Source organism: Scyliorhinus torazame, chromosome 25 (genome assembly GCF_047496885.1).
Source record: "Scyliorhinus torazame isolate Kashiwa2021f chromosome 25, sScyTor2.1, whole genome shotgun sequence".
Classification (NCBI taxonomy): domain Eukaryota; kingdom Metazoa; phylum Chordata; class Chondrichthyes; order Carcharhiniformes; family Scyliorhinidae; genus Scyliorhinus; species Scyliorhinus torazame.
Window position 1 is genome coordinate 48,559,958 of NC_092731.1, and position 72,089 is coordinate 48,632,046.

Consider the following 72,089-nt stretch of genomic DNA (forward strand, 5'->3'; position numbering starts at 1 on the left):
GGCCTCACCAACACCTTATACAATTGCAGCATAACCTCATTAGTCTTGAACTCCATCCCACTAGCAATGAAAGACAAAACTCGATTAGCCTTCTTAATCACCTGTTGCACCTGCACACCAACTTTTTACGACTCGTGCACCAGCACACCCAGGTCCCGCTGCACAGCAGCATGTTTTAACATCTTACCGTTTAAATAATAATCCATTCTGCTGTTGTTCCTCCCAAAATGGATAGCCTCACACTTGGCAACATTGATTTTCCATCTGCCAGACCCTAGCCCATTCACCTAACCTATCCAAATCCTTCTGCAGACTACCGGTATCCTCTGCACTTTTTGCTTTACCGCTCATCTTAGTGTTGTCTGCAAACTTTGACACATTGCACTTGGTCCCCAACTCCAAATCGTCTATGTAAATTGTGAACAACTGCGGGCCCAACACTGATCCTTGAGGTAACACTAGTTACAGGTTACCAACCAGAGAAACACCTATTTACCCCCACTCTCTGCTTTCTGTTAGTTAACCAATCCTCTACCCATAGAACATAGAACATAGAACGATACAGCGCAGTACAGGCCCTTCGGCCCACGATGTTGCACCGAAACAAAAGCCATCTAACCTACACTATGCCATTATCATCCATATGTTTATCCAATAAACTTTTAAATGCCCTCAATGTTGGCGAGTTCACTACTGTTGCAGGTAGGGCATTCCACGGCCTCACTACTCTTTGCGTAAAGAACCTACCTCTGACCTCTGTCCTATATCTATTACCCCTCAGTTTAAAGCTATGTCCCCTCGTGCCAGCCATTTCCATCCACGGGAGAAGGCTCTCACTGTCCACCCTATCTAACCCCCTGATCATTTTGTATGCCTCTATTAAGTCTCCTCTTAACCTTCTTCTCTCCAACGAAAACAACCTCAAGTCCATCAGCCTTTCCTCAATGCCATGCATCTTTAGTTCATGCAGCAACCTTTTGTGTGGCGCCTTGTCAAAAGCTTTCTGGAAATCCAGATCCATTGGATCCCCGTTATCTACTGCACTGGTAACGGCCTCAAAAAATTCTACCAAATTAGTCAGACACGACCTACCCCTTGTGAACCCATGCTGCGTCTGCCCAATGGGACAATTTCCCTCCAGGTGCCCACTATTTCATAGAATTTACAGTGCAGAAGGAGGCCATTCGGCCCATCGAGTCTGCACCGGCTCTTGGAAAGAGCACCCTACCCAAGTTCAGCACCTCCACCCTATCCCCATAACCCAGTAACCCCACCCAACACTAAGGGCAATTTTGGACACTAAGGGCAATTTATCATGACCAATCCACCTAACCCGCACATCTTTGGACTGTGGGAGGAAACCGGAGCACCCGGAGGAAACCCACGCACACACGGGGAGGATGTGCAGACTCCGCACAGACAGTGACCCAAGCCGGGAATCGAACCTGGGACCCTGGAGCTGTGAAGCAATTGTGCTATCCACAAGGCTACCGTGCTGCCCCCCTTAATGATAGATTCCTCCTTAATGATAGATTCCAGCATTTTCCCTACAACCGAAGTTAAGCTCACTGGCCTATAATTACCCGCTTTCTGCCAACCTCCTTTTTTAAACAGTGGTGTCACGTTTGCTACTTTCCAATCCTCTGGGACCACCCCAGAGTCGAGTGAATTTTGATAAATTATCACTAGTGCATTTACAATTTCCCTAGCCATCTCATTTAACACTCTGGGGTGCATCCCATCAGGGCCAGGAGACTTGTCTACCTTTAGCCCCATTAGCTTGCCCAATACTGCCTCCTTAGTGATTGAAATCATCTCAAGGTCCTCACCTATCATATCCTTATTTCCATCAGTCACTGGCATGTTATTTGTGTCCTCCACTGTGAAGACTGACCCAAAAAACCTGTTCAGCTCCTCAGCCATTTCCCCGTCTCCTATTATTAAATCTCCCTTCTCATCTTCCAAAGGACCAATATTTACCTTAGCCACTCTTTTTTGTCTTATATATTTGTAGAAGCTTTTACTATCTGCTTTTATGTTCTGAGCCAGTTTACTTTCATAGTCTACCTTACTCTTCTTTATGGCTTTTTTTAGTAGCTTTCTGTTGTCCCCTAAAGACTTCCCAGTCCTCTAGTCTCCCACTAATTTTTGCCACTTTGTATGTTTTTTCCTTCAATTTGATACTCTCCCTCACCTCCTTAGATATCCACGGTCGATTTTTCCCCTTTCTACCGTCTTTCTTTTTTGTCGGTATGAACCTTTTCTGAACACTGTGAAAGATCGCTCGGAAGGTTCTCCACTGTTCCTCAACTGCTTCACCATGAAGTCTTTGCTCCCAGTCTACCTTAGCTAGTTCTCCTCTCATCCCATTATAATCGCCTTTGTTTAAGCACAAATCACTAGTGTTTGATTTTACCTTGTCATTCTCCAACTGTATTGTGGTCGCTCCTTCAAAGACGATCCCAAACTATGAGATCATTAATCAATCCTGCCTCATTACACAGGACCAGATCTAGGACCACTTGTTCCCTTATGTTGTGACTCTGGGATAAGTCGGGCTAAGATTGGCCATCCACTTGTATACGGTGTCGGAATATAATTTGGGGGCTCGTCCGGAAACTTTTGAATGCTTCACATTGAAGTTTGGGTTAGAATGTAAACTGAAATGGGGCACCAGGTTTGTAGTTACAGGCTATAGTGTTGTTCCATTGTTTAATAAGGGCAGCAGGGATAATCCAGGAAATCTTAGGCCGGTGAGCTTTACATCAGTGGTAGGGAAATTATTGGAAAAGATTCTTAGAGATAGGATTTACTCACATTTGGAAACATAGAACATGGAACGATACAGCGCAGTACAGGCCCTTTGGCCCACGATGTTGCACCAAAACAAAAGCCATCTAACCTGCACTATGCCATTATCATCCATATGTTTATCCAATAAACTTTTAAATGCCCTCAATGTTGGCGAGTTCACTACTGTAGCAGGTCGGGCATTCCACGGCCTCACTACTCTTTGCGTAAAGAACCTACCTCTGACCTCTGTCCTATATCTATTACCCCTCAGTTTAAAGCTATGTCCCCACGGGCCAGCCATTTCCATCCACGGGAGAAGGCTCTCACTGTCCAGTTCTGTACAGCTGCAACATGACCTCCTGACTCCGGAACTCAATCCCTCTACCAATAAAGGCCAACACTCCATAGGCCTTCTTCACAACCCTATCAACCTGGGTGGCAACTTTCAGGGATCTATGTACATGGACACCTAGATCCCTCTGCTCAGCCACACTTCCAAGAACTTTACCATTAGCCAAATATCCCGCATTCCTGTTATTCCTAAACAAATGAACTTATTCATGAAGGACAGCATGGTTAGGGTTAGGGGAGGTCGTAGCTCACTAATTTAATCGAGTTTTTCGAGTAATTGACACAGATGAAAGATGAGGGAAAGGCAGTAAATGCTATAAAAATGGACTTTAGTAAATCCTTTGACATGGTACCTCATAGAACATAGAACATAGAACATAGAACAATACAGCGCAGTACAGGCCCTTCGGCCCACGATGTTGCACCGAAACAAAAGCCATCTAACCTACACTATACCATTATCATCCATATGTTTATCCAATAAACTTTTAAATGCCCTTAATGTTGGCGAGTTCACTACTGTAGCAGGTAGGGCATTCCACGGCCTCACTACTCTTTGCGTAAAGAACCTACCCCTGACCTCTGTCCTATATCTATTACCCCTCAGTTTAAGGCTATGTCCCCTCGTGCTAGCCATTTCCATCCGCGGGAGAAGGCTCTCACTGTCCACCCTATCTAACCCTCTGATCATTTTGTATGCCTCTATTAAGTCTCCTCTTAACCTTCTTCTCTCTAACGAAAACAACCTCAAGTCCATCAGCCTTTCCTCATAAGATTTTCCCTCCATACCAGGCAACATCCTGGTAAATCTCCTCTGCACCCGTTCCAAAGCCTCCACGTCCTTCCTATAATGCGGTGACCAGAACTGTACGCAATACTCCAAATGCGGCCGTACCAGAGTTCTGTACAGCTGCAACATGACCTCCCGACTCCGGAACTCAATCCCTCTACCAATAAAGGCCAACACTCCATAGGCCTTCTTCACCACCCTATCAACCTGGGTGGCAACTTTCAGGGATCTATGTACATGGACACCTAGATCCCTCTGCTCATCCACACTTTCAAGAACTTTTCCATTAGCCACATATTCCACATTCCTGTTTTTCCTTCCAAAGTGAATCACCTCACACTTCTCTACATTAAACTCCATTTGCCACCTCTCAGCCCAGCACTGCAGCTTATCTATATCCCTCTGTAACCTGCTACTTCCTTCCTCACTATCGACAACACCACCGACTTTAGTATCGTCTGCAAATTTACTCACCCACCCTTCTGCGCCTTCCTCTAGGTCATTGATAAAAATGACAAACAGCAACGGCCCCAGAACAGATCCTTGTGGTACTCCACTTGTGACAGAACTCCATTCTGAACATTTCCCATCAACCACCACCCTCTGTCTTCTTTCAGCTAGCCAATTTCTGATCCACATCTCTAAATCACCCTCAATCCCCAGCCTCCGTATTTTCTGCAATAGCCTACCGTGGGGAACCTTATCAAACGCTTTGCTGAAATCCATATACACCACATCAACTGCTCTACCCTCGTCTACCTGTTCAGTCACCTTCTCAAAGAACTCGATAAGGTTTGTGAGGCATGACCTACCCTTCACAAAGCCATGCTGACTATCCCTGATCATATTATTCCTATCTAGATGATTATAAATCTTGTCTCTTATAATGCCCTCCAAGACTTTACCCACTACAGACGTGAGGCTCACCGGTCTATAGTTGCCGGGGTTGTCTCTGCTCCCCTTTTTGAACAAAGGGACCACATTTGCTATCCTCCAGTCCTCTGGCACTATTCCTGTATCCAATGATGACATAAAAATCAAAGCCAATGGTCCAGCAATCTCTTCCCTGGCCTCCCAGAGAATCCTAGGATAAATCCCATCAGGCCCCGGGGACTTATCTATTTTCAGCCTGTCCAGAATTGCCAACACCTCTTCCCTACTTACCTCAATGCCATCTAATCTATTTACCTGGAGCTCAGCATTCTCCTCCACAACATTATCTTTTTCCTGAGTGAATACTGACGAAAAATATTCATTTAGTATCTCGCCTATCTCTTCAGACTCCACACACAACTTCCCATCCCTGTCCTTGACTGGTCCTACTCTGTCCCTAGTCATTCGCTTATTCCTGACATACCTATAGAAAGCTTTTGGGTTTTCCTTGATCCTTCCTGCCAAATACTTCTCATGTCCCCTCCTTGCTCGTCTTAGCTCTCTCTTTAGATCCTTCCTCGCTACCTTGTAACTATCCATCGCCCCAACTGAAACTTCACACCTCATCTTCACATAGGCCTCCTTCTTCCTCTTAACAAGAGATTCCACTTCTTTGGTAAACCACGGTTCCCTCGCTCGGCACCTTCCTCCCTGCCTGACCGGTACATACTTATCAAGAACACGCAATAGCTGATCCTTGAACAAGCTCCACTTATCCAGTGTGTCCAAAACTTGCAGCCTACTTCTCCACCTTATCCCCCCCAAGTCACGTCTAATGGCATCATAATTTCCCTTCCCCCAGCTATAACTCTTGCCCTGCGGTGTATACTTATCCCTTTCCATCCTTAACGTAAACGTCACCGAATTGTGGTCACTGTCCCCAAAGTGCTCACCTACCTCCAAATCCAACACCTGGCCTGGTTCATTACCCAAAACCAAATCCAATGTGGCCTCACCTCTTGTTGGCCTGTCAACAAACTGTGTCAGGAAACCCTCCTGCACACACTGAACAAAAAACGACCCATCTAATGTACTCGAACTATATCTTTTCCAGTCAATATTTGGAAAGTTAAAGTCTCCCATAATAACTACCCTGTTACTTTCGCTCATATCCAGGATCATCTTCGCCATCCTTTCCTCTACATCCCTAGAACTATTTGGAGGCCTATAGAAAACTCCCAACAGGGTGACCTCTCCTTTCCTGTTTCTAACCTCAGCCCATACTACCTCGGAAGATGAGTCCCCATCTAGCATCCTCTCCGCCACCGTAATACTGCTCTTGACTAGCAGCGCCACACCTCCCCCTCTTTTGCCTCCTTCCCTGAGTTTACTAAAACACCTAAACCCCGGAACCTGCAACATCCATTCCTGTCCCTGCTCTATCCACGTCTCCGAAATGGCCACAACATCGAAGTCCCAGGTACCAACCCATGCTGCCAGTTCCCCTACCTTATTTCGTATACTCCTGGCATTGAAGTAGACACACTTCAAACCACCTACCTGAACACTGGCCCCCTCCTCCGACGTCAAATCTGAGCTCCTGACCTCTATACTCTCATTCTCCCTTACCCTAAAACTACAATCCAGGTTCCCATGCCCCTGCTGCATTAGTTTAAACCCCCCCAAAGAGCACTAACAAATCTCCCCCCCAGGATATTTGTGCCCCGCAGGTTCAAATGTAGACCATCCTGTCTGTAGAGGTCCCACCTTCCCCAGAAAGCGCCCCAGTTATCCAGAAATCTGAATCCCTCCCGCCTGCACCATCCCTGTAGCCACGTGTTTAATTGCTCTCTCTCCCTATTCCTCATCTCACTATCACGTGGCACGGGCAACAACCCAGAGATAACAACTCTGTTTGTTCTAGTTCTGAGCTTCCATCCTAGCTCCCTGAAAGCCTGCCTGACATCCTTATCCCCTTTCCTACCTATGTCGTTAGTGCCAATGTGGACCACGACTTGGGGCTGCTCCCCCTCCCCCTTAAGGACCCGGAAAACACGATCCGAGACATCACGTACCCTTGCACCTGGGAGGCAACATACCAAACGTGAGTCTCTCACGCTCCCACAAAATCTCCTATCTGTGCCCCTGACTATAGAGTCCCCAATTACTAATGCTCTGCTCCTCTCCCCCCTTCCCTTCTGAGCAACAGGGACAGACTCTGTGCCAGAGGTCTGTACCCCATGGCTTACCCCTGGTAAGTCGTCCCCCCCACAAGTATCCAAAGCGGTATACTTGTTTCTCAGGGGAACGACCGCAGGGGATCCCTGCACTGACTGTTTTTTCCCCGTCCCTCTTACAGTTACCCATCTATCTCCAATCTTTGGTGTAACTAATTCCCTGAAGCTGCTATCTATGACCCCCTCTGCCTCCCGAATGATCCGAAGTTCTTCCAACTCCAGCTCCAGTTCCCTAACTCGGTCTTGGAGGAGCTGGAGATGGCAGCACTTCCTGCAGGTAAAATCAGCAGGGACACTAACGGCATCCCTCACCTCAAACATCCTGCAGGAGGAACATTGCACTCCCTTCCCTGCCATTCCTCATAGTAGACTGGTACAAAATCTGAAGTAACATGGGATCAGAGGAGAGCTGGCATGTTGGAATCAGAACTGCCATGGGAACAGAAGACAGAGGGTAGCAGTAGAAGGGTGTTTTTCTGAATGGAAGGCTGTGACTAGCGACGTTCCACAGGGATCAGTTCTGGGACCTTAGTTGTTCGTGGAGGAGATAAATGATTTGGAAGAAAATGTAGCTGGATAAGTACGTTCACAGATGACACAAACATTGGTGGAGTTGTGGATAGTGAAGAGGATTGTCAGAAGATACCTCAGGATATAAACTTGGTGGAGTCTTGGGTGGAACAATGGCAGATGGCGGTTAATCCGGACAAGTGTGAGGTAATGTGCTTTGGAAGGTCGAATGCATGTAGGAATTAAAAAATAAATGGTAGAACTCTTGCGAGTACTGACAGGCTGAGAGATCTGGGCATGCATGTCCATCGATCACTAAAAGTGGCAATTCATGTGGTTAAGGTGGTCGAGAGGGCATACGGCATGCTGACCTTCATCGGTCTGAGCATTGTACATAAAAATTGCAAGTCATGTTGCAGCTGTGCAGCACCTGAGTTAGGCTTCATTTGGAATGTTGTGTACAATGCTGGTCGCGACACTCCCTGAAGGATGTGGATGCGTTGGGAAGGATACAAAAGCGGTTTACTGGGATGTTGCCTGGTATGGAGGGCATTCAATATGGGGAGAGGTTAGGTAAACTCGGTCTGTTCTTACTGGAACGACGGAGGTTGAGAGGAGACCTGACAGAGGTCCACAAGATTAAGAGTGGCATGGACAGAGTGGACAGTTCGATGCTCTTTCCTATGGTAAGAGAGTCAAGTACAGGGGACATAGGTTTAAAGTGCGTGGGGAAAAGTCGAGAACAGATATGCGAGGCACGTTTGTTACACAGTCGGTGGTAAATATATGGAACGCGCTGCCTGGGGAGGGCCTGTGAACAGGTACGATAGCAGCATTTAAGGGGCATCTAGACAAATATATTAATAGGGTGGGAATGGGAGGATAGAGAATCCCTAAGTGCATACAGTTTTACTATAGGCAGGTAACACGGTCGGCGGAGACTTGGAGGGCCGAATGTCCTGTTCCTGTATTATTCTTTGTTCTTTGATCTTGATGTCTCTGGAAGCTGCTAAGTGTTTTATTAAGATGGACGACTTATCTCTGGTTTATTTCAAAGAAATTCCGGTAGCTAACCTGGTAGAACTGGTGGGTGAATTAAAAGTAGAGCTAGAGCTACGTGGAGAGAATTGACGCTATTCTCAGCATTTAAATTATAAAGAAATGCCAAGAAACACAGCCTGGTAGAATTTACTAAAATCCAGCTACAAATAAAACAATTTGTGATGCAGCAGGAAGAAAAATAAATGCAGCTGAAGCAAAAGGAAGGGAGATGAAACAAAAAGAAAGACAAAGAGAAATGGAGGGGAAGCTTCATTTCTTCATTTCTATGAGTAGCACCTGTGTCCCTTAAGATAGGTAAGGTTATGGTTACCTCAGTTGACGGAAATGGGATGATCTTCCCCTTGGGAACCAAACCAGGATATCTCTCATCTATTCATTCCTCACACCTGCTCCCACAGCAGTGTTTACCTCACTTTTGCGGAAAAGGAAAAAGAAGAAGATACTGAGATGGAAATGAGGAACTTGGAATTATGGAAAGATCGCCAGCTTAAGGCACTAGGAATGAGTGGGAGCTGCCAAAAGGTAGAGGGACGCTTCATCCTCGAACAATCCCAGAGGCAATATGTTTCAATGTATACAGGCCTCCCAAAATCCGATGACAACGAGATACACACCTTTTTTATAGTGCTTTTGAGAAAATACCAATCGAAGTGAGTGGCAAGAGAAAACTGGGCATTACGCATGCAGAGTAAATTGACGGTGCAGGCACATGATGGTTGTGCTTCCCTGTCAGAGCCGGTGTCTAAGAATTATGACAAGTTAAACAGGCTATTCTATATGCATATGTACTGGTTCCCGAGGCATACTGGCAAACGTCTTGGAATTTCAGGAGGCAGCTGGGATAGTCTAACGTAAAATTTGTAAGGGTTAAGCAGAACAATTTTGATTGGTGGGTGCGAGCATTGGCAGTTGAAACTGCCTTCGAGGCAACTATAAAATAGGTCTTTCTCTCAGAAGAATTTCGAAATTTCCTGTCTCCTATAGTAAGAACACATGTTGAGCACCAGAAAGTGAAGACTACTAGGTAGGCAGAAATTACGTTTCACGATTATGTGCAAATCCATAAATTTTATCTTTCGTTCCGTCAGCCCCATATTTTTGAAAATAATAGGAAGTAGAAGACTCAAAGGAAGGCAGGTAGATAAAGTGAAGAAAGGACAGTTGGGAATGCTCAACGACCTTCTCCCCACACCAGGAATAAATGTACTGAAGGCGAACGTGAAAGTCGGAAACCGAGACGTTCCCATGGCATTAAGGCGGGTCACGTTCGTTCAGCTTGTTGGAAATTGAAAGAAATGAGGTGGGAGTTTGTGGGAGTTCCTGAGGAGCATTCTGAAAATGCAACACACTTGGATAATACTACAGAATAGATTACAGCTTCAACTGGACATTGGAGACCTGAGGTAAACACTGCTGTGGGAGCAGGTGTGAGGAATGAATAGATTTACGCAAAGAGTAGTGAGGCCGTGGAATGCCCTACCTGCTACAGTAGTGAACTCTCCAACATTGAGGGCATTTAAAAGTTTATTGGATAAACATATGGATGATAATGGCATAGTGTAGGTTAGATGGCTTTTGTTTCGGTGCAACATCGTGGGCCGAAGGGCCTGTACTGCGCTGTATTGTTCTATGTTCTATGTTCTATGAGAGATATGCTGGTTTGGTTCCCAAGGGGAAGATCATCCCATTTCCGTCAACTGAGGTAACCATAACCTTACCTATCTTAAGGGACACAGGTGCTACTCATAGAACATAGAACATAGAAATTACAGCACAGAACAGGCCCTTCGGCCCACAATGTTGTGCCGAACATTTGTCCTAGATTAAGAACAAATTAATCTACACCCCATCATTCTACCGTAACCCTTGTACCTATCCAGTAGCCGCTTCATGGTCCCTAATGTTTCCGACTCAACTACTTCCACAAGCAGTGCATTCCATGCCCCCACTACTCTCTGGGTAAATAACCTACCTCTGACATCCCCCCTATATTCACCTTAAATCGATGTCCCCTTGTAATGGTTTGTTCTACCCGGGGGGGAATGTCTCTGACTGTCTACTGTATCTATTCCCCTGATCATCTTATAAACCTCTATCAAGTCTCCCCTCATCCTTCTCCGTTCTAATGAGAATAGGCCGAGCACCCTCAACCTTTCCTCGTAAGACCTACTCTCCATTCCAGGCAACATCCTGGTAAATCTTCTTTGCACCTTTTCCAAAGCTTCCACATCCTTCCTAAAACGAGGCGACGAGAGCTACACACAGTACTCCAAATGTGGCCTTACTGAGGTTTTGTACAGCTGCATCATCAATTTAGGGTTCTTAAATTCAATCCCTCTGCTAATGAACGCGAGCACACCATAGGCCTTCTTCACAGCTCTCTCCACTTGAGTGGCAACTTTCAAAGATCTATGTACGTAGACCCCAAGATCTCTCTGCTCCTCCACATTGCCAAGAACCCTACCATTTACCCTGTATACCGCATTCATATTTGTCCTTCCAAAATGGACAACCTCACACTTTTCAGGGTTAAACATCATCTGCCACTTCTCAGCTCAGCTCTGCATCCTCTATATGTCTCTTTGCAGCCGTCAACAGCCTTCATCACGACCCACAACTCCACCAACCTTCGTATCGTCTGCAAATTTACAGACACACCCTTCAACTTACTCATCCAAGTCATTAATGAAAATCACAAACAGCAGAGGACTCAGAACTGATCCCTGCGGTATGCCACTGGTAACTGGGCTCCAGGCTGAATATTTGCCATCCACTACCACTCTCTGACTTCTATCGGTTCACCAGTTCGTTATCCAACTGGCCACATTTCCCACTATCCCATGCCTCCTTACTTTATGCAGAAGCCTACCATGGGGATGCTTATCAAATGCCTTACTAAAATCCATGTACACTACATCCACTGCTTTACCTTCGTCCACGTGATTGGTCACCTCCTGAAAGAATACAATAAGACTTCTGAGGCAAGACCTACCCCTCAGAAATCCGTGCTGACTATCCCTAATCAAGCAGTATCTTTCCAGATGCTCCGAAATCCTATACCTCAGTACCCTTTCCATTACTTTGCCTGCCACCTAAATAAGACTAACTGGCCTGTAATTCCCAGGGTTATCCCTATTCCCTTTTTTGAACAGGGGCACGACATTCGCCACTCTCCAATCCCCTGGTACCACCCCTGTTGACAGTGAGGATGAAAAGATCATTGCCAACGGCTCTGCAATTTCATCTCTTGCTTCCCATAGAATCCTTGGCTATATCCCGTCAGGCCCGGGGGACTTGTCTATCCTCAAGTTTTTCAAAATGCCCAACACATCTTCCTTCCTAACAAGTATTTCCTGGAACTTACCAATCTGTTTCACACTGTCCTCTCCAACAATATGGCCCCTCTCATTCGTAAATACGGATGAAAAGTACTCGTTCAAGACCTCTCCTATCTCTTCAGACTCAATACACAATCTCCCGCTACTGTCCTTGATCAGGCCCAACCTCGCTCGAGTCATTCTCATATTTCTCACATATGTGTAAAAGGCCTTGGGGTCTTGTATCCCTCCAGCGCCCTGTCTGAACCTTGGTTTCCTCAGCCTTACATAAGTCTCCTTCCACTTAACAAGACATTCAACCTCTCTTGTCAACCATGGTCCCTCACTCGACCATCTCTTCCCTGCCTGACAGGGACATGCATGTCAAGGACACGTAGTATCTATTCATTGAACAAGTTCCACATTTCAATTGTGTCCTTCCCTGACAGCCTATGTTCCCAACTTATGCACTTCAGTTCTTGTCTGACAACATCGTATTTACCCTTCCCCCAATTGTAAACCTTGCCCTGTTGCACGCACCTATCCCTCTCCATTACTGAATTGTAAGTCACAGAATTGTGGTGACTATCTCCAAAATGCTCCCCCACTAACAAATCTATCACTTGCCCTGGTTCTTTCCCAAGTACCGAACCCAATACGGCCTCCCGTCTGTTTGGACAATCTACATACTGTGTTAGAAAAGTTTCCTGGACACACTGTACAAACACCACCCCATCCAAACTATTTGATCTAAAGAGTTTCGACTCAATATTTGGGAAGTTGCAGTCACCCATAACTAGTACCCTGTGACTTCTGCACCTTCCCAAAATATTTTTCCCAATCTGTTCCTCCGCGTCTCTGCTGCTATTGGTGGCCTATAGAAAACTTCCAACAAGGTGACTACTCCTTTCCTATTTCTGACTTCTACCCATACTACCTCAGTAGGCAGATCCTCCTCGAACTTCCTTTCTGCAGCTGTCATACTGTCTCTAATTAACACCTCTTTTACCCCCTTCCCTAATCTTATTGAAACAGCTATAATCAGGAACCTCCAACAACCATTTCTGCCCCTCTTCTAGATGGCCACCACAGGTCACAGTTCCAAGTACCGATCCATGCCTTAAGTTCACCCGCCTTATTCCTGATGCTTCTTGCTTTGAGGTATACATACTTCAAATCATCTCCGTGCCTGCAAGTACTCTCCTTTGTCAGTGTTACCTTGCCTACTGCCTCGCTACACGCTATGACTCAAACCCTCTTACGGGAGAATGATTTAGTTTACCTTCCAGAGAGCTCAATGAGAGCTGGGGTGCTAGTGAATTGGATAGGCGGAGATTATATCCCATCGATCCAGCAGAGGGCAGGAGAGCGGAGCTGCTGATTGGCTGTTGCAAGGGAAATCTGCATAGCTCCGTTGTGGTCACCCTAACTTGAAAATGTACCTGAGCTAGAGACCCTAGCTGTTCAAGTGGAGTCAAGCATCCAGCAGAGGGCAGTAGAGAGGAGCTGCTGATTGGCTGTTGCAAGGGAAATATGCATACCTCCGTTGTGGTCACCCTAACTTGAAGGTGGTTTGTGGAGGAGCTTGGCTGATGACTGGTCAGTAGTTTTTCTTTTATTTTCCTTCAGATGTTATCGTGCAGGGCGCAGACGTTGCTGAGTGAGTGCTTGCTGAGAACAAAGAACAAAGAACAAAGAACAAAGAAATGCGAGTTCCAGGCACCCACTACCCTCTGCGTAAAAAACTTGCCTCGTACATCTACTCTAAACCTTGCCCCTCTCACCTTAAACCTATGCCCCCTAGTAATTGACCCCTCTACCCTGGGGAAAAGCCTCTGACTATCCACTCTGTCTATGCCCCTCATAATTTTGTATACCTCTATCAGGTCGCCCCTCAACCTCCTTCGTTCCAGTGAGAACAAACCAAGTTTATTCAATCGCTCCTCATAGCTTATGCCCTCCATACCAGGCAACATTCTGGTAAATCTCTTCTGCACCCTCTCTAAAGCCTCCACATCCTTCTGGTAGTGTGGCGACCAGAATTGAACACTATACTCCAAGTGTGGCCTAACTTAGGTTCTATACAGAAGGGGAGTGAATAACAGGTAAGCTCTTTTCTTTCTTTCTTATTTTTTCTTATCTAGAGGGGATGGCAGGGAAGGTAGTGCAATGTTCCTCCTGCGGAATGTTTGAGGTGAGGGACGCCGACAGTGTCCCTACTGATTTCATCTGTGGGAAGTGCACCCATCTCCAGCTCCTCAGAAACCGCGTTAGGGAACTGGAGCTGGAGCTGGATGAACTTCGGATCATTCGGGCGGCAGAGGTGGTCATAGATAGAAGCTTTAAGGATGTAGTTACTCCAAAGAAAAAAGATAGATGGGTGACGGTGAGAGAGGCTGGGAGGAAGCAGTCAGTGCAGGGATCCCATGTGATCGTTCCCCTTAGTAACAAGTATACCGCTTTGGATACTGTTGGGAGGGGGGCTTACGAGGGGTAAGCCATGGGGTGCAGGTCTCTGCCACAGAGTCTGTCCCTGTTGCTCAGAAGGGAAGGGGGAGAGGAGTAGAGCATTAGTCATTGCAGACTCCATAGTCAGGGGGATAGATAGGAGATTCTGTGGGAACGAGAGAGACTCGCGTTGGTGTGTTGCCTCCCAGGTGCCATAGTGCGTGATGTCTCGGATCGTGTTTTCGGGATCCTTAAGGGGGAGGGGGGGGCGGGGCAGCCCCAAGTCATGGTCCACATAGGTACCAACGACATAGGTAGGAAAACGGATAGAGATGTAAGGCAGGAATTCAAGGAGCTAGGGTGGAAACTTAGATCGAGGACAAACAGAGTTATTATCTCTGGGTTGTTGCCCATGCCACGTGATAGCGAGATGAGGAATAGGGAAAGAGAGGGGTTGAAAAAGTGGCTACAGGGATGGTGCAGGAGGGAGGGTTTCAGATTTCTGGATAATTGGGGCTCATTCTGGGGTCGGTGGGACCTCTACAAATGGGATGGTCGACACCTGGGCCAGAGGGGTACCAATATCCTGGGGGGGGGGTAAATTTGCTAATGCTCTTCGGGAGGGTTTAAACTAGTTCAGCAGGGGCTTGGGAACCTGAATTGTAGCTCCAGTATTCAGGAGGTTGAGAGTAGTGAGGTCATGAGTAATGTTTTAAAGTTGCAGGAGTGTATCGGCAGGCAGGAAGGTGGTTTAAAGTGTGTCTTCTTCAATGCCAGGAGCATCCGGAATAAGGTGGGTGAACTTGCGGCATGGGTTGGTACCTGGGACTTCGATGTTGTGGCCATTTCGGAGACATGGATAGAGCGGGGACAGGAATGGTTGTTGCAGGTGCCGGGGTTTAGATATTTCAGTAAGCTCACGGAAGGTGGTAAAAGAGTGGGAGGGGTGGCATTGTTAGTCAAGGACAGTATTACGGTGGCAGAAAGGACGTTTAATGAGGACTCATGTACTGAGGTAGTATGGGTTGAGATTAGAAACAGGAAAGGAGAGGTCACCCTGTTAGGGGTTTTCTATAGGCCTCCGGAAAGTACGAGAGGTGTAGAGGAAAGGCTTGCAAAGATGATTCTGGATAGGAGCGAAAGCAACATGGTAGTTGTTAATGGGGACTTTAACTTTCCAAATATTGACTGGAAACACTATAGTTCGAGTACTTTAGATGGATCTGTTTTTGTCCAATGTGTGCAGGAGGGTTTTCTGACACAGTATGTAGATAGGCCAACGAGAGGCGAGGCCGTATTGGATTTGGTACTGGGTAATGAACCAGGACAGGTGTTAGATTTGGAGGTAGGTGAGCACTTTGGTGATAGTGACCACAATTCGATTACGTTTACTTTAGTGATGGAAAGGGATAGGAATATACCGCAGGGCAAGAGTTATATCTGGGAGAAAGGCAATTATGATGCGATGAGGCAAGACTTAGGATGCATCGGATGGAGAGGAAAACTGCAGGGGATGGGCACAATGGAAATGTGGAGCTTGTTCAAGGAACAGCTACTGCGTGTCCTTGATAAGTGTATACCTGTCAGGCAGTGACGAAGTGGGCGAGCAAGTGAACCGTGGTTTACTAAGGCAGTCGAAACACTTGTCAAGAGGAAGAAGGAGGCTTATGTAAAGATGAGACATGAAGGTTCAGTTAGGGCGCTCGAGTGTTACAAGGACCTAAAGAGAGAGCTAAGAAGAGCCAGGAAGGGACATGAGAATTCTTTGGCAGGTAGGATCAAGGATAATGCTAAAGCTTTCTATAGATACGTCAGGAATAAAAGAATGACTAGGGTAAGAGTAGGGCCAGTGAAGGACTGTAGTGGGAAGTTGTGCGTGGTGTCCGAGGAGATAGGAGAGGTGCTAAATGAATATTTTTCGTCAGTATTCACACAGGAAAAAGAAAATGTTGTCGAGGAGAATACTGAAATTCAGGCTATTCGACTAGAAGGGCTTGAGGTTCATAAGGAGGAGGTGTTAACAATTCTGGAAAGGGTGAAAATAGATAACTCCCCTGGACCGGATGGGGTTTATCCTAGGATTCTCTGGGAAGCTAGGAAGGAGATTGCTGAGCCTTTGGCTTTGATCTTTAAGTCATCTTTGTCTACAGGAATAGTGCCAGAAGACTGGAGGATAGCAAATGTTGTCCCCTTGTTCAAGAAGGGGAGTAGAGACAACCCCGGTAACTATAGACCAGTGAGCCTTACCTCTGTTGTGGGCAAAGTCTTGGAAAGGTTTATAAGAGATAGTGTGTATAATCACCTGGAAAGGAATACTTTGATTAGACATAGTCAACACGGTTTTGTGAAGGGTGGGTCGTGCCTCACAAATCTTATTGAGTTCTTTGAGAATGTGGCCAAACAGGTGGATGAGGGTAAAGTAGTTGATGTGCTGTATATGGATTTCAGTAAAACGTTTGAGAAGGTTCCCCACGGTAGGCTACTGCAGAAAATACGAAAGCATGGGATTCAGGGTGATTTAGCAGTTTGGATCAGAAATTGGCTAGCTGGAAGAAGACAAAGAGTGGTGGTTCAATGGAAGTGTTCAGACTGGAGTCCAGTTACTAGCGGTGTGCCAGAAGGATCTGTTTTAGGGGCACTGCTGTTTGTCATTTTTATAAATGACCTGGAGGAGGTCGTAGAAGGATCAGTGAGTAAATTTGCAGATGACACTAAAGTCGGTGGCGTTGTGGACAGTGCGGAAGGATGTTACAAGTTACAGAGGGACATAGATAAGCTGCAGCGCTGGGCTGAGAGGTGGCAAATGGAGTTTAATGCAGAAAAGTGTGAGGTGATTCATTTTGGAAGGAATAACAGGAAGACAGAGTACTGGGCTAATTGTAAGATTCTTGGCAGTGTGGATGAGCAGAGAGGTCTCGGTGTCCATGTACATAGATCCCTGAAAGTTGCCACTCAGGTTGAGAGGTTTGTTAAGAAGGCATACGGTGTGTTAGCTTTTATTGGTGGAGGGATTACGTTTCGGAGCCATGAGGTCATGTTGCGGCTGTACAAAACTCTGGTGCGGCCGCATTTGGAGTATTGCGTGCAATTCTGGTCGCTGCATTATATGAAGGATGTGGAAGCATCGGAAAGTGTGCCGAGGAGACTTACCAGAATGTTGCCTGGTATGGAGGGAAGGTCTTATGAGGAAAGGCTGAGGGACTTGAGGCTGTTTTCGTTAGAGAGAAGAAGGTTAAGAGGTGACTTAATTGAGGCATACAAGATGATTAGAGGATTGGATAGTGTGGACAGTGAGAGCCTTTTACCTCGGATGGTGATGTCTAGCACGAGGGGACATTGCTTTAAATTGAGGGGAGATAGATATAAGACAGACGTCAGAGGTAGGTTCTTTACTCAGAGAGTAGCAAGGGTGAGGAATGCCCTGCCTGCAACAGTAGTGGACTCGCCAACACTAAGGGTATTCAAATGGTCATTGGATAGACATATGGACGATAAGGGAATAGTGTAAATGGGCTTTAGAGTGGTTTCACAGGTCGGCGCAACATCGAGGGCCGAAGGGCCTGTACTGAGCTGTAATGTTCTATGTTCTACGGGGAGAACGTACAAACTCTCCTCAGACCCTAGGCCTGAATTGAACCCGGGTCACAGGCAGCAGGGCTGACCACTGTGCCACCTTGCAACTCCAAAGTGTTACAGACATATTGTCGATATCGATTCTGTCTTTTTCAAATTGTCTTTCCTGAAACCACTTTGTTATATTTGTCATGACCATTGAAGTACTAACCGCTATTGTCATTTAAAGTGACATGCCATGTGAAAATCCGCTCTGTTATTTGGAACAATATTTCACTGTGACATTTTATAATTGATATGACCGAAGACCATTTTAATTCATATGCACTTTTTAGTTTCAATATCTGGTCTGTGGAACTTTTAAGATGCGTTTTCATTGCCAAATTAAAGTGATATCCGCATTGACTGATTTAAAGCCGGTGATTAGGGCAGCACGGTAGCCTTGTGGATAGCACAATTGCTTCACAGCTCCAGGGTCCCAGGTTCGATTCCGGCTTGGGTCACTGTCTGTGCGGAGTCTGCACATCCTCCCCGTGTCTGCGTGGGTTTCCTCCGGGTGCTCCGGTTTCCTCCCACAGTCCAAAGATGTGCAGGTTAGGTGGAGTGGCCATGATAAATTGCCCTTAGTGTTGGGTGGGGTTACAGGGTTATGGGGATAGGGTGCTCTTTCCAAGAGCCGGTGCAGACTCGATGGGCCGAATGACCTCCTTATGCACTGTAAATTCTATGATAATTTTAAGAATAATGTCCACAGTGGTCAGCACTGCTGTCTCACAGCGCTATGGACCAGGGTTCAATTCCAGCTTTGGATGACTGTCTGTGTGGAGTTTGCATTTTGTTCCCGAGTCGGCCTGGGTTTCCTCCTGCAGTCCAAAATTGTGCAAGTTTGGTGGATTTCCATGCTAAATTGTCCCTCAGTGTCCAAAGACGTGCATCTGAGGTGGGGTTATGTGGGAATGGGCCTAGGGTCTCTTTCAGAGCGTCAGTGCTGACTCGATGGACCAAATGGTCTCTTTCAGCACTGTAAACACGTCATGGTGGTAACTGTAAGATATTTTGCTTGCAGATATTTTACCTGATTAACTATTTACTTACCTTGCAGGTCAGCTGTTTAGTTCGGGAGTGAGAGCCGGGACCTTAGAAACAGCGCGGGAATTTGAAAAAGCGCGGGAGCTGCGAGGCAGAGGGGACCGTTTAAAAGATCGCTGCCTGGGTGAGGTAAGTACTGATTAACAGCTTACTTACCTTGCAGCCCAAGTCGATTTCAGCAGGAGCGGAGCAGGCTAGTCCATTTCAGAGGGGGCAGTGCGGAAGTGATTTCTGGGAGGTAAGTCTCTCCTTTAATTTTTTTTTTAAATTTTAGTGTTTAAGGTGGGAACAGGAAGTCGACCCGCGGACTTATGGGAAGACCCTCACCAATAAATTCTGGTGGCAAGGAAACCCGAGACACTACACGTGTAGTGTCTCCCACCCGCCCTCCTCCTCTAACCTAATAATAAAACCCATTGGTGTGAGGTAAGTACCATATTGTATTATTATTATTATTTTTTTAAAAAAGTTAGTTGTTAGCCAGATCTTGGTAGAAAGTTAGAGGGATGTCAGGGAAGGGAGTGCAATGTTCCTCCTGCAGGATGTTTGAGGTGAGGGATGCAGTTAGTGTCCCTGCTGATTTTACCTGCAGGAAGTGCTGCCATCTCCAGCTCCTCCAAGTCCGAGTTAGGGAACTGGAGCTGGAGTTGGAAGAACTTTGGATCATTCGGGAGGCAGAGGGGGTCATAGATAGCAGCTTCAGGGAATTAGTTACACCAAAGATTGGAGATAGATGGGTAACTGTAAGAGGGACTGGGAAGAAGCAGTCAGTGCAGGGATCCCCTGCGGTCGTTCCCCTGAGAAACAAGTATACCGCTTTGGATACTTGTGGGGGGGGGGACGTACCAGGGGTAAGCCATGGGGTACGGGCCTCTGGCACGGAGTCTGGCCCTGTTGCTCAGAAGGGAAGGGGGGAGAGGAGCAGAGCATTAGTAATTGGGGACTCTATAGTCAGGGGCACAGATAGGAGATTTTGTGGGAGCGTGAGAGACTCACGTTTGGTATGTTGCCTCCCAGGTGCAAGGGCACGTGATGTCTCGGATCGTGTTTTCCGGGTCCTTAAGGGGGAGGGGGAGCAGCCCCAAGTCGTGGTCCACATTGGCACTAACGACATAGGTAGGAAAGGGGATAAGGATGTCAGGCAGGCTTTCAGGGAGCTAGGATGGAAGCTCAGAACTAGTTGTTATCTCTGGGTTGTTGCCCGTCCCACGTGATAGTGAGATGAGGAATAGGGAGAGAGAGCAATTAAACACGTGGCTACACGGATGGTGCAAGTGGGAGGGATTCAGATTTCTGGATAACTGGGGCTCTTTCTGGGGAAGGTGGGACCTCTACAGACAGGATGGTCTACATCTGAACCTGCGGGGCACAAATATCCTGGGGGGGAGATTTGTTAGTGCTCTTTGGGGGGGGTTTAAACTAATGCAGCAGGGGCATGGGAACCTGGATTGTAGTTTTAGGGTAAGGGAGATTGAGAGTATAGAGGTCAGGAGCTCAGATTTGACGTCGCAGGAGGGGGCCAGTGTTCAGGTAGGTGGTTTGAAGTGTGTCTACTTCAATGCCAGGAGTATACGAAATAAGGTAGGGGAACTGGCAGCATGGGTTGGTACCTGGGACTTCGATGTTGTGGCCATTTCGGAGACATGGATAGAGCAGGGACAGGAATGGATGTTGCAGGTTCCGGGGTTTAGGTGTTTTAGTAAGCTCAGAGAAGGAGGCAAAAGAGGGGGAGGTGTGGCGCTGCTAGTCAAGAGCAGTATTACGGTGGCGGAGAGGATGCTAGATGGGGACTCATCTTCCGAGGTAGTATGGGCTGAGGTTAGAAACAGGAAAGGAGAGGTCACCCTGTTGGGAGTTTTCTATAGGCCTCCAAATAGTTCTAGGAATGTAGAGGAAAGGATGGCGAAGATGATCCTGGATAAGAGCGAATGTAACAGGGTAGTTATTATGGGAGACTTTAACTTTCCAAATATTGACTGGAAAAGATATAGTTCGAGTACATTAGATGGGTCGTTTTTTGTACAGTGTGTGCAGGAGGGTTTCCTGACACAGTTTGTTGACAGGCCAACAAGAGGCGAGGCCACATTGGATTTGGTTTTGGGTAATGAACCAGGCCAGGTGTTGGATTTGGAGGTAGGTGAGCACTTTGGGGACAGTCACCACAATTCGGTGACGTTTACGTTAAGGATGGAAAGGGATAAGTATACACCGCAGGGCAAGAGTTATAGCTGGGGGAAGGGAAATTATGATGCCATTAGACGTGACTTGGGGGGGATAAGGTGGAGAAGTAGGCTGCAAGTGTTGGACACACTGGATAAGTGGAGCTTGTTCAAGGATCAGCTACTGCGTGTTCTTGATAAGTATGTACCGGTCAGGCAGGGAGGAAGGTGCCGAGCGAGGGAACCGTGGTTTACCAAAGAAGTGGAATCTCTTGTTAAGAGGAAGAAGGAGGCCTATGTGAAGATGAGGTGTGAAGTTTCAGTTGGGGCGATGGATAGTTACAAGGTAGCGAGGAAGGATCTAAAGAGAGAGCTAAGACGAGCAAGGAGGGGACATGAGAAGTATTTGGCAGGAAGGATCAAGGAAAACCCAAAACTTTCTATAGGTATGTCAGGAATAAGCGAATGACTAGGGAAAGAGTAGGACCAGTCAAGGACAGGGATGGGAAGTTGTGTGTAGAGTCTGAAGAGATAGGCGAGATACTAAATGAATATTTTTCGTCAGTATTCACTCAGGAAAAAGATACTGTTGTGGAGGAGAATGCTGAGCTCCAGGTAAATAGATTAGATGGCATTGAGGTACGTAGGGAAGAGGTGTTGGCAATTCTGGACAGGCTGAAAATAGATAAGTCCCCGGGACCTGATGGGATTTATCCTAGGATTCTCTGGGAGGCCAGGGAAGAGATTGCTGGACCATTGGCTTTGATTTTTATGTCATCATTGGCTACAGGAATAGTGCCAGAGGACTGGAGGATAGCAATTGTGGTCCCTTTGTTCAAAAAGGGGAGCAGAGACAACCCCGGCAACTATAGACCGGTGAGCCTCTCGTCTGTAGTGGGTAGTCTTGGAGGGGATTATAAGGGACATGATTGATAATCATCTAGATAGGAATAATACGATCAGGGATAGTCAGCATGGCTTTGTGAAGGGTAGGTCATGCCTCACAAACCTTATCGAGTTCTTTGAGAAGGTGACTGAACAGGTAGACGAGGGTAGAGCAGTTGATGTGGTGTATATGGATTTCAGCAAAGCGTTTGATAAGGTTCCCCACGGTAGGCTATTGCAGAAAATACAGAGGCTGGGGATTGAGGGTGATTTAGAGATGTGGATCAGAAATTGGCTAGCTGAAAGAAGACAGAGGGTGGTGCTTGATGGGAAATGTTCAGAATGGAGTTCAGTCACAAGTTGCTGTTTGTCATTTTTATCAATGACCTAGAGGAAGGCGCAGAAGGGTGGGTGAGTAAATTTGCAGACGATACTAAAGTCGGTGGTGTTGTCGTTAGTGTGGAAGGAAGTAGCAGGTTACAGAGGGATATAGATAAGCTGCAGAGCTGGGCTGAGAGGTGGCAAATGGAGTTTAATGTAGAGAAGTGTGAGGTGATTCACTTTGGAAGGAATAACAGGAATGCGGAATATTTGGCTAATGGTAAAGTTCTTGGAAGTGTGGATGAGCAGAGGGATCTAGGTGTCCATGTACATAGATCCCTGAAAGTTGCCACCCAGGTTGATAGGGTGGTGAAGAAGGCCTATGGAGTGTTGGCCTTTATTGGTAGAGGGATTGAGTTCCGGAGTCAGGAGGTCATGTTGCAGCTGTACAGAACTCTTGTACGGCCGAATTTGGAGTATTGCGTACAGTTCTGGTCACCGCATTATAGGAAGGACGTGGAGGCTTTGGAGCGGGTGCAGAGGAGATTTACCAGGATGTTGCCTGGTATGGAGGGAAAATCTTATGAGGAAAGGCTGATGGACTTGAGGTTGTTTTCGTTGGAGAGAAGAAGGATAAGAGGAGACTTAATAGAGGCATACAAAATGATCAGGGGGTTGGATAGGGTGGACAGTGAGAGCCTTCTCCCGCAGATGGAAATGGCTGGCACGAGGGGACATAACTTTAAACTGAGGGGTAATAGATATAGGACAGAGGTGAGAGGTAGGTTCTTTACGCAAAGAGTAGTGAGGCCGTGGAATGCCCTACCTGCTACAGTAGTGAACTCGCCAACATTGAGGGCATTTAAAAGTTTATTGGATAAACATATGGATGATAATGGTATAGTGTAGGTTAGATGGCTTTTGTTTCGGTGCAACATCGTGGGCCGAAGGGCCTGTACTGCGCTGTATTGTTCTATGTTCTATGTTCTATGAGGACACTTGTTGAATGTAATGCTTCAGAAGTCAGGAAGGCAAGAAATGAACATAGAGACCGGTTCAAATTTTATTTAATCTCATATCCAAGTGGATAGAATAGTGGTTAGAATACTGTGAGCAATTTTGGGCCCCACACCTCAGGAAGGACATACTGGCACTGGAGCGGGTCCAGCGGAGATTCACACAGATGATCCCAGGAATGGTAGGCCTATCATATGATGAACGTCTGAGGATCCTGGGATTATATTCATTGGAGTTTAGGAGGTTGAGGGGAGATCTAATAGAAACTTACAAGATAATGAATGGCTTAGATAGGGTGGACGTAGGGAAGTTGTTTCCATTAGCAGGGGAGACTAGGACCCGGGGGCACAGCCTTAGAATTAAAGGGAGTCACTTTAGAACAGAGATGAGGAGAAATTTCTTCAGCCAGAGAGTGGTGGGTCTGTGTAATTCATTGCCACAGAGGGCGGTTGAGGCCGGGACGTTGAGTGTCTTCAAGACAGAAGTTGATAAATTCTTGATTTCTCGAGGAATTAAGGGCTATGGAGAGAGAGCGGGTAAATGGAGTTGAAATCAGCCATGATTGAATGGTGGAGTGGACTCGATGGGCCGAATGGCCTTACTTCCGCTCCTATGTTTTATGGTCTTATGGTCTTATGGATAACAGGCCAGCAGTATTTTGCCTTCATAACTGATCCCAGAAGAAGAGCGAATCATTCCACATTGCCTGCACCACATGACCCTGGGTCAAACAGTCTGTCACACTTTCTCGGCATCACAGTGTTAGGATAGCGCAGACCACTCCACGGTGTCTGAAGGCACAACCCCTTGGGAAAAGATCCCAGGGAGAGTAGGCCAAGCCCACTGACCTTATCTCTGACTCCAAGGTCAACAGTTTAATTCCACTGTGTCTTTATCACTGAAAAGCAGTCTGCCCCACTGTGCCTGTATGATAGACGACTGGAGAGACAAGACTGTCCCTTATATGTAGGGTATCGCTAATCCCAGTGAAATAATGTTTACCCCACCATGTTTTCAACATTAGCCCCAAAAGCGATTAGCCTGCCCACATATATGTATGTGTCAGAGATGCAGGCTGTCTGAAAAAATGAAAGGATATATGTCAGCATGTTCTTCAGTTCCACTGATCATTTAATGAACTTAACAGTTACAAGAAACGGATATTTCACGAAATTGTTCAACTGATCCCGGAATTTTGTTTGTGTCACGGCATAAATGCCAGTGTTTGTGCAGCAACTCAGGATCTGAAGCATGAATCCTATATCTTGCACAAACTTATGCAGATACATAGATCTATTCCCCAACCACGACATTCGGTACCATATAGAATACAGCATTAACATTGCCCATAACACAATGAAATTCGCCGAGATAACAAAAAGTAAAATCATAGATTTTCTTCGGTTTTCGATTTCTTGGTCTCTGCTACTTTCGCCACTGTTGTGATCCAGGAGCCTGCGGCGGGATCTGCTGGCCACGACAATGTGCCTGACAGTGAACACATTGAGCAGCAGAATCAGAAGGAATGGCACACATGGATTTAAAATGTAATGGAGGGACTCGATTGTTATCCAGAACCGAGATAACAAAGCAGCGATTGTAACAGCACAAAACCAGGGACTGTGCCCAAGCAAGTACCTGTCTGTTAACATAAAGTACCAGAAAATGTTACTTAAACAGCTCAGCACAGTCACTGTTGTTATAACCACAGCCGCAGTCCTCTCGGTGCAATATTTACTGTTCAACTTCTGCCAACAAATGGCCACAAATCTATCAAAAGTGAAAGCGACAGTGAACCAGACAGAACAGTCTGTGACTGCATAAAGCAGAATGCTATGGATATTACAGAGCGGGATGGAATACAGGAAACTAAAATAATCACGATAAACAATTGGAATGTGCCTAAATATCAAGTCTATGATAACGACCAGTAGATCCGCTGCGGCCATGGCTACGAGATAGTTAGTGACACAATTGGACAGACCGCATTTACGCCGAGATAGGATGATTATCGTCACTGAGTTGACTGCAAGTGAGAACAATAGGGAATAAAATATTAGACGTCCATAAAAGTTGTAAGTTTGATAAAGTACTTTCTTGAGATAAACAAATCTATTATTTTATCATGTAATGATTTTACCCGCTGGCGACATTCACCGTATTAACACATTAAATTACACTCTGATCTTTCAAATGACGCATGTAGACATAGCAATTGGTAAGGGATGAGATAAAATTCACCTAACTTCCATTTGTGGAAGTAGAGCAAAGCCTGATGGTTCTGGAAAGAATCAGACCAGTTTCCTGCTCATCTTCATTCCACGGTGACCCTTACTACTCGTGAAGAATCAGTGCAGATTGCAATTCCTGATGTTCACTTAAAAATCTATGCACGGGTCAGGTCAATTTCATAATCATTATGCAGTGACTCTCTTTAACACAAGCCCAAACTGAATAACATTGTTGTACCATTCACTGTTCAATTTCTCCTTTTGAAAATGCGTGTGAAGAACAGTTTTGTTCCCAGTCTTCATACGCTTTACTTAGACAGAAAAACATGTCAATCGACCTCTAATCATCACATGTCAGTTACAATTAGTAGGAAATTATACGATAGAAGTGAAGGACATTACATTCAAAGCTGTTGCAAATAACATTCGGGTACATCTCAGCAGTACTGGCAAAGTTTCTGCAGAACGAAAGTATTCACATTTCAAGGCCCTGGTACGTTATAGAAGTAAAGACACGTTTACGTTTTACAGTCCTTTTAAGAGGGGATTGACGGGAAAGGGAGTAATCAGCTCTTCGGCAGTATGTAATACTGAGACGGGTGGTGGTGGTTTGAGTGGGTTAGTATTGCTGTCTCACGGCGCCTTAGACCCGGGTTTATTTCTAGCCTTGGGTGACTGTGGAGTGTGTACGTTCGTCCCGTATCTGCGCTGGTTTCCTCCGGGTCTGTTTTCCCCCAAAGTCCTAAGGTTGTGCATGTTATGTGGATTAGCCATGATCAATTGTCCCTTAGTGTCCTAGTATTTGCAGGTTAGGCGGGCTTATGGGGGTAGAAACAGGGAGTGGGCCGAGAGTTAGCTGGTTCATTCAGATGATCGGTACAGACTCTGTGGGCCGAATGTTTTCCTGCTGCGCTGTCGGGACGCTATGGATTCTCTGTGGGGGTGGGTATCTGTGGAAATAGTTACGGGGGAGACATGAATGTGTAACCGTGTAGTTAATGAGGGTTATAAGTTGAGCTATAATATACCAAGGTATATAAATAAATGCCAAGCATTTGGAAATAATTTGTCAGACTATAACATGTCCACTTTTCAGCACGAGAAATTGACCCACGTGCCAAAGATCGTCAAAACCTTGTGGAATTTCGATAGCATGATAAAACAAAACTGTTTGAAGTGTGGGACCGTTGGTCTGAAGAGGACAACGTTTCAAATAACTGGCAATGAACCGAGGCAAAAGAAACATGTCTTTCTTATACATAAATTTACTCGGTGCAAACGTGGTGGACGTGGATTTAAATGTATTGTGCTCTTCATGATGGAAAGAGAAAGAGGGAAAAAGTGGGAGACCGAGCGAAAGAAGGAGAGAGTGAGTGAGATAGTGAATGAACCAAATAAATAGAGGTAGTGGCAAACTAGAACAGAGAGAGAGAGAGCGTCAGAGAAAGAAAGGGAAAGAGCGACGGGAGATGGTGCGGTAGACAAGAAGCAAAACAAGCGAGGAGATACAAAGGGACACACCAATGAAAATGGGATTGGGAAATATCTGAACTGGAAACGGCAGGGTTGGCTGTGAATAATGAGCAGAGGATGTGTCTAACTATAACTTAAAGAAACTGAACACTGCTGAAAATTTCAGACGGCAGCTCTGTGTGATCGCGAGCCGATGTGCACCAGTAAGCATGGGGGCGAGCGGGAATGGAACTCGGGGCGAGTTAAGATTTCACAGCCAAGTTTTGGATACGTCCGAGTTGATGGAGATCTTGGCGATCAGAGGGACTGGTCGGGGAAATAGTGGAATAGACAAGTTTGGATTAAGCAAAGGCACAGAGGAGGTTTTATTCAGCAGTTGGGCTAACGGAGATGTGGGAGAGGATTGCAAACGGCAAGGATATCGAGTCGGAACTCACACCGCGTTTGAGGGATGGCCAACGGTTTGGAAAATTCTCATTCAGCCCCAGATATTGACCAGAGAGGAAAGTAGAGGCGATGTGTAATCATTGGAGTGTCCGACGAAGAGAGAAGCGATTTTCTTTTGTCGTTCCAAGATTTAGATGACAAGAGTATTATTGGAGTGCACATTTTACACAAACGCACAACTGAATTAGCTGCGAAATCGAAGCAAAGGCGAGAATAATGACAAGAACAGCCCTGCAGCCTCACAAAACATTTAAAACAATAACTGCTTAATGGACAATCTTACCAGGGACGCCAACAATGGCCAGAACGGGGTAATAAATGTATTGAATAATCCGAAGTGCCCAATAGATTCGTGACGCTAACGACAGCACAGCAGAATTGGCAATAAGATAGTCTAACTCCGACGACAAACTCTTGCCATTGGTTGTATCATTCCAATCTACTTTTCTAATATCCCGATCCATTGCTGTAGCATGCAAATCGATTACTGTCGATGTTTCACCAATTCTTGTCACTTGCAGTCTAATGTTCTCAGATACCAAACTACTGGATCTCTTCTCTCTGAAACTGCTGACTCTTATAAGCACTTAATGTAATGCTCCCATTGACACAGTGTGATGCCGCGTTGCAAACGTCCTATTAATAGACCAGGGAAAACCTCCAGCGACACAATTAGGGTCCATGGAAACTCTTATTGCTTACGGTCACTGATCAACTAGATTGTGTTAACCCCCATCAATCCTTCAAGCTGTGTACGAACATAATATGCAGTATGTAATGAGTGTTCCTGAGGGAGGGAAAGGTGAAAAGTATCGGAGTAAGGAGCCAGCATATATTACAGCAGGCAGTGAAGTCGCGGCAATGTCTTTGGATTAGTAGTCAATGTTCTGGGTGCACGTGTTAAAATCTCAGCAAGGGAAATTGTGAGATTCAATTTCAAATAAAAGACCAGGAGTTAAAAGTTTGGGAGCAGACCTGCCTTGCCTGGTCTAGCTTACATGTGACTGCAGATCTACAGCAATGTTGTTGATTCTAAAATGGTCTCAGTTATAGCAAATCGCTGCGAAAACAAAAGGCAATTAATTCCCATCGAGCACCCGCTGTGACCCTCGGCACAAGGAACTATGACGATGCATCCAGCCTGTCAACCCCGCAAAGTCATTCCTCCTTTTTGGCCAGAATTGAGAGTGCTTTCCCACAGACTAGCCAGAAAACTGCTGATTTGGTAAACCTACGGCAATGATACCCTACAGAAAATGTACCTGCCACGGCCATTACCAACCCTGGGAATGTGCTGTCCTACATTTGGACAGAGCCACCGGATTTAACGGCACCGTGGCAAAAACCACTTGTTTTTGCACTTATAGTTTTCCACATTGACTCCAGCACTCACGAATCCTGATGTCGTCACAACAGACATAGGAATTCAATACTCCTGATGATTTGGACGTATTTCCCTTTCATTTGATAGATAACTGCTCCTTCATGTTGACCGCACATAGCCATTGAGATCTGCAGCATAGGAACGGCCCACGGCCCATTCCATCTGCGCCGGTGTGAAATAACGACCTCAGTTCTAAGCACATTTTGCAGCACCTGGCCCATAGCCGTATATGCATTGCCTTCGCAAGTGCGGAACTACATTCTTCTTAACTGTTGTGGTGGTCTCTGCCTCCATTACCTTTTCAGGCAGTGAATTCCACAAGAGTGAAATGGTTTTCCCTAGCACGCGGTGCAAACCTGGCAAACCTTTCCTGAAACCCTTGCTACCTGGTCCCTCCAGCAAGGTGAAAGGATTCTTCCTGTCCACTCTATCTGTGCCCCAAAACGTTTTTATATCTCACTCATGACGCCCTCATGACCCCCTCTGCTCTACGGCAAACAGCTCAAGTCTATCTTATCACTCTTCATATCTAAAATTCCACAGCCCAAGCAAATCTCCACTGCACCTTTCCAGTGCTTTTGCATTGCTCTTGTAAAAGGGCAGCACTGTGGCTCAATGGTTAGCACTGCTGGCTTACGGCGCCGAGGACTCCGGTACGATCCCGGCCCCAGATCACTGTCCGTGTGGAGTTTGCACATTCTCCCCGTGTCTGCGTGGGCCTCACCCCCACAACCCTAAAACATGCGTAAGGTAGGTGCATTGGCCAGGCTAAAATTGCCCATTAACTGAAAAAAAAAAGAATTGCGTACTCTAATTTTATTTATAAAAAACATTCCTCCTGTAACGTCGAGTCCAGAACAGCACTAGCTGCCGTTAAACTATATGCCTCGGGTTAGAAAAGGCAAATGCACCACATGAAAACTTAATCACATCATTCTTCCTTGCTAACTTAAGGGACCCGTGTACATGTACATAAAAGTCCACTGTTCCTCGGTGCTTCCTAGGGTCTGCTGGTCATCGTGTGTTGATAAGATGACTTATGACTGAAGAGCGGCCATTTGACACATAGAAACTGCTCCGCCATTCGATCATGGCTGATCTCATCCTGACCTTAATTCCATCGTCCAGCAAGTTCTCCATAACCCTTCACGCCATTACCAATTAAAAATCTGTCTTATTCCTCCTGAAATTTACTCACTGTAACAACATACACCGAACTCTGGGGTAGCGACTTCCACAGAGTCATAACTCTTTGGGATAAAAATAGTTTCTCCTCAATTCGTTTTCAATTTGCTGCTCCTTATTCTAATACAATGACCTTTCGTTCCACAATATCCACTAAAGCAGTGTTTTTCAAACCTTATTTCTGGCAACCCATTTTTGCAAAATAGCTGCTTCACACGGCCCACGCCATGTTGTGGGTTAGAATCATAGAATCATGGAAGTTTACAGCATGGAAACAGGCCCTTCGGCCCAACCAGTCCATGCCGCCCAGTTTTTACCATCAAGCTAGTCCCAGTTGCCCGCACTTGGCCCATAACCCTCTATACCCCTCTTACCCATGTAACTATCTAAATGCTGTTTAAAAGACACAATTGTACCCGCCTCTACTACTACCTCTGGCAGCCCATTCCAGACACTCACTACCCTCTGAGTGAAGAAATTGCCCCTCTGGGCCCTTCTGAATCTCTCCCCTCTCGCCTTAAACCTATGCCCTCTAGTTTTAGACTTCCCTACCTTTGGGAAAATATGTTGACTATCTACCTTATCTATGCCCCTCATTATTTTATAGGCCTCTATAAGATCACCCCTAAGCCTCCTACGCTCCAGGGAAAAAAGTCCCAGTCTATCCAGCCCCTCCTTATAACTCAAACCACCAAGTCCCGGCAACATCCTAGTAAATCTTTTCTGCACTCTTTCTAGTTTAATAATATCCTTTCTATAATAGGGTGACCAGAACTGCACACAGTATTCCAAGTGTGGCCGTACCAATGTCTTGTACAACTTCAACAAGACGTCCCAACTCCTGTATTCAATGTTCTGACCAATGAAACCAAGCATGCCGAATGCCTTCTTCACCACCCTGTCCACCTGCGACTCCACCTTCAAGGAGCTATGAACCTGTACTCTTAGATCTCTTTGTTCTATAACTCTCCCCAACGCCATACCATCAACTGAGTAGGTCCTGGCCTGATTCGATCTGCCAAAATGCATCACCTCACATTTATCTAAATTAAACTCCATCTGCCATTCGTCAGCCCACTGGCCTAATTGATCAAGATCCCGTTGCAATCCTAGATAACCTTCTTCACTATCCACTGTGCCACCAATCTTGGTGTCATCTGCAAACTTACTAACCATGCCTCCTAAATTCTCATCCAAATCATTAATATAAATCACAAATAACAGTAGACCCAGCACCGATCCCTGAGGCACACCACTGGTCACAGGCCTCCAGTTTGAAAAACAACCCTCTACAACCACCCTCTGTCTTCTGTTGTTCAATAGATTCTTTTTAAAACATCGTTGGCACTCCTGTATTATTAAATGTAGTAAATTGAAATGAAAACGTATTTTCTATTTTTGTCGTTATTTGGAGATCTAAATAACTTGTAATAAAAGTGTCTGTACAGATCAGTGCGCGAAACATTTGATCGCAGACTCCTGAGATGTCTGAAGGGGGAATGAGGCAATTGTTGGAAACATGCCTGGATTTTGGGCTGATGGGGAAGAACGGAGACTCACCATTGATCGCAAAGTCAGTCTCACTGAGAAGAGACTGATCTCAGAAAGTGAGCGGAGAGCGGCTCCACATTTAAAAAATACATCAAACCCCTTATGCACACAAAGCACAACATTAAACATAGATCTGATTAATAAGGCTAAGTGTAGCAGAAACTTGACAGACAAAAGCAAAGTTAAATGTCGCTGAAATTGAACCAACACTGACAACGTTAATGGGAACAGAAATTCAAGATTAATGGACAATGTTAACAATGGCAGACATTAATCATGCATTCGATTCAGAACGTTCACCCTGAAGTCTGTCTCTTTGTGTGTGATTATTGACTCTGTGCTTCCTATGATCTGCACTTGAACAGATGTATCCCCCGACTGGGATGGGTGGAGTTCAGAATGGAGCAAATATAAATCAACTTTGTGAAAAGGGACCAATGAAAATGTGGGGAGAAACCCACAGTAGCCACATAAATTATCTGCCAGAGCTAAATCCTGTATAAGGGAGTACTTTGGCTGTGAGTTACTGACTGTCGTACTTGTGGATAGATATTCCAGTCGGCAGTCACTTGATTTTGGGTGGTTTGCTGGCCTGGAAGAAAAAGTGCGAAGCACTGCTGGAAACTAACGTTGTGCAGAAGGAGTATCTGCAGGAAATAAATGTAAAGATAATTGATTTTTTTCTTTTAAACTCTCCAGTTGTATTTGCAGGTGCTGACTAACATGGCTGATCAGCTGCTGCAGAAACGACAGTGGCTGCTGGAGGCTCTATCAGTGGCGGTGACTATAAGCGTGACCCAGGGAGGCAGAAAGTTCACGGCACCGGCATCTACCTCAGCCTAATCTGACCACTCGCTGCACTGTAACCAGAATTCATCCACAAAGAAAATGGGGGAAAAGGTCGGCGATCCGCGGAGATCATTTTTGGAGACCATTTGGCGATCCGTTTTGCATCCTCCCGCGACCCACCCGCGGGTCGTGACCTCCACTTTGAAAAACACTAGAGGAAGCATCCGCTATATGTCCCCTTTATCCCTACCTTTTATCATCTTGTAGATATCAATGTGGTAAACTCTCATTCTTCTAAACTCAATAGAGTGTCGGAATCTCTCTTCATATGACAACCCCCTAATCTCTGGGATCAACCTGAGAACCTCTGAACTTTCTGAACATCTTTACTCAAATAGGGGTACCAAAACGGCGCACAATGGCCCAGGTGAGGTCATTATATAGTTGCAACAATATTTCGTTATCTTTATACTCTATTCCTTTAGCTATAAAGGACATTCCATACGCTTTTGGTATTATCTGCTGTACCTACTTGCTAATTTTCTGTGACTCAGGCACGAGAACACCCATATCCCTCTTCATGCTTTGCACTGCAAAGTCTCTCCCCATTTAGGGCAGCACGGTAGCATTGTGGATAGCACAATTGCTTCACAGCTCCAGGGTCCCAGGTTCGATTCCGGCTTGGGTCACTGTCTGTGCGGAGTCTGCACATCCTCCCCATGTGTGCGTGGGTTTCCTCTGGGTGCTCCGGTTTCCTCCCACAGTCCAATGATGTGCAGGTTAGGTGGAGTGGCCATGATAAATTGCCCTTAGTGTCCAAAATTGCCCTTAGTGTTGGGTGGGGTTACTGGGTTATGGGGATAGAATGGAGATGTTGACCTTGGGTAGGGTGCTCTTTCCAAGAGCTGGTGCAGACTCGGTGGGCCGAATGCCCTCCTTCTGCCTGTAAATTCTATGATAATCTATGATTTACATAATACGTTGTCTTTTCTTTTTTCCGATTAAGTTATTTAACTTATCCACATTAAACACCATCTGCCACATTTGGCCCAATCTCCTATCCTAGCATAGCCTAGAAAGGTTCGTATTTCTCCATTGCAACTCATTATCCCACCTATTTTTGTGTTGTCTACAAATTTGTCTATGCAACCTTATATCCCTGTATCCAAGCCGTTACATAGATTGCAACTAGCTGGGCCCTAAGACCCGAACCCTGTGGCATCGCAGGAATTACATCTTGCATCCAGAAAAAGACAAATTTATCATTTATTCCCCTGCACCTCAAACGTATCTGGATTGAATTTAATTTGCCTCTGATCACTCCTTCTCTTTTCAGGTGAGGCAGAGCTACACGTACACCTCCTCCAATCTGGTCTATTGCAGTCTCTGCTGCAGATGAAATGTACTTTACATTGGAGAGACTAAACACAAACTGGCTGATAGAGGAATCTTCGGTTCCTCTGCAAGCAGACCTCAAACATTCCTGGCGCTTCCCATTTCAACTCGCCCTCCTGCCCTCATGTCCAAGTTAAAGATCAGGACGAAGTATGTGTAAAAGTTGTGGTCAAAGACTGATGCGCTAAGCATCAAGAACCACAAAGACAAGTGAGACTTTAACTCAGGCTTTAATATACTACATGGGAGGCTTACCCGACACAGACGACCCCAGACAGAATGGGGCCTGTCCCAGAAGAGGTTCTTATACTGACTCCCGGGGGAGTGGCTAAGGCGGAGCTCTCCGTGGCCAGGTCGGGTTACCTACCAGTGACCGAACCTCTGCAGAGTTACAGTACAATACACAGTATTACAGGGCCACGTTACGCACAACTATTATATACTATGTACAATGGTAGGGAGGTACAGTGGTGTATCACCACATTCACCCCTTGTTTAGAAGGAAGTCCGGGGTGAAAATTTGGAGCAGTGAACAGAGTCCATCAGGAGGTTCCGTGTCGTCAAAGGTCGAGACGAACGATGGGTTTGGTCGATCTCTTTGAACGTCGGAGCTGCGGCGCTGAGGTAGTGTCCGGTGGTATCCGTGCGGTCGGTGGTGCTGGGTCGCGAGGCGGCATGACTTCCCCCACCGCTTCGGCTGGCTCGAGGCGAAACTGCGGGATGACAGCGGCTGGCACGGAGTAGTAACAGGCCGAGGGATCGACGGGAGCAGAGAGGGAGTGGGGTGGAGGCTGCGGGGCGGGGGCCCCAGAGGGGGCCAGGTCCTTGATGGAGACGGTCTCCTCACGCCCGTCGAGGTACGCTATGTACGCGTACTGTGGGTTGGCGTGGAGGAGATGGACTCTCTCCACCAGGGGCTCCGCCTTAGAGGTCCGCACGTGCTTGCGGAGCAGGACGTCTCCCGGGGACAGGAGCCAGGATGGAAGCGATGTCACGGATGCCGATCTCCTGGAGAAGAGAAACATCTGCTCATGAGGGGTAGCATTCGTTGCAGTACACAAAAGAGACCGGATGGAGTGGAGTGCGGCCGGGAGGGCCTCCTGCCAACGGGAGACTGGTAGGCCTTTGGACTTGAGGGCTAGCAGCACGGCCTTCCAAACAGTCGCGTTCTCCCTCTCCACCTGTCCGTTCCCCCGGGGGTTGTAGCTGGTCGTCCTGCTCGAGGCAACGCCCCTGGCGAGCAGGTACCGACGCAGCTCCTCGCTCATGAAGGAGGAGCCCCGGTCACTGTGAACGTAATTGGGATAACCGAACAGCATGAAGAGGTCGTGCAACGCTTTGATGACGGTGGCGGAGGTCGTGTCGGGGCAGGGAATGGCGAAGGGGAACCGCGAGTACTCGTCGATGACGTTGAGGAAGTACGTGTTGCGGTTGTGGGTGGGGAGGGGCCCTTTGAAGCCAATGCTGAGACGTTCAAAGGGGCGGGTGGCCTTGATTAGGTGCGCCTTGTCTGGCTTGTAGAATTGCGGCTTGCACTCCGCACAGACTTGGCAGTCCCTAGTCATGGCCTTGACCTCCTCGACTGAGAAGGGTAGGTTGTGGCCCTTGATGTAGTGGTAGAGCCGCCTGACGCCCGGGTGACAGAGGTCATTATGTAGTGCCCACAGCCGGTCATCCTGTGCGTTGGCACAAGTACTACGGGACAGGGCATCAGGAGGATCATTGAGCTTACCTGGCCGGTATAAGATAGTATAATTGTAGGTGGAGAGTTCGATCCTCCACCGTAATATCTTATCATTTTTGATTTTACCTCGTTGTTTGTTGTCGAACATGAACGCAACTGATCGTTGGTCAGTAACGAGGGTAAATGGTTTTCCGGCCAGGTAGTGCCTCCAGTGCCGGACGGCTTCCACTATGGCCTGTGCCTCCTTCTCAACAGAGGAGTGGCTGATCTCGGGGCCTTGGAGTGTGCGGGAAAAGAAGGCGATGGGCCTGCCCGCCTGGTTGAGGGTGGCACCCAGGGCAAAGTCGGAGGCATCGCTCTCGACTTGGAATGGTGCAGACTCGTCTACCGCATGCATGGCGGCTCTGGCGATAGTGGTTTTTAGGAGGTGGAAGGCCTGGCAGGCCTCGGGTGGGAGGGGGAATGAGGGGGAACGGAGGAGGGGTCGGGCCTTGTCAGCGTACTCGGGCACCCACTGGGCATAGTAGGCAAAGAGTCCGAGGCATCGCCTCAGTTCTTTGGGGCAGGTGGGAATTGGGAGTTCGAGAAGGGGGCGCAGACGGTCGGGATCGGGGCCGAGGACACCGTTCTCCACCACGTAGCCGAGTATGGCGAGGCGGGTGGTGCCGAAAACACATTTTGCCTCGTTGTACGTGAGGTTGAGGCGTTTGGCAGTTTGGAGGAATTTAGTGAGGTTGACGTCATGGTCCTGCTGGTTGTGGCCGCAGATGGTGACGTTGTCCAGATACGGGAAGGTAGCCCGCAGTCTGTTCTGGTCCACCATTCGGTCCATCTGCCGTTGGAAGACCGAGACTTCATTGGTGATGCCAAAGGGTACCCTAAGGAAGTGGTAGAGGCGGCCGTCTGCCTCGAAGGCCGTGAAGTTACGGTCCTCCGGGCAGATAGGGAGCTGGTGGTAGGCGGATTTCAAGTCTATGGTGGAGAACACCCGGTACTGTGCAATCTGGTTGACCATGTCAGATATGCGGGGGAGGGGATACGCATCAAGCAGCGTGTACCGGTTGATGGTCTGACTGTAGTCAATGACCATGTGGTGTTTCTCACCAGACTTGACTACCACCACTTGGGCTCGCCAGGGGCTGGTGCTGGGAGCAATGATATTTTCCGAGAGAAGGCGCTTAATCTCCGCTCGAATGAATTGGCGGTCCCCGAAACTGTAACGCCGACTTTTAGTAGCCACGGGCTTGCAGTCGGGGGTGAGATTAGCAAACAGTGAAGGGGGGGGATCCTGAGCATGGAGAGACTACAGGTGGGACCCGGGGGGGAATCAGGGAAGAACTGGGGGTTGGAGACCGTGAGGGGGGGGAGGGGGCCGTTAAAACGCAAGGTGAGGCTGCGCAGGTGGCATTGGAAGTCCAGGCCGAGGAGCGCGGGGGCGCAGAGGTGAGGGAGGACCATGAATTTGAAATCCTGGAACACCACGCCGTTCACTGAGAGGGTGATGACGCAGTAGCCCAAAACCTCGGCCGACTGGGAGTTGGAGGCCATGAAAATATGCCTGCGCGTGGGTAGTACCTTGAGGGAGCAGTGGCGCACGGTGTCCGGGTGGAGGAAGCTCTCCGTGCTGCCGCTGTCGAAGAGGCAGGTGACAGTGAAACGATTTACCTGAACCTCCATGGTGGATCTGGCGAGCTGATGTGGTCGGTCCTGGTCGAGGACGATGGATGCGATGGTGGAGCTGTTGGAGAAGGGTGCCGGATCCGAGGAGCGGCCTGTGGGAGAAGGTGGCAGCGCCCAGGCGTCGTAGGCTGCTGCTGGAGGCCAGGTTGCTGTTGGTGGCTGCATCTCCTTTGTTTGCAGCATTTCGGTCCAGTGCGCAGGACCGGAAGTGACGATCGGCGGTGGGCCGGAAGTGACGCAATTCGGTGGCGGGGCGGACCCGGAAGCGACGATCGGCGACGGACCGGAAGCGACGATCGCCGACGGACCGGAAGCGACGATCGGCGAACCGGAAGTGACGATCGGCGAACCGGGAGTGAAGTGAGCCGGGCCGGGGATGATCAAAGATGGCGGCACCCTTGCGTCGCACATGTTGAACAGCGAGCCGGGAACGGAGGACGGCGGCACCCCGGAGTAGCAGACCGTGGCGTTGGACCCCGAGGCAGCAGTGGAGCGGCAGACGTTTGCAAAGTGGCCTTTCTTGCCACAGGCTGAACAGGTAGCATCTCTAGCAGGGCAGCGTTTCCTGGGGTGTTTTGCCTGGCCACAAAAGTAACACTGGGGCCCAGGCATTTTTACTGCTGGAGTGGCTGGGTGGGCCGTGACTTGCAGGGGTTGTTGCTGGGAGGTAGCGGCCACGTAGGGAGCGTGGGCAGGCGTATAGGAAGTTCGTGCAGGCGTGTAGGATGCATTATTGTCGTAGGCTGCCTGTTGGGCCTCTGCCATAGTGACTGCCGTGTCCAGAGTCAGGGTAGTTTGTGCCAGAAGGAGTTGGCGAATTGGGACGGAAGTGATGCTGGCTACAAAGGCATCAAGCGCCAGGGCCTCAGTGTTCTGCTCAGCGGAGACTGCTGGCGCGTTGCAGGTGAGCGCGAGGGCACGGAGGTCCCAAACAAACATGGATAGGGGTTCACCCGGCTGCTGGTGCCGGGAGGCGAGGCGGTGGCGGGCGTAAATAGAATTAACAGTTCGTGCATACCAGCTTTTGAGCTTCACGATGGCCTCGGCATAGGTCGTTGTTCCCGTGATGAGGTCGAAAAGCCCGTAGTCGAGCCGTGAGCACAGGAGATTGAGTCGGTCGGCGTCCGTTTTGGCGAAGGCGGAGGATGCTTCCAGGTAGGCCTCGAAACACCGGAGCCAGCAGTTGAAAAGGTGGTCCGCGCGTGGAGCGTGGGGGTCGAGCGAGAGCTTGTCGGGTTTCAGAGCAGCCTCCATTATAACTGTAGTATATTAAATTGATGCGCTAAGCGTCAAGAACCACAAAGACAAGTGAGACTTTAACTCAGGCTTTAATATACTACATGGGAGGCTTACCCGACACAGACGACCCCAGACAGAATGGGGCCTGTCCCAGAAGAGGTTCTTATACTGACTCCCGGGGGAGTGGCTAAGGCGGAGCTCTCCGTGGCCAGGTCGGGTTACCTACCAGTGACCGAACCTCTGCAGAGTTACAGTACAATACACAGTATTACAGGGCCACGTTACGCACAACTATTATATACTATGTACAATGGTAGGGAGGTACAGTGGTGTATCACCACAAAGACACAAATTAAGGCAGTGTCCAGAGTTTGGAAAATGTTGTTCCAGATCGAAAGGAACAAAATCACTTTGCTCAGAATTGTTACTCCAAGCTCAACCCCGAATCAGACAGCACAGTGGAAGACACAGTCTCCAGTGATGAAACATCATTATTTATTGGAGTAATAACACATTAGAATAATTATTTGGGAGACATCAAAACATTCTCCAGAACTTAAAAACATGCAAACTGATACTCTATTGAAAATGAAGAGGTTGATGAGGACAAATGGCTGCTACCACTTGAAGTGAACGGTACAGCGGTTCGATTAAAGTTAGACACTGGCGTGAAAACCAACTTAATTAGCATTAAAAACAAATTAAAAATCAGCCGATTAGTAGAAATTACAGAAGATCCCTGAGAGATTGTAATGGTTCTAGCATGTAACGTAGCCCGTGTGTGGTGGTGAAAAACACAGTTTATTCCGTCCCATTTTGTATTGTATCCAAGGTTTGTATTTATTATGAGGTGATCAGTCCTCTGGAGAATTAAAATTAATCAGAAAATGGCAAAATTAGAAGTAATCAGAAAAATAAAAGAACCTATCGACGGGGTAAACTCTAAGGTTTGTGTGAAGAAAAAGAATAGCGATATTCGCATATGCATGGATCCTAAAGATCTTAAAGAGTATATTAAAAGAGAACATGAACAAATACTAATATGTGAGGTAATCACATCTCAGGTGGCTGGTGCACAATTCTTTATGAAACTTGACACATCTCAGGGTTTCTGGAAACTAAAGCTAGAGGAACAACGTACAAAATACTGCGCCTTCAATACGCCATTTGGATGGTATTGCTTTCTGAGAATGCCGTTTGGCATAATTTCGGCCTCAGAAATGTTTCACCATGCCATAGAGCACATAATCAAAGATATGGAAGGTGTGTGTAGGTGGATGATAACATCGCTTGGCGCTCAACCATGGAAGAGCACAATAGTTGGTTAGCACGAGGTTGGTTAAAGTCCTAACGAGCGTCTGGAGAAACGGGCTGAAGCTCAACAAGCAAAAGTGCCAATTTGGAGTAGCTGAGGTCATATTCCTAGGAGACAAGCTCTCATCATATGGTATTGAACCTGACGAGGACAAACTCCAAGCAATTCTCAATATGCCAAAACCACTCGACGAGAAAACCATCTTCAGGGTGATGGATATGATTAATTTTATGTGGAAATTCATTCCAATCCTGACAGCAAAAACAACACATCTACGCCTATGGTGTGCTCGCGTTCATTAACAGAGGGATTGAATTTAAGAGCCGTGAGGTGATGATGCAGCTGTACAAAACTTTGGTAAGGCCACATTTGGAGTACTGTGTACAGTTCTGGTCGCCGCATTTTAGGAAGGATGTGGAAGCTTTGGAAAAGGTGCAAAGAAGATTTACCAGGATGTTGCCTGGAATGGAGAGTAGGTCTTACGAGGAAAGGTTGAGGGTGCTAGGCCTTTTCTCATTAGAACGGAGAAGGATCAGGGGCGACTTGATAGAGGTTTATAAGATGATCAGGGGAATAGATAGAGTAGACAGTCAGAGACTTTTTCCCCGGGTGGAACAAACCATTACAACGGGACATAAATTTAAGGTGAAAGGTGGAAGATATAGGAGGGATATCAGAGGTAGGTTCTTTACCCAGAGAGTAGTGGGGGCATGGATTGCACTGCCTGTGGAAGTAGTTGAGTCGGAAACATTAGGGACCTTCAAGCAGCTATTGGATAGGTACATGGATTACGGTAAAATGATATAGTGTAGATTTATTTGTTCTTAAGGGCAGCACGGTAGCATTGTGGATAGCACAATTGCTTCACAGCTCCAGGGTCCCAGGTTCGATTCCGGCTTGGGTCACTGTCTGTGCGGAGTCTGCACATCCTCCCCGTGTCTGCGTGGGTTTCCTCCGGGTGCTCCGGTTTCTTCCCACAGTCCAAAGATGTGCAGGTTAGGTGAATTGGCCAATGATAAATTGCCCTTAGTGTCCAAAATTGCCCTTGGTGTTGGGTGGAGGTGTTGAGTTTGGGTAGGGTGCTCTTTCCAAGAGCTGGTGCAGACTCAAAGGGCCGAATGGCCTCCTTCTGCACTGTAAATTCAATGATAATCTATGATTAATCTAGGACAAAGGTTCGGCACAACATCGTGGGCCGAAGGGCCTGTTCTGTGCTGTATTTTCTATGTTCTATGTTCTATGTACGCACAAGACAACGGATTTCACCTGGACTGAGCAACATGAGCAAGAATGGAAGAAGCTCAAGATTTCACGAACAACCTACCAGTTCTCACATTTTCTGACCCATCTAAGCAGATTAGAGTGTCAATGGACGGGTCCAAAGATGGTCCAGGAGCGATTCATCTGCAACTCGAGCATGATGGTTGGAAATCAGTCGTATATGGACCATGATACATGACAACAAACGTGGGGCAGCACAGTAGCATTGTGGATAGCACAATTGCTTCACAGCTCCAGGGTCCCAGGTTCGATTCCGGCTTGGGTCACTGTCTGTGCGGAGTCTGCACATCCTCCCCGTGTCTGCGTGGGTTTCCTCCGGGTGCTCCGGTTTCTTCCCACAGTCCAAAGATGTGCAGGTTAGGTGAATTGGCCAATGATAAATTGCCCTTAGTGTCCAAAATTGCCCTTGGTGTTGGGTGGAGGTGTTGAGTTTGGGTAGGGTGCTCTTTCCAAGAGCTGGTGCAGACTCAAAGGGCCGAATGGCCTCCTTCTGCACTGTAAATTCAATGATAATCTATGATTAATCTAGGACAAAGGTTCGGCACAACATCGTGGGCCGAAGGGCCTGTTCTGTGCTGTATTTTCTATGTTCTATGTTCTATGTACGCACAAGACAACGGATTTCACCTGGACTGAGCAACATGAGCAAGAATGGAAGAAGCTCAAGATTTCACGAACAACCTACCAGTTCTCACATTTTCTGACCCATCTAAGCAGATTAGAGTGTCAATGGACGGGTCCAAAGATGGTCCAGGAGCGATTCATCTGCAACTCGAGCATGATGGTTGGAAATCAGTCGTATATGGACCATGATACATGACAACAAACGTGGGGCAGCACAGTAGCATTGTGGATAGCACAATTGCTTCACAGCTCCAGGGTCCCAGGTTCGATTCCGGCTTGGGTCACTGTCTGTGCGGAGTCTGCACATCCTCCCCGTGTCTGCGTGGGTTTCCTCCGGGTGCTCCGGTTTCTTCCCACAGTCCAAAGATGTGCAGGTTAGATGGATTGGCCATGATAAATTGCCCTTAGTGTCCAAAATTGCCCTTAGTGTTGGGTTATGGGGATAGGGTGGAGGTGTTGACCTTGTGTAGGGTGCTCTTTCCAAGAGCCGGTGCAGACTCGATGGGCCGAATGGCCTCCTTCTGCACTCTAAATTCTATGACTATAACAACAGAGCAGAGGTACGCTCAAATAGAAAAAGAATACCTGGGTTTATTTGCAGGCTTGGAGAAATTCCATGGCTATGTCTTTGCGCTTCCAACTTTCACAGCTGAGACAGATCTTTGTCATTTGGTTAACATCATCAAACGAAACACAACCAGATGCCTCGGCACATTCAGAGGTTGGCGATAAAGTTACAACGGTAGGACTTCATCACATCTACACTCTAGGCAAATATTTGTTCTCAGCAGATGAATTATTGAGAGCGCGGATGCAAAGTCTTGCTGGCGAGATTACTGAGGATGTAGGCCTATCTCATTTCCACACTACTACGTGTATGAGATGTGAAACTACGTGAGATCCAAGAAGGGATCAGAAGGATCAAAGCCTTCAAGAGGCAATGAGGGACATCAACTCACACTTGCCCAGATGTCAGTGTATGGAGTACTACAATGTTAGATCTGAACTTGTTGATCTCCTATTTTCTTTCTCTGTCAGTCTGGCCTCAATAAAAGTTGAGACGGATTCGCACGTAAACAGAAGTTATTTATTTAGCTTGCAAGCTTTATCATCTTACAGAAATGTAACAGGACGTCCTGCCTCTTACACTCCAGAAAACGACTGAACTAACAGACAAAGGAATCTCTGCAAAATCAGTTCAAATGGTATCAAGTTTCACATACTCGACGGACATAGGTCAGCCTAGGTCCCTCCTGACCTGTTTAATCCATTCTGATTGGCTCACTTCCAATCCCTTTCTCTGGCCCTTATCAATGCATCCTCACTCTTATAGACACACCTCTTCCTGCTTTTTCCATGCGGTCCCAAATTCCTTTGTCCCTAACTAAAAGAATCAAAGTGGCTTATTTCTACATTACATTAACTAGTATCTCTAAAGTAACTATTTTATATCACATTCGTCATTCCCTCCTTTTATCATTCCATGATAACCGAACTATCCAATCTATAGCTACGGTTCCTCATCTAAAAAGATTCGTCGCTGCATTTCCAATTCCTGTCTTAGCCCCCCTTCATCTGCTTCACCCTCATGGATTTTAACAGTTAAAATCTTTTTCTCGGTGATTGGGGCGGTGATCTGATCCAGTGCACCCCGCATTCTACCCATCACACATTTAAGGATGGCCAGGCCCACAAAGATGCAGCCGATAGCTACCACTAGATACATGGCCATATTTATCAACCAGTCCTTCCATCCCCCAAATCCCCAGTTACCCCAAGAGCCAGGATCCTGCATCCCGTCCAAGTGATCCCGTATGCGATCCATAAATTTAGTGATGTTAGCGGTCAAGTCTTGAACACCCATAATACACTTGCCCTGTACTATGGCGCATACCCCACCCTCACGGGCCAGAAGATAGTCAAGAGCATACCGGTTCTGCATTGCAAACAACCGTAGCTGAGACAACTCCTTAGTTATTGCCCCGAGGGCTCCCAAGGTTTCATTTCCCAAGATGGTAAGGCCGCAAATAAAATAATTCCGATCACTAACAGCCAAGGAACCCCCCACACCTCCCAGTGTCAATACGCTCAGAATGCCCCACCCGGCTGAGTGGCCCCGGTTGGGTGCAAGAACCTGAGGTTTTTTCCAGTTCTCGCAAAATTCAGCAGAGACTGCCCGGCGTGCTAACTGATTATGCAGGTTCCACGCCGAAGGGCAGGGGACTGTGGTAGGGACTAGAGTCCCTACAGCAATTCGGCGGGGAAATGGGGGTGACAAAACGTTGGTCGCCGTACCATTAAATAAAAAGTAGTATCCTTGGTCCGTGTGGAGACTAGCATCACAATCAGTATATCGGTTGCGTAAGGACCTCCCAGTAGCCCAGTTTATCCAATTTTGAAATGCCCATTCGGGCCGCCCAGCAATGCGGAAAGCCCTAGTCCCAACAGTGATATGAGAGACATTCGCCCAGCCACAAAGGAGCTGGAGGCCAGCGTTCAATGGAACGCAAGTGGTGCTATAACAAACGCATTTGCCAGACGCCTGGGTGATATGGCACCTCCTGTCCGTACAGGTGGGAAACAGACATGTTATATTTGTGTCCACCTCTACCAGCAAACAGCCATATCCTTCACTGCTGAAGCAATTCTCGTACGACCGGGAATCCCTATTGGGAGTGAAGTGGCTAGGTATGTACGCCCTCCACCGTCGCAGCCTATCGTACTGTGAATGGGAATTATCCCGAGGGAGGGGAAGGCAAATAGCCGGTGGTGCTGAATCCGGATCGTAAGGAAGAGTGACGTGCTCGGGCAATGGCTCGGAACGCTGACAATGAACCACCGTTTGGGGAGTGCCCCAAAGCGGTGAAACAGAAAATAACCTAGACACCGCTGCGGGGTTCGGGTAGCAGACAACCCGTCCCTGGCCATACAGACGGTGGTAAATCTGGTAGAAGAGATTCATACTACCCGGGTTTTCCTCAGTTTGGCCTTTAATTAACTTAAGTGTATCTCCCGGTAACCTACGTTCTAGCTGTACTTCCCTTCTCACACGCCCCGTCCTCTCTCTAGTCCCTTTCTCTTTCTCATGGTCTCTTCCTACACTCTTCTGACAGCTTGATGTTACCTTTATTGTACCACTTTTAACACATCCAAAATCAAATTTACATGTATTCCAAAAACAAGGCAATGTCCATATAATGTTCCCTTCCCATCGCCGGGACCGGTGCAGCTGCTTCATGACTCCCGCATTCTCCTTAACTTTGATGACCTTCCATGAGTCGATACCATGTCCTCGTATATGGGGGCAGTGAAGAACATCACCTGTGCATAGGTGATGTATCCTTGTAGATTGGTTGGGGCTACACAGATACATAATATTCCCCTTTTCCATGTCCATCGCCAATAACACGCCAAGCGAAGTGAGGCCAAATATCAGACAGACGATGCGTAGCCACTCCATCATGCTCCACACCTGTAAAATAGCACTGGAGAAGGGAGGCAGGTTAGTATCCGACCTTTTACAGTAGTGGAGATGGGCTCAATTTACAGTGATGTAGGTGGACCCAAGCACTTCGCCCCTCCACTTTAACTGCTGTGGGGGTGGCAAGGAGAACTTGGAAGGGCCCGTCCCATCGCGGCTCCGACCCCTTCCTAGTCCAATTTTTGACCATTACATAACTACCGGGCTGGACTGAAAGTGAGCTAGGTACTGGGGGCAATGGCTGGTGAGCCGCGCGGACCTGGCCATGGAGTTCCTTGAGCACTTGCGTAAGGGCCAGAACATAGGTGGTCATTTCCTCAGTCATCTGATGAAACTGAACCCGTCTGGGAACCTGCAGGCTCCAAGGAGTTCTAAGAGGCCTGCCATAAAGAATCTCGGCGGGAGAGAGCCGGGCTGGTCCCGCAGGTGTAACCCGCAGCTGGAAGAGGGCAACGGGGAGCAACTTAAGCCATGTCAGTCCCGTGTCTGCTCTTAATTTAGCCAATTTAGTTTTGAGGGTCTGATTGTGTCTTTCAACCAACCCGGCTGCCTGCGGTCTGTAAGCACAGTGTAACTGCTGGCGTATGCCCAACTGGGAGCAAAACTCCTTGTTAATTTGTCCAATAAAATGAGGCCCATTATCAGAACTTAACTGAGCTGGTATACCGTACCGGGGAATGATTTCCCTCATCAAGACTTTAACCACAGTAGCAGCTTTATTATCGATAGTCGGATACGCCTCGACCCATCTGCTGAACACATCCACAATGACCAAAACATATTTGTAACATTGACACCTTTCCAACTCAATGTAATCCATTTGGAGCGTCTCAAAGGGACCACTGGGCAACGGGGTTTGCCCCTTCCCACAAGGGATACCTTTTCCGGTGTTATATTGCTGACAAATCAAACACCGATTACTGATACTTTGGGCCAACCCCTGCATTTTAGGGTGCCACCAAGTGTCCAGCAACAAATCACTAGTCCCCCGAGCCCCACAATGAGTTGCAAAGTGTACACATTCGATGACCCATAAAGCCAGCACATCAGACATACAAGTCTGATGTGCAGGCGTGGTCCATAAAGAGGAAACAGAATCATATGTACAACCTAACCGTTTCCACATTTGTTTATCACTCTCAGGAGCGTCCTCCTGTAACCTTATGACGTCTTGGATGGTTGGCATTGGCTTGTCAGAAGCAGACACATTCATAGTAGGTCGTTTAGTCTGACTTAACATTTTAGGCACCATCACTTGCTGAATTTGTGCGGCTGTGCGCGCTGCACGATCTGCTCGTTCATTACCAACGTCAACTGGGGTTGTACCATTCGTGTGGGCAGCGCATTTAATAACGGAAATCTGCGCTGGCAGAAGGAGGGCCTGCAGTAGGTCATTAACTAAACCCCGGTTGGATATTTCTGTACCAGCCGAGGTAAGGAATCCCCTATTCTTCCAGAGTTGTCCGAAGTCATGAACTACCCCGAAAGCATATCGGGAGTCAGTGTAGATATTTACCCGGCGATCTCCCCCAAGTATACATGCACGGGTGAGGGCAAAAAGTTCAGCTTGTTGTGCTGAGTAAGGGGTCTGGAAAGCTGCCGCTTCTAGAATCAGACCATCCTGATCTATGATTGCATAACCGGACAGTCTCCGGCCAGTGGGGCTTACTAATGCACTGCCATCAACATACATAATCATGTCAGGTTGTTCTAACGGAATATCACTCAGATCGTCCCTTATTGTTGTAGTTTCCTGAATCAAGGCTAAACAGTCGTGACCAGGCGCATCCTCATGGACCGGGGGACCGCTAAGAAAACAGGCTGGATTGATAGTGGTACAATATTTAAATGTCAGACGTGGATTGTTCAAAAGGTATATTTCATACCTATTCTGACGAGCTGCGGTAAGATGCTGAGTCTGCAGTTGCCCCAATAGTGCGATTACCGAGTGGGAGCTATACACCATAATATCCTGTTGTAGAGTGATGTTGGCAGCAGCTTGCAAACTATTGTATATCGCTGCCAGGATCTGGGTGCAAACAGGGTGACCCAACGCCACTGGGTCGAGTTTGGAAGAGTAATATGCTACGGGCCGGTGCTTGTCCCCATGTTTCTGAGTGAGTACCGCTGTTGAACATCCTTCCAGAACGGTACAGTATATCTGGAATGGTCGGTCGTATAGGGGCCTACCGAGGGCCGGTGCTTGTAGCAAGGCCTGCTTCAGGCAACGGAAGGCCTCGACTGCCTCGGTGGTGAGAGTAAAGTTTCCCTCTTTACTCGTATAAGGTGTCAGCAGCTTTGTATAGACAGCGATGTTTGGTATCCACTGCCGACAATAATTCACCATACCCAGCCAATGACGAACCTCTTTGGCTATTGTAGGGGCAGGGAATTGGCATATTGGTTCAATCCTACTGGGGTCGAGACTTCTTTCTGTGGCTGTAAGTAAAACTCCTAAGAACTTAACTTTTCTCTGAGCCACCAAGACCTTTGCTTGTGAAACAACATAACCCAACGAGGATAGGTGGTTCAGTAATTGGATCACATCATCCCTGTTACTGGGCTCGTCAGGACTGGCCACCAATATGTCATCTACATACTGCACTAGAGTGGAACCATGCTCCAATGTCAAGGCCTGCAGTTGGGTCTGCAAACATCTGGAGAAGAGTGTAGGGGAATTGACAAACCCCTGTGGCAGTCGGGTCCAGGTATACTGCTGCCCATTGTAAGTGAAGGCAAACAAATATTGACTTTCAGTCGCAAGTGGGAGGGCAAAGAAGGCGTGCTGAAGGTCAATTACGGCGAAGACCCGGGCTTGTGCTGGAATTTGAGCCAGTATGTGGGCAGGGTTAGGGACGAGAGCATGTAACGGCTGTGCGATGGCATTGATTGAACGTAAATCCTGTACTAATCGGTACTGGTCTGGTTTGGCTGGTTTAGGCACAGCAAGTATGGGGGTGTTACATTCTGATTGGCAAGGGACCAAAATACCCTGTTTCAATAGTTCTTGAATTAATTTATCTATTGATGGAGCAGCTTGAGATTTGAGGGGGTATTGCCGAATGGAAGGTAGCTTTGCATGATCCTTAATCATTACCTTGATAGGTGTAACATTTGTCTTTCCCACTTGTGATGGGTATTCCGCCCAGACCTGTGGATTGACATATTCCAACACATCATGTCCCCTGTGATGCTGCAGTCGAGTGTTAATCGTTTCAGGGACCTCAAAATATTTTATGGTAGTGCCGTCTGGCATGGCTTGAAGTGCGTAGTCTGTTGGATCTGAATGATCCACTGCCCTCCTGACCATTCGTCCCATATCCCTGGCATGGTACGGGTCATAGACCTGACGTGTAATGTGAGGGCTTACCGAAGCTGACTGTGGCCATAAATGTGGTGATATTGTAACAAAATCGGCTGTACCTTCTTTTCCCGTGACTGTGGCTGTAACCTTGACTGGCCATTCGGTCTCAAGTAATGGCCGGTATTTGTCCTCCAACTCCCTGTTTCGTCCAGTTCTGTCATAGGCCAGGGTAACGTGATGCAGTGACTGTTCAATGTCTAACGTCCACCACTGGGGGGTGATAGAAATATAGCACTGTTGTCTCATCCTCCATGATGTAACCGTTACCCCCTCATCTCCGCATTCTAGCTGTAGCTGGAAGATACACAGTAAATCTCGGGCCAACAAGTTACAGTCCAATCCAGTAGTCACTACAAACTGATGTTCTGCAGACGTATTCTCGTAAGTGACTGTCACAGGTTCAGAAATAGGATACTCACACACCTGTCCTTGGAACCCTGATAATTGCTGTGTGTGGTTGGATATTGGTAATTTAAGTGTTGATTGCACAGAAGACATCGCTGCCCCTGTGTCGATGACAAATGAGTGATGTTGATCTCCTATCTGCAGAGAGATAATAGGTTCCCTGTCGGATTGGAGAGTCCTGATGGCTAAATTAGCTAGTCAATCCTGTGTTGGGAAAGGGTTTTCCTGGGAGAAGTCAGTGTATCTCATCTGTCCTCCCCTTTGTGGGTACCCCCTCCTTTGGGTCGGATAATCTCCTTCTACTGTCTGTCTTTTAAAAGGGCATTCCTGTTGCCAGTGATCTGCACGGCCGCAATTAAAACATCCATTGTTCCCTTTATATCTGCCCCGGCCTCGTCTTCCAGTAGACCAATGGCCCCTCAGAGGGGGCTGCGGTTGTAGAGCTGTTGATTCATTCAGTGGACCATAAAAATGGGGTGAGGGTCCTTTTGGGTGGGTTTGGTATCCCCCTCTTCGCTGATCCACCCACCCAAAGTCACTATATTGGGGCTCCTGCTGGTAAACTACCATTTCTGCCCCTTGTTGGGGTCGCAGATCATCCTTTTTCATTACATACTCAGTCTTAACCTTTGTAACTGAGCCTCCTTCTGGGCCTACACCCTCCTTCCAGTAAAATCTGACTGCCCTTGCCATCTGGGAAGGGTCGTTCTCCGTCCAATTCATGTTATTACATTTCACAGCAGTAACCACAGAAGGTGGTAGGCAATGCATTAACATAGCACAGTATTGAGGGGAATTCTGACCATTTTGATACAGCAAATCGCCTGACTGCCCCCGGTAGATTTCATTAAAACGCCCCAGAAATTCCTCTGGGTCTTCATTCTTCTTAGGTTTTAGGTCTAAGATAACAGAAAGATTTATGGGCCTTTGAAATGTGCTATTCAATGCATTTAAGATCTGTGTCCTTCTATCGTCGTCTAACGCATAGGCCTGCTGGAGTGCGGCATGACTAGCATAATTCAGGTGGTTAAGACAAGTGCGGTACTCTGCTGGGGTTAAAATCTGCTGAACTAGGGCCCAGAGGTCCCTTGAATCAGCTTGATAAATTGAGATAGTAGTTCTCAATGAATCCACAAAGGCAGCAGGAGATTTTTTTCTATCTGGGATTGTAGTCATAATAGCCATCATCTCACTGGGTGTCCATGGGAAGTAAACGTCTATTGTGGGGTTTGCAGCTGCCGTCCCTGGATCGGGGTTTCTCATCTTCCTAATCGGTAACTGTCTCCGAATGTCACCAGGGGGCACTCTAGGTATTTCCCCTGGTTGTTCCAAGACTTCAACGTCTCTCCCTGTCACTAGGGGGAGTTCTTTCTCTTCAACCGAAGTTGTTTCAGCTTTCTTTGTTCCCAACTCTTGTGATTTCTCCTTAGTTTGGGGAGACTGAGGTGATATGCTTAATTGTTTCTGGTGAGCTTCAAGCCCCTCTCTTGCTGTCCGAGATCTTGTCCTAGAGCTAACTGGGCTTGTGGGACAAAGTTCCTTTTGCTCTTTCGGTTGTGAAGTTGGTAAAACAGGACCCACACTATCACCCAAAAGGGCTTGAGTTTCTGGCATATTTGAAATCTGGGGAGCAATGGCTGGGTATATATTATTGTACTCTGGTGGTTCTGGAATGAGCGCAGACCATACTATGGGTGCAGACGGAATTTCTACTGACTTTTCCGACTTATTGAATTTTTCTTCTTCCGACAATTCAAGGCCAGCCATTGAACTACGTAGTTCACCTCTTGTGTGACCCGGGTCCTTCTTGTCTCTATTTGCTCTTTTTTTAAATGCACATTCCTTTTTCAAGATTTGTAATGTTTTTAGGTTACCCTGTTCACTAATTGAAATCCCCATTTTAAGTGCATTATCCTGCCAGCTGGACAACATAATCTTATCTTTTTCCTCTTGACAATATTGCCTCCATAATCCAATTAATTCTTTAGTTTTCATACTTTGATTTTTTTTCCATATCAGTCCCTGGATTTTCTTAACCATTTCTAGGTCTTTGGTTCCCCCTAGTGGCCATTCATCTCCCATTTTAGTTCTTAACTGTGCTGACAATTTTCTAAAGTCTTTAGCTTTGTCCGGATACTTATCACATAATATTTGCAGTGGCATGCCTGGATCATTTGTGCTATCCAAGGAATTTCCCATAATCTCAACTAGTCCTTGGAACTGCGTTTTTTCGCCACTACAATCCAAGGAAAATTCTTTAACTTAATCAACTATATTTTTAACACACAGACATATAGAGGTGAACCATTTGTTTCAATTTCAAATGTTACATCTACCCCTCATAACATAACCCAGCCAAATTAACTCTCAATTAAAGTTGAACCATTTATCTTAAATGTTACATCAACAATATAGCCTTCCCCAGCCGAATTAACTCACAATTAAAGTTGAACCATTTATCTTAAATGTTACATCAACAATATAGCCTTCCCCAGCCGAATTAACTCACAATTAAAGTGCTTATCCCCAGACTGACCTGTGATTTCGTCGAGGCGGTCTTTCTGTGCCAACCGCGAGTGACCAGACTAATCAGACGATGAGAAGAGGGGGAACAATCAATGCTGGTCGTTTTCCATTTCTACATTGAGGGCCCTTTGTTCCCCGTCCTCCTGTTCATAATCAGTCTAATTCTGATTTCGCAGTTGGAACAGGATCGCCCTGAGAAATCCCGGGTTTCGGCACCAAATGTTGATCTCCTATTTTCTTTCTCTGTCAGTCTGGCCTCAATAAAAGTTGAGACGGATTCGCACGTAAACAGAAGTTATTTATTTAGCTTGCAAGCTTTATCATCTTACAGAAATGTAACAGGACGTCCTGCCTCTTACACTCCAGAAAACGACTGAACTAACAGACAAAGGAATCTCTGCAAAATCAGTTCAAATGGTATCAAGTTTCACATACTCGACGGACATAGGTCAGCCTAGGTCCCTCCTGACCTGTTTAATCCATTCTGATTGGCTCACTTCCAATCCCTTTCTCTGGCCCTTATCAATGCATCCTCACTCTTATAGACACACCTCTTCCTGCTTTTTCCATGCGGTCCCAAATTCCTTTGTCCCTAACTAAAAGAATCAAAGTGGCTTATTTCTACATTACATTAACTAGTATCTCTAAAGTAACTATTTTATATCACATTCGTCAAACTCAGCATCATTAATGGAGTGGTACTTTGTTTGAACACTACAGTCATACCTCAATCTGTTCGCAAAGATGTGCTAAAGATGATATACGAAAGACATCTAAGGTTGCAAAATGTAAGCATTTGGCTCTGTTTACTGGCCAGGTATAAACCAGGATATTGAAAGGCTGGTCAGTTAGAACATAGAACATAGAACATACAGTGCAGAAGAAGGCCATTCGGTCCATCGAGTCTGAACCGACCCACTTAAGCCCTCACTTCCACCTTATCCCCGAAACACCATAACCCTTCCTAACATTCTTTTGGTCACTAAGGGCAATTTTATCATGGCCAATCCACCTAACCTGCACGTCTTTGGACTGTGGGAGAAAACCGGAGCACCCTGAGGAAACTCATACAGACACGGGGAGAATGTGCAGACTCCGCAAAGACAGTGACCCAGTGGAGAATCGAACCTGGGATCCTGGCGCTGTGAAGCCACAGTGCTATCCACTTGTCCTACCGTGCTGCCCCACTGTTGTGACACAAGCTAGACTCATCGTTGCAAGCAAATAAAAGAACCTATGCAAATGTCTGATTTACATACGGTACCATGGCAGAAAGTAACTGTTGATCTCTTTCACCCACTAGGGAAAGATTATTTAATGTATTTTTTCAAACTATCCCGAAATGGCTCTACAAAGAACAAAGAACAAAGAACAAAGAAATGTACAGCACAGGAACAGGCCCTTCGGCCCTCCAAGCCCGTGCCGACCATACGGCCCGACTAAACTACAATCTTCTACACTTCCTGGGTCCGTATCCTTCTATTCCCATCCTATTCATATATTTGTCAAGATGCCCCTTAAATGTCCCTATCGTCCCTGCTTCCACTACCTCCTCCGGTAGTGAGTTCCAGGCACCCACTACCCTCTGCGTAAAAAATTGCCTCGTACATCTACTCTAAACCTTGCCCCTCTCACCTTAAGCCTATGCCCCCTAGTAATTGACCCCTCTACCCTGGGGAAAAGCCTCTGACTATCCACTCTGTCTATGCCCCTCATAATTTTGTATACCTCTATCAGGTCGCCCCTCAACCTCGTTCGTTCCAGTGAGAACAAACCGAGTTTATTCAATCGCTCCTCATAGCTTATGCCCTCCATACCAGGCAACATTCTGGTAAATCTCTTCTGCACCCTCTCTAAAGCCTCCACATCCTTCTGGTAGTGTGGCGACCAGAATTGAACACTATACTCCAAGTGTGGCCTAACTAAGGTTCTATACAGCTGCAACATGACTTGCCAATTCTTATACTCAATGCCCCGGCCAATGAAGGCAAGCATGCCGTATGCCTTTTTGACTACCTTCTCCACCTGTGTTGCCCCTTTCAATGACCTGTGGACCTGTACTCCTAGATCTCTTTGACTTTCAATACTCTTGAGGGTTCTACCATTCACTGTATATTCCCTACCTGCATTAGCCCTTCCAAAATGCATTACCTCACATTTGTCCGGATTAAACTCCATCTGCCATCTCTCCGCCCAAGTCTCCAGACAATCTAAATCCTGCTGTATCCTCAGACAGTCCTCATCGCTATCCGCAATTCCACCAACCTTTGTGTCGTCTGCAAACTTACTAATCAGACCAGTTACATTTTCCTCCAAATCATTTATATATACTACAAAGAGCAAAGGTCCCAACACTGATCCCTGTGGAACACCACTGGTCACAGCCCTCCAATTAGAAAAGCATCCCTCCATTGCTACCCTCTGCCTTCTATGGCCTAGCCAGTTCTGTATCCACCTTGCCAGTTCACCCCTGATCCCGTGTGACTTCACCTTTTGTACTAGTCTACCATGAGGGACCTTGTCAAAGGCCTTACTGAAGTCCATATAGACAACATCTACTGCCCTACCTGCATCAATCATCTTAGTGACCTCCTCGAAAAACTCTATCAAGTTAGTGAGACACGACCTCCCCTTCACAAAACCGTGCTGCCTCTCACTAATACGTCCATTTGCTTCCAAATGGGAGTAGATCCTGTCTCATAGAACATAGAACATAGAACAATACAGCGCAGTACAGGCCCTTCGGCCCACGATGTTGCACCGAAACAAAAGCCATCTAACCTACACTATACCATTATCATCCATATGTTTATCCAATAAACTTTTAAATGCCCTTAATGTTGGCGAGTTCACTACTGTAGCAGGTAGGGCATTCCACGGCCTCACTACTCTTTGCGTAAAGAACCTACCCCTGACCTCTGTCCTATATCTATTACCCCTCAGTTTAAGGCTATGTCCCCTCGTGCTAGCCATTTCCATCCGCGGGAGAAGGCTCTCACTGTCCACCCTATCCAACCCCCTGATCATTTTGTATGCCTCTATTAAGTCTCCTCTTAACCTTCTTCTCTCTAACGAAAACAACCTCAAGTCCATCAGCCTTTCCTCATAAGATTTTCCCTCCATACCAGGCAACATCCTGGTAAATCTCCTCTGCACCCGTTCCAAAGCCTCCACGTCCTTCCTATAATGTGGTGACCAGAACTGTACGCAATACTCCAAATGCGGCCGTACCAGAGTTCTGTACAGCTGCAACATGACCTCCTGACTCCGGAACTCAATCCCTCTACCAATAAAGGCCAACACTCCATAGGCCTTCTTCACCACCCTATCAACCTGGGTGGCAACTTTCAGGGATCTATGTACATGGACACCTAGATCCCTCTGCTCATCCACACTTTCAAGAACTTTTCCATTAGCCACATATTCCACATTCCTGTTTTTCCTTCCAAAGTGAATCACCTCACACTTCTCTACATTAAACTCCATTTGCCACCTCTCAGCCCAGCTCTGCAGCTTATCTATATCCCTCTGTAACCTGCTACTTCCTTCCACACTATCGACAACACCACCGACTTTAGTATCGTCTGCAAATTTACTCACCCACCCTTCTGCGCCTTCCTCTAGGTCATTGATAAAAATGACAAACAGCAACGGCCCCAGAACAGATCCTTGTGGTACTCCACTTGTGACAGAACTCCATTCTGAACATTTCCCATCAACCACCACCCTCTGTCTTCTTTCAGCTAGCCAATTTCTGATCCACATCTCTAAATCACCCTCAATCCCCAGCCTCCGTATTTTCTGCAATAGCCTACCGTGGGGAACCTTATCAAACGCTTTGCTGAAATCCATATACACCACATCAACTGCTCTACCCTCGTCTACCTGTTCAGTCACCTTCTCAAAGAACTCGATAAGGTTTGTGAGGCATGACCTACCCTTCACAAAGCCATGCTGACTATCCCTGATCATATTATTCCTATCTAGATTATTATAAATCTTGTCTCTTATAATCCCCTCCAAGACTTTACCCACTACAGACGTGAGGCTCACCGGTCTATAGTTGCCGGGGTTGTCTCTGCTCCCCTTTTTGAACAAAGGGACCACATTTGCTATCCTCCAGTCCTCTGGCACTATTCCTGTATCCAATGATGACATAAAAATCAAAGCCAATGGTCCAGCAATCTCTTCCCTGGCCTCCCAGAGAATCCTAGGATAAATCCCATCAGGTCCCGGGGACTTATCTATTTTCAGCCTGTCCAGAATTGCCAACACCTCTTTCCTACTTATCTCAATGCCATCTAATCTATTTACCTGGAGCTCAGCATTCTCCTCCACAACCTTATCTTTTTCCTGAGTGAATACTGACGAAAAATATTCATTTAGTATCTCGCCTATCTCTTCAGACTCTACACACAACTTCCCATCCCTGTCCTTGACTGGTCCTACTCTTTCCCTAGTCATTCGCTTATTCCTGACATACCTATAGAAAGCTTTTGGGTTTTCCTTGATCCTTCCTGCCAAATACTTCTCATGTCCCCTCCTTGCTCGTCTTAGCTCTCTCTTTAGATCCTTCCTCGCTACCTTGTAACTATCCATCGCCCCAACTGAAACTTCACACCTCATCTTCACATAGGCCTCCTTCTTCCTCTTAACAAGAGATTCCACTTCTTTGGTAAACCACGGTTCCCTCGCTCGGCACCTTCCTCCCTGCCTGACCGGTACATACTTATCAAGAACACGCAGTAGCTGATCCTTGAACAAGCTCCACTTATCCAGTGTGTCCAAAACTTGCAGCCTACTTCTCCACCTTATCCCCCCCCAAGTCACGTCTAATGGCATCATAATTTCCCTTCCCCCAGCTATAACTCTTGCCCTGCGGTGTATACTTATCCCTTTCCATCCTTAACGTAAACGTCACCGAATTGTGGTCACTGTCCCCAAAGTGCTCACCTACCTCCAAATCCAACACCTGGCCTGGTTCATTACCCAAAACCAAATCCAATGTGGCCTCGCCTCTTGTTGGCCTGTCAACAAACTGTGTCAGGAAACCCTCCTGCACACACTGAACAAAAAACGACCCATCTAATGTACTCGAACTATATCTTTTCCAGTCAATATTTGGAAAGTTAAAGTCTCCCATAATAACTACCCTGTTACTTTCGCTCTTATCCAGGATCATCCTCGCCATCCTTTCCTCTACATCGCTAGAACTATTTGGAGGCCTATAGAAGACTCCCAGCAGTGTGACCTCTCCTTTCCTGTTTCTAACCTCAGCCCATACTACCTCGGAAGATGAGTCCCCATCTAGCATCCTCTCCGCCACCGTAATACTGCTCTTGACTAGCAGCGCCACACCTCCCCCTCTTTTGCCTCCTTCTCTGAGCTTACTAAAACACCTAAACCCCGGAACCTGCAACATCCATTCCTGTCCCTGCTCTATCCACGTCTCCGAAATGGCCACAACATCGAAGTCCCAGGTATCAACCCATGCTGCCAGTTCCCCTACCTTATTTCGTATACTCCTGGCATTGAAGTAGACACACTTCAAACCACCTACCTGAACACTGGCCCCCTCCTGCGACGTCAAGTCTGAGCTCCTGACCTCTATACTCTCATTCTCCCTTACCCTAAAACTACAATCCAGGTTCCCATGCCCCTGCTGCATTAGTTTAAACCCCCCCAAAGAGCACTAACAAATCTCCCCCCCAGGATATTTGTGCCCCGCAGGTTCAGATGTAGACCATCCTGTCTGTAGAGGTCCCACCTTCCCCAGAAAGCGCCCCAGTTATCCAGAAATCTGAATCCCTCCCGCCTGCACCATCCCTGTAGCCACGTGTTTAATTGCTCTCTCTCCCTATTCCTCATCTCACTATCACGTGGCACGGGCAACAACCCAGAGATAACAACTCTGTTTGTTCTAGTTCTGAGCTTCCATCCTAGCTCCCTGAAAGCCTGCCTGACATCCTTATCCCCTTTCCTACCTATGTCGTTAGTGCCAATGTGGACCACGACTTGGGGCTGCTCCCCCTCCCCCTTAAGGACCCGGAAAACACGATCCGAGACATCACGTACCCTTGCACCTGGGAGGCAACATACCAAACGTGAGTCTCTCACGCTCCCACAAAATCTCCTATCTGTGCCCCTGACTATAGAGTCCCCAATTACTAATGCTCTGCTCCTCTCCCCCCTTCCCTTCTGAGCAACAGGGACAGACTCTGTGCCAGAGGTCTGTACCCCATGGCTTACCCCTGGTAAGTCGTCCCCCCCACAAGAATCCAAAGCAGTATACTTGTTTCTCAGGGGAACGACCGCAGGGGATCCCTGCACTGACTGTTTTTTCCCCGTCCCTCTTACAGTTACCCATCTATCTCCAATCTTTGGTGTAACTAATTCCCTGAAGCTGCTATCTATGACCCCCTCTGCCTCCCGAATGATCCGAAGTTCTTCCAACTCCAGCTCCAGTTCCCTAACTCGGTCTTGGAGGAGCTGGAGATGGCAGCACTTCCTGCAGGTAAAATCAGCAGGGACACTAACGGCATCCCTCACCTCAAACATCCTGCAGGAGGAACATTGCACTCCCTTCCCTGCCATTCCTCTAACTTTCTACCAAGATCTGGCTAACAACTAAATTAAATTTTTTTATATAAAAAATATGGTACTTACCTCACACCAAAGGGTTTTATGATTAGGTTAGAGGAGGAGGGCGGGTGGGAGACACTACACGTGTAGTGTCTCGGGTTTCCTCTCCACCAGAATTTATTGGAGAGGGTCTTCCCAGACGTCCGCGGGTCGACTTCCTGTTCCCACCTTAAACACTAGAATTTTTTTTTAAAAATGTATTTAAAGGAGAAACTTACCTCCCAGAAATCACTTCCGCACTGCCCCCGCTGAAATGGACTAGCCTGCTCCGCTCCTGCTGAAATCGACTTGGCCTGCAAGGTAAGCAAGTTGTTAATCTGCGCTTTTTCAAAATTCCCGCGCTGATTCTAAGGTCCCAGCTCTCACTCCCGAACTCAACAGCTGACCTGCAAGGTAAGCAAGTTAATCTGTACTCACCTCACCACAGACAGCGACCTTTTAAATGGTCCCCTCTGTCTCGCAGCCCCCGCGCTTTTTTAAAATTCCCGCGCTGATTTTAAGGTCCCAGCTCTCACTCCCGAACTCCACAGCTGACCTGCAAGGTAAGCAAGTTAATCTGTGATAGTTAGTCTCGAAGAATTCTCTCCAGTAATTTCCCTACCACTAAAGTAAGGCTCACCGGCCTGTAGTTCCCGGGATTATCCTTGCTACCCTTCTTAAACAGAGGAACAACATTGGCTATTCTCCAGTCCTCCGGGACATCCCCTGAAGACAGCGAGGATCCAAATATTTCTGTCAAGGCCTCAGCAATTTCCTCTCCAGCCTCCTTCAGTATTCTGGGGTAGATCCCATCAGGCCCTGGGGACTTATCTACCTTAATATTTTTTAAGACACCCAACACCTCGTCTTTTTGGATCACAATGTGACCCAGGCTATCTACACCCCCTTCTCCAGACTCAACATCTACCAATTCCTTCTCTTTGGTGAATACTGATGCAAAGTATTCATTTAGTACCTCGCCCATTTCCTCTGGCTCCACACATAGATTCCCTTGCCTATCCTTCAGTGGGCCAACCCTTTCCCTGGCTACCCTCTTGCTTTTTATGTACGTGTAAAAAGCCTTCGGATTTTCCTTAACCCTATTTGCCAATGACTTTTCATGACCCCTTCTAGCCCTCCTGACTCCTTGCTTAAGTTCCTTCCTACTTTCCTTATATGCCACACAGGCTTCGTCTGTTCCCAGCCTTTTAGCCCTGGCAAATGCCTCCTTTTTCTTTTTGACGAGGCCTACAATATCACTCGTCATCCAAGGTTCCCGAAAATTGCCGTATTTATCTTTCTTCCTCACAGGAACATGCCTGTCCTGTATTCCTTTCAACTGACACTTGAAAGCCTCCCACATGTCAGATGTTGATTTGCCCTCAAACATCCGCCCCCAATCTATGTTCTTCAGTTCCCGCCTAATATTGTTATAATTAGCCTTCCCCCAATTTAGCACATTCATCCTCGGACCACTCTTATCCTTGTCCACCAGTACTTTAAAACTTACTGAATTGTGGTCACTGTTACCGAAATGCTCCCCTACTGAAACATCTACCACCTGGCCGGGCTCATTCCCCAATACCAGGTCCAGTACCGCCCCTTCCCTAGTTGGACTGTTTACATGTTGTTTTAAGAAGCCCTCCTGGATGCTCCTTACAAACTCCGCCCCGTCTAAGCCCCTGGCACTAAGTGAGTCCCAGTCAATATTGGGGAAGTTGAAGTCTCCCATCACCACAACCCTGTTGTTTTTACTCTTTTCCAAAATCTGTCTACCTCTTGCTCCTCTATCTCTCGCTGGCTGTTGGGAGGTGTAGTATACCCCCAACATTGTGACTGCACCCTTCTGATTCCTGATCTCTACCCATATAGCCTCACTGCCCTCTGAGGTGTCCTCTCGCAGTATAGCTGTGATATTCTCCCGAACAAGTAGCGCAACTCCGCCTCCCCTTTTACATCCCCCTCTATCCCGCCTGAAACATCTAAATCCTGGAACGTTTAGCTGCCAATCCTGCCCTTCCCTCAACCAGGTCCCTGTAATGGCAACAACATCATAGTTCCAAGTAGTAATCCAAGCTCTAAGTTCATCTGCCTTACCCGTAATGCTCCTTGCATTAAAACATATGCACTTCAGGCCACCAGACCCGCTGTGTTCAGCAACTTCTCCCCGTCTGCTCTGCCTCAAAGCCACACTGTCCCTATTCCCTAGGTCTCCCTCAATGCTCTCACCTTCTGACCTATTGCTCCCGTGCCCACCCCCCTGCCATACTAGTTTAAACCCTCCCGTGTGACACTAGCAAACCTCGCGGCCAGGATATTTATGCCTCTCCGGTTTAGATGCAACCCGTCCATCTTATACAGGTCACACCTGCCCCGGAAGAGCTCCCAGTGGTCCAGATAACGGAAACCCTCCCTCCTACACCAGCTGTTTAGCCACGTGTTTGTCTGCTCTATCTTCCTATTTCTAGCCTCACTGGCACGTGTCTACTGTCAAGCATAACGGCAAGCAGTGTAATATTGCATGCCAAGTCATTTTTATTTGCTAGACACGGAATTCCGCAAGTCGTCATGATTGACAAGCGTCCTTACTTTAGCTCTAACGAGTGGCAACACTTTGGAGTCACTATGATTTCAATCGCGTCATGTCGAGTCCGTTGTAACCTCAAGCCAATGGAAAAGGCGAAAAAGGTGTACATATTGTTAAGGAATTGTTGAAGAAAGCATTGGCAGCCAGTCTGATCCATAACTCGCACTATTGAGTTACAAAGCGTCACCATTGTCACATGGTAGATCGCCAGCAGATTTATAATAATAACAATCTTTATTGTCACAAGGAGGTTTACATTAACACTGCAATGAAGTTACTATGAAAATAGCTACGCATGAATAGAAGATTACGTACCACACTTCCATGCTTGACAAAGAAGGAGGAGAATGCAATGGATCTGCAGGAAATGGAAAACATTAAAGAGAAAGAAAAGCAGTTATATGACAGTGTCCAGAACTTTACCACCTCTGAGCAGTGATGACATTGTGAGAGTAGAAGATTCAATCAAATGATCGAAAAAAAACCATTGTACTTCAATAAGTAGCACCACATTACTACAATGTACAGACAGAGAATGTCTTTGTTCAAGGATGTCTCGGAGCGGCTGCAGGACATTCTGGTGGGGGGGGAGGGTGAACAGTCATCTGTCGTGGTGCACATAGGCACCAACGATATAGGTAGGAATGTCAGGTGTAGTCCTAATGAATGCGTGGCTCGAGAGATGGTGCAAGAGAGAGGGAATCAAATTCCTGGGGCATTGGAACCGGTTCTGGGGGGAGTGGGACCGGTACAAACCGGACGGTCTGCACCTGGGTAGGACTGGAATCGATGTCCTGGAGGACGGGGGGGGGGGTTGCTAGAGCTTTTGGGGAGTGTTTAAACTAATGTGGCAGGGGGATGGGAACCGATGCAGGAAGTCGGAAGGTAGAAAAAGAGGGACAGAAACAAAAGTCAGAAAGGGAGAAAGTGTAAGGCAGAGAAGCCATAGTCAAAAATCAAAAAGGGCGACAGTACAAGGTACAGTGACTGAGAGGAGCTCAGTGAATAGGCCCAGTAATACTAAAAGGAATAAAATGGGAAGTAAAAACTTAAATGGCAAGCGACGCGGCAGGTTGTTAAATGAAGATGTGGGTTCAACGACAAGGAAAATTAGGAGAAAACTTAAGAGGAAATAAAACTTAGGAGAGGTTACTGATCGAGGTGTTAAGATTCAAAACAGAGGTATAAAAGCCAGCATAAGTGTACTTTACCTCAATGCTCGTAGTATTCGGAATAAGGTAAATGACGATGATTTAGTGGCCATTACTGAAACATGGTTAAAGGATGGTCACGTCTGGGAGTTAAATATCCGAGGGTATCAAACTTTTCGGAAGGACAGAGTTGATGGTAAGGGAGGTGGTGTAGCTCTGTTATTTAAGGATGACATCCGGGCAACAGTAAGGGATGACATCGGTGCTATGGAGGATAAGGTTGAATCCATTTGGATGGAAATCTGGAATAGTAAGGCGAAAAAGTCACTGATAGGAGTAATCTATAGGCCACAAAATAGTAACATTATGGTGGGACAGGCAATAAACAAAGAAATAACGGATGCATGTAGAAATAGTACAGCAGTTATCATGGGGGATTTTAATCTACATGCCGATTGATTTAACCAGGTCGGTCAAGAATGTATCCGCGATAATTTCCTAGAACAGTATGTAATGGAACCTATAAGGGAACAAGCGGTCCTAGATCTGGTCCACTGTAATGAGACAGGATTGATTAATGATCTCATAGTTAGGGATCCTCTCGGAAGGAGCGATCACAATATGTTGGAATTTAAAATACAGATGGAGGGTGAGAAGGTACAATCAAACACGAGTGTTTTGTGCTTAAACAAAGAAGATTACAATGGGACGAGAGAAGAACTAGCTGAGGTAGACTGGGAGCAAAGACTTTATGGTGAACCAGTTGAGGAACAGTGGAGAACTTTCCTGTGATTTTTCACAGTGCTCAGCAAAGGTTTATACCAACAAAAAGGAAGGACGGTAGAAAGAGGGAAAATCGACCGTGGATAGCTAAGGAAATAAGGGAGAGTATCAAATGGAAGGAAAAAGCATATAAAGTGGCAAATATTAGTGGGAGACTAGAGTACTGGGAAATCTTTAGGGGGCAACAGAAAGCTACTAAAAAAGCTATAAAGAATAGTAAGATAGATTATGAGAGTAAACTTGCTCAGAATATAAAAACAGATAGAACATAGAACATAGAATGATTAAGCGCAGTACAGGCCCTTTGGCCCACGATGTTGCACCGAAATAAAAGCCATCTAACATACACTATGCCATTATCATCCATATGCTTACCCAATAAACTTTTAAATGCCCTCAATGTTGGCGAGTTCACTGCTGTAGCAGGTTAAGGATTCCACGGCCTCACTACTCTTTGCGTAAAGAACCTACCTCTGACCTCTGTCCTATATCTATTACCCCTCAGTTTAAAGCTATGCCCCCTCGTGCCAGCCATTTCCATCCGCGGGAGAAGACTCACACTGTCCACCCTATCTAACCCCCTGATCATTTTGTATGCCTCTATTAAGTCTCCTCTTAACCTTCTTCTCTCCAACGAAAACAACCTCAAGTCCATCAGCCTTTCCTCATAAGATTTTCCCTCCATACCAGGCAACATCCTGGTAAATCTCCTCTGCACCCGCTCCAAAGCCTCCATGTCCTTCCTATAATGCGGTGACCAGAACTGTACGCAATACTCCAAATGCGGCCATACCAGAGTTTTGTACAGCTGCAACATGACCTCCTGACTCCGGAACTCAATCCCTCTACCAATAAAGGCCAACACTCCATAGGCCTTCTTCACAACCCTATCAACCTGGGTGGCAACTTTCAGGGATCTATGTACATGGACACCTAGATCCCTCTGCTCATCCACACTTCCAAGAACTTTACCATTAGCCAAATATTCCGCATTCCTGTTAAAAAGGATCCCCAATATTTTCTTGTAAAGTACAAACTCTCCCCGTCGGGGAATTGAACCCCGGTCGCCCACGTGAGAGACGGGGATACTAACCACTATAATAACGAGGAACTTCGGTTTAGATAGTAAAAGTTTCTGCAAATATATAAAACAAAAAAGAGTGGCTAAGGTAAATGTTGGTCCTTTCGAGGATGAGAAGGGAGATTTAATAATGGGAGATGAGGAAATGGCTGAGGAACTGAACAGTTCTTTGGGTCGGTTTTCACAGTGGAAGGCATAAATAACATGCCAGTGACTGATGGAAATAAAGATATGATAGGTGAGGATCTTGAGATGATTGTAATCACTAAGGAGGCAGTATTGGGCAAGCTAATGGGGCTATAGATAGACAAGTCTCCTGGCCCTGATGGGATGCATTCCAGAGTGTTAAAAGAGATGGCTAGGGAAATTGTAAACGCACTAGTGATAATTTATCAAAATTCACTCGACTCTGGGGTGGTCCCAGAGGATTGGAAATTAGCAAACGTGACACCACTGTTTAAAAAAGGAGGTAGACAGAAAGCGGGTCATTATAGGCCAGCGAGCCTAACTTCGGTAGTAGGGAAGTTGCTGGAATCTATCATAAAGGAAGAAATAGCGAGGCATCCGGATGGAAATTGTCCCATTGGGCAGGCGCAGCATGGGTCCATAAAGGGCAGATCGTGCCTAACTAATTTACTGGAATTTTTTGAGGACACTCCAAGTGCGGTGGATAAGGGAGAGCCAATGGATGTGGTATATCTGGATTTCCAGAAAGCCTTTGACAAGGTGCCACACAACATTGCTGCATAAGATAAAGATGAATGACATTAAGGGTAAAGTAGTTGCATGGATAGAGGATTGGCTAATTAATAGAAAGCAAAGTGTGGGGATTAATGGGTGTTTCTCTGGTTGGCAGTGGTGTCCCTCAGGGATCAGTGGTGGGCCCACAATTCTTCACAATTTACATAGATAATTTAGAGTTGGGGACCAAGTTTGCAGACGACACTAAGATGAGTGGTAAAGCAAAAGGTGCAGAGGATACTGAAAGTCTGCAGAGGGATTTGGACAGGTTAAGTGAATGGGCTAGGGTCTGGCAGATGGAATACAATGTTGACAAATGCGAGGTTATCCATTTTGGAAGGAATAACAGCAAAAGGGATTATTATTTAAATTATAAAATATTAAAACATGCTGCTGTGCAGGGAGACCTGGGTGTGCTAGTGCATGAGTCGCAAAAAGTTGGTTTACAGGTGCAACAGGTGATTAAGAAGGCAAATGGAATGTTGTCCTTCATTGTTAGAGGGTTGGAGCTTAAGACTAGGGAGGCTATGCTGCAATTGTATAACGTGTTAGTGAGGCCACACCTAGAGTATTGTGTTCAGATTTGGTCTCCTTACCTGAGAAAGGGCGTACTGGCGCTGGAGGGTGTGCAGAGGAGGTTCACTGGGTCAATCCCAGAGGTGAAGGGGTTGGATTACGAGGAGAGGTTGAGTAGACTGGGACTGTAATCGTTGGAATTTAGTAGGATGAGGGAGGATCTTATAGGAACATATAAAATTATGAAGGGAATATATAGGATAGATGCGGGCAGGTTGTTTCCACAGGTGGGTGAAAGCAGAACTAGGGGGTATAGCCTCAAAATAAGGGGAAGTAGATTTAGGACAGAGTTTAGGAGGAACTTCTTCACCCAAAGGGTTGTGAATCTATCGAATTCCTTGCCCAGTGAAGCAGTTAAGGCTCCTTCATTAAATGTTTTTAAGATAAAGATGGATAGTTTTTTGAAGAATAAAGGGATTAAGGGTTATGGTGTTCTGGCCGAAAAGTGGAGTTGAGTCCACAAAAGATCAGCCATGATCTCATTGAATGGTGGAGCAGGCTCGGCGGGCCAGATTCCGGGACCAGACTCCTGCTCCTGGTTATTATGTTCATATGTTCTTATGTTTAGATAAAGGATCTGGATCGGCGCAGGCTGAGCATAGAACATAGAACATTACAGCACAGTACAGGCCTTTCGGCCCTCGATGTTGCGCCGACCTGTGATACCACTCTAAAGCCCATCTACATTATTCCCTTATCGTCCATATGTCTATCCAATGACCATTTTAATCCCATAGTGTTGGCGAGTCCACTACTGTTGCAGGCAGGGCATTCCACGCCCTTACTACTCTCTGAGTAAAGAACCTACCTCTGACATCAGTCCTATATCTATCTCCTCTCAATTTAAAGCTATGTCCCCTCGTGCTAGCCATCACCATCCGAGGAAAAAGGCTCTCACTGTCCACCCTATCTAATCCTCTCATCATCTTGTATGCCTCAATTAAGTCAGCCTTCTTCTCTCTAACGAAAACAGCCCCAAGTCTCTCAGCTTTCCATCATAAGATCTTCCCTCCACACCAGGCAACATTCTGGTAAATCTCCTCTGCACCCTTTCCAGTGCTTCCACGTTCAGGTAGGTGGTTTGAAGTGTGTCTACTTCAATGCCAGGAGTATACGAAACAAGGTAGGGGAACTGGCAGCATGGGTTGGTACCTGGGACTTCGATGTTGTGGCCATTTCGGAGACATGGATAGAGCAGGGACAGGAATGGATGTTGCAGGTTCCGGGGTTTAGGTGTTTTAGTAAGCTCAGAGAAGGAGGCAAAAGAGGGGGAGGTGTGGCGCTGCTAGTCAAGAGCAGTATTACGGTGGCGGAGAGGATGCTAGATGGGGACTCATCTTCCGAGGTAGTATGGGCTGAGGTTAGAAACAGGAAAGGAGAGGTCACCCTGTTGGGAGTTTTCTATAGGCCTCCAAATAGTTCTAGGGATGTAGAGGAAAGGATGGCGAGGATGATCCTGGATAAGAGCGAAAGTAATAGGGTATTTATTATGGGAGACTTTAACTTTCCAAATATTGACTGGAAAAGATATAGTTCGAGTACATTAGATGGGTCGCTTTTTGTACAGTGTGTGCAGGAGGGTTTCCTGACACAGTTTGTTGACAGGCCAACAAGAGGCGAGGCCACATTGGATTTGGTTTTGGGTAATGAACCAGGCCAGGTGTTGGATTTGGAGGTAGGTGAGCACTTTGGGGACAGTGACCACAATTCGGTGACGTTTACGTTAAGGATGGAAAGGGATAAGTATACACCGCAGGGCAAGAGTTATAGCTGGGGGAAGGGAAATTATGATGCCATTAGACGTGACTTGGGGGGGATAAGGTGGAGAAGTAGGCTGCAAGTGTTGGACACACTGGATAAGTGGAGCTTGTTCAAGGATCAGCTACTGCGTGTTCTTGATAAGTATGTACCGGTCAGGCAGGGAGGAAGGTGCCGAGCGAGGGAACCGTGGTTTACCAAAGAAGTGGAATCTCTTGTTAAGAGGAAGAAGGAGGCCTATGTGAAGATGAGGTGTGAAGTTTCAGTTGGGGCGATGGATTGTTACAAGGTAGCGAGGAAGGATCTAAAGAGAGAGCTAAGATGAGCAAGGAGGGGACATGAGAAGTATTTGGCAGGAAGGATCAAGGAAAACCCAAAAGCTTTCTATAGGTATGTCAGGAATAAGCGAATGACTAGGGACAGAGTAGGACCAGTCAAGGACAGGGATGGGAAGTTGTGTGTAGAGTCTGAAGAGATAGGCGGGATACTAAATGAATATTTTTCGTCAGTATTCACTCAGGAAAAAGATAATGTTGTGGAGGAGAATGCTGAGCTCCAGGTAAATAGATTAGATGGCATTGAGGTACGTAGGGAAGAGGTGTTGGCAATTCTGGACAGGCTGAAAATAGATAAGTCCCCCGGACCTGATGGGATTTATCCTAGGATTCTCTGGGAGGCCAGGGAAGAGATTGCTGGACCATTGGCTTTGATTTTTATGTCATCATTGGATACAGGAATAGTGCCAGAGGACTGGAGGATAGCAAATGTGGTCCCTTTGTTCAAAAAGGGGAGCAGAGACAACCCCGGCAACTATAGACCGGTGAGCCTCACGTCTGTAGTGGGTAATGTCTTGGAGGGGATTATAAGAGACAAGATTTATAATCATCTAGATAGGAATAATATGATCAGGGATAGTCAGCATGGCTTTGTGAAGGGTAGGTCATGCCTCACAAACCTTATCGAGTTCTTTGAGAAGGTGACTGAACAGGTAGACGAGGGTAGAGCAGTTGATGTGGTGTATATGGATTTCAGCAAAGCGTTTGATAAGGTTCCCCACGGTAGGCTATTGCAGAAAATACGGAGGCTGGGGATTGAGGGTGATTTAGAGATGTGGATCAGAAATTGGCTAGCTGAAAGAAGACAGAGGGTGGTGGTTGATGGGAAATGTTCAGAATGGAGTTCTGTCACAAGTGGAGTACCACAAGGATCTGTTCTGGGGCCGTTGCTGTTTGTCATTTTTATCAATGACCTAGAGGAAGGCGCAGAAGGGTGGGTGAGTAAATTTGCAGACGATACTAAAGTCGGTAGTGTTGTCGATAGTGTGGAAGGAAGTAGCAGGTTACAGAGGGATATAGATAAGCTGCAGTGCTGGGCTGAGAGGTGGCAAATGGAGTTTAATGTAGAGAAGTGTGAGGTGATTCACTTTGGAAGGAAAAACAGGAATGTGGAATATTTGGCTAATGGAAAAGTTCTTGAAAGTGTGGATGAGCAGAGGGATCTAGGTGTCCATGTACATAGATCCCTGAAAGTTGCCACCCAGGTTGATAGGGTGGTGAAGAAGGCCTATGGAGTGTTGGCCTTTATTGGTAGAGGGATTGAGTTCCGGAGTCAGGAGGTCATGTTGCAGCTGTACAGAACTCTGGTACGGCCGCATTTGGAGTATTGCGTACAGTTCTGGTCACCACATTATAGGAAGGACGTGGAGGCTTTGGAACGGGTGCAGAGGAGATTTACCAGGATGTTGCCTGGTATGGAGGGAAAATCTTATGAGGAAAGGCTGATGGACTTGAGGTTGTTTTCGTTAGAGAGAAGAAGGTTAAGAGGAGACTTAATAGAGGCATACAAAATGATCAGAGGGTTAGATAGGGTGGACAGTGAGAGCCTTCTCCCGCGGATGGAAATGGCTAGCACGAGGGGACATAGCCTTAAACTGAGGGGTAATAGATATAGGACAGAGGTCAGGGGTAGGTTCTTTACGCAAAGAGTAGTGAGGCCGTGGAATGCCCTACCTGCTACAGTAGTGAACTCGCCAACATTGAGGGCATTTAAAAGTTTATTGGATAAACATATGGATGATAATGGCATAGTGTAGGTTAGATGGCTTTTGTTTCGGTGCAACATCGTGGGCCGAAGGGCCTGTACTGCGCTGTATTATTCTATGTTCTATGTTCTATCCTTACTATATTGCGGCGACCAGATTTGCACGCAATACTGCAAATACGGCAGCACCTGAGTTTTGTACAGCTGCAACATGACGCCATGGCTCCGAAACTCAATCCAACTTCCAATAAAAGCTAACACACCGTATGCCTTCTTAACAACCCTCTCAACCTGGGTTGCAACTTTCAGGGATCTATGTACATGGACACAGAGATCTCTCTGCTCATCCACACTACCAAGAATCTCAGCATTAGCCCAGTACTCTGTCTTCCTGTTATTCCTTCCAAAATCAATCACCTCACACTTTTCTGCATTAAACTGCATTTTCCACCTCTCAGCCCAGCTCTGCAGTTCATCTATGTCCCTCTGTAACTTGTATCATCCTTCCTCACTGTCCACAACTCCACTAACTTTAGTGTCACCTGCACATTTACTCACCCATTCGTCTACGCCCTCCTCCAGGTCGTTTATAACAATGACAAACAACAGTGGCCCCAAAACAGATCCTTGTGGTACACCACTAGTAACTGGACTCCAGTCTGAACATTTCCCATCAACCACCACCCTTGTGGTCTTCTTCCAGCGAGCCAATTTCTGATCCAAACTGCTAAATGACGCTGAATCCCATGCCTCCGTATTTTCTGAAGCAGCCTACCGTGGGGAACCTTATCAAACGCTTTACTGAAATCCATATACACCACATCAACTGCTTTACCCTCATCCCTCATTACCCTGTTTGGTTACCTTCTCAAAGAACTCAATAAGGTTTGTGAGGCACGACCTACCCTTCACAAAACCGTGTTGACTATCTCTAATCAAATTATTCCTTTCCAGATGATTATACACCCCATCTCTTATAAAACATTCCAAGATTTTTCCCACAACACAAGTAAGGCTCACTGGTCTATAGTTACCGGGGTTGGCTCTACTCCCCTTCTTGAACAGGGGGACAACATTTGCTGTCCTCCAGTCTTCTGGCACTATTCATGTAGACAAAGATGACTTAAAGATCAAAGCCAAAGGCTCAGCAATTTCCTCCCTAGCTTCCCAGAGAATCCTAGGATAAATCCCATCCGGCGCAGGGGACTTGTCTATTTTGACACTTTCCAGAATTGCTAACACCTCCTCCTTATGAACCTCAAGCCCTTCTAGTCTAGTAGCCCAAATCTCAATATTCTCCTCGACATCATTGTCTTTTTCCTGTGTGAAAACTGACGAAAAATATTAATTTAGCACCTCTCCTATCTCCACGGACTCCAAGCACGACTTCCCGCTACTGTCCTTGACTGGCCCTACTCTTACCCTAGTCATTCGTTTATTCCTGACATATCTCTAGAAATCTTTAGGGTTGTCCTTGATCCTACCTGCCAAAGTCTTCTCGTGTCCCCTCCTGGCTCTTCTTAGCTCTCTGTTTAGGTCCTTTCAGGCTAACTCTCGAGCGCCATAACTGAACCTTCACGTCTCATTTTTACATAAGCCTCCTTCTTCCTCTTGACAAGTGTTTCGACTGCTTTAGTAAACCACGGTTCCCTTGCTCGACCACTTCCTCCCTGCCAGACAGGTCCATACTTATCAAGGACATGCAGTAGCTGTTCCTTGAACAAGGTCCACATTTCCATTGTGCCAATCCCCTGCAGTTCTCCTCTCCATCCGATGCATCCTAAGTCTTGCCTCATCGCATCATACTTGCCTTTCCCTAGATATAACTCTTACCCTGCGGTATATACCTATCCCTTTCCAGCACTAAAGTAAACACAATGGAATTGTGGTCACTATCACCAAAGTGCTCACCGACCACCAAATCTAACACCTGTCCTGGTTCATTACCCAGTACCAAATCCAATATGGCCTCGCCTCTCGTTGGCCTATCTACATACTGTGTCAGGAAACCCTCCTGCACACATTGGACAAAAACAGACCCATCTAAAGTACTCGAACTATAGCGTTTCCAGTCAATATTTGGAAAGTTAAAATCCCCCATAACAACTACCCTGTTGTTTTCGCTCCTATCCAGAATCATAGAACATAGAACATAGAACAATACAGCGCAGTACAGGCCCTTCGGCCCACGATGTTGCACCGAAACAAAAGCAATCTAACATACACTATGCCATTATCATCCATATGTTTATCCAATAAACTTTTAAATGCCCTCAATGTTGGCGAGTTCACTACTGTAGCAGGTAGGGCATTCCACGGCCTCACTACTCTTTGCGTAAAGAACCTACCTCTGACCTCTGTCCTATATCTATTACCCCTCAGTTTAAAGCTATGTCCCCTCGTGCCAGCCATTTCCATCCGCGGGAGAATGCTCACTGTCCACCCTATCCAACTCCCTGATCATTTTGTATGCCTCTATTAAGTCTCCTCTTAACCTTCTTCTCCCCAACGAAAACAACCTCAAGTCCATCAGCCTTTCCTCATAAGATTTTCCCTCCATACCAGGCAACATCCTGGTAAATCTCCTCTGCACCCGCTCCAAAGCCTCCACGTCCTTCCTATAATGCGGTGACCAGAACTGTACGCAATACTCCAAATGCGGCCGTACCAGAGTTCTGTTCAGCTGCAACATGACCTCCTGACTCCGGAACTCAATCCCTCTACCAATAAAGGCCAACACTCCATAGGCCTTCTTCACAACCCTATCAAACTGGGTGGCAACTTTCAGGGATCTATGTACATGGACACCTAGATCCCTCTGCTCATTCACACTTTCAAGAACTTCACCATTAGCCAAATATTCCACATTCCTGTTATTCCTTCCAAAGTGAATCACCTCACACTTCTCTACATTAAACTCCATTTGCCACCTCTCAGCCCAGCTCTGCAGCTTATCTATATCCCTCTGTAACCTGCTACATCCTTCCACACTACCGACTTTTGTATCGTCTGCAAAGTTACTCACCCACCCTTCTGCGCCTTCCTCTAGGCCATTGATTAAAATGACAAACAGCAACGGCCCCAGAACAGATCCTTGTGGTACTCCACTTGTGACTGAACTCCATTCTGAACATTTCCCATCAACCACCACCCTCTGTCTTCTTTCAGCTAGCCAATTTTTGATCCACATCTCTAAATCACCCTCAATCCCCAGCCTCCGTATTTTCTGCAATAGCCTACCGTGGGGAACCTTATCAAACGCTTTGCTGAAA

At 46.8% G+C, this 72,089-nt stretch overlaps 2 protein-coding genes and 1 long non-coding RNA gene across 3 annotated transcripts; all 3 read right to left on the reverse strand.

Annotated features, from left to right (window-relative positions):
* Positions 1-24,535: 24,535 nt before the first annotated feature.
* LOC140402570 (probable G-protein coupled receptor 139) lies at positions 24,536-28,123 on the reverse strand. Its single transcript, XM_072490420.1, has 2 exons — positions 27,860-28,123; positions 24,536-25,451 (listed from the first exon to the last, which is right to left on the reverse strand). Exons 1-2 carry the CDS (start codon positions 28,038-28,040, stop codon positions 24,553-24,555), a joined length of 1,080 nt encoding a protein of 359 aa, XP_072346521.1. The 5' UTR covers positions 28,041-28,123; the 3' UTR covers positions 24,536-24,552.
* Positions 28,124-42,776: 14,653 nt separating this feature from the next.
* LOC140402514 (uncharacterized) lies at positions 42,777-52,149 on the reverse strand. The gene is made up of 2 exons (XR_011938148.1): positions 51,809-52,149; positions 42,777-45,188 (listed from the first exon to the last, which is right to left on the reverse strand). It is a non-coding gene; the product is annotated as an uncharacterized lncRNA (long non-coding RNA).
* On the reverse strand, positions 45,875-51,572 carry LOC140402228 (uncharacterized). The gene is made up of 3 exons (XM_072489856.1): positions 51,490-51,572; positions 45,930-48,758; positions 45,875-45,880 (listed from the first exon to the last, which is right to left on the reverse strand). The coding sequence occupies exons 2-3, from the start codon at positions 48,501-48,503 to the stop codon at positions 45,875-45,877; spliced, it is 2,580 nt and encodes an 859-aa protein (XP_072345957.1). The 5' UTR covers positions 48,504-48,758; positions 51,490-51,572.
* Positions 52,150-72,089: the final 19,940 nt, after the last annotated feature.

Coding starts and splice junctions, on each gene's coding strand:
- LOC140402570 (XM_072490420.1), bottom strand. CDS start 28,040: ATGGATCGGGATATTAGAAAAGTAGATTGGAATGATACAACCAATGGC. Junction 25,452..27,859: donor GGCCATTGTTGGCGTCCCTG/GTAAGATTGTCC, acceptor TCTCACTTGCAG/TCAACTCAGTGACGATAATC.
- LOC140402228 (XM_072489856.1), bottom strand. CDS start 48,503: ATGGGACGAATGGTCAGGAGGGCAGTGGATCATTCAGATCCAACAGAC.